Source organism: Leptodactylus fuscus, chromosome 4, assembly GCF_031893055.1.
Source record: "Leptodactylus fuscus isolate aLepFus1 chromosome 4, aLepFus1.hap2, whole genome shotgun sequence".
Lineage (NCBI taxonomy): Eukaryota > Metazoa > Chordata > Amphibia > Anura > Leptodactylidae > Leptodactylus > Leptodactylus fuscus.
This window is the reverse complement of record NC_134268.1, coordinates 57,066,314-57,127,261: the sequence shown is the minus strand read 5'-3', so window position 1 is coordinate 57,127,261 and position 60,948 is coordinate 57,066,314. Positions and strand designations below refer to the sequence as shown.

General features: G+C 44.5%; 2 protein-coding genes and 1 non-coding gene across 3 annotated transcripts; all 3 read right to left on the bottom strand.

Annotated features, from left to right (window-relative positions):
- Window positions 1-1,422: 1,422 nt before the first annotated feature.
- LOC142201137 (kinesin-like protein KIF20A) lies at window positions 1,423-13,942 on the bottom strand. Its single transcript, XM_075271962.1, has 19 exons — window positions 13,891-13,942; window positions 12,928-13,067; window positions 12,131-12,214; window positions 11,729-11,848; window positions 11,499-11,637; window positions 10,034-10,218; window positions 9,617-9,692; window positions 9,346-9,504; window positions 9,071-9,182; window positions 7,349-7,420; window positions 6,861-7,007; window positions 6,554-6,716; window positions 5,981-6,142; window positions 4,805-4,944; window positions 3,686-3,851; window positions 3,417-3,495; window positions 2,284-2,339; window positions 1,830-1,940; window positions 1,423-1,683 (listed from the first exon to the last, which is right to left on the bottom strand). The coding sequence occupies exons 1-19, from the start codon at window positions 13,940-13,942 to the stop codon at window positions 1,423-1,425; spliced, it is 2,424 nt and encodes an 807-aa protein (XP_075128063.1).
- Window positions 13,943-18,076: 4,134 nt separating this feature from the next.
- RPS20 (ribosomal protein S20) lies at window positions 18,077-21,630 on the bottom strand. The gene is made up of 4 exons (XM_075272143.1): window positions 21,486-21,630; window positions 20,085-20,184; window positions 19,720-19,793; window positions 18,077-18,295 (listed from the first exon to the last, which is right to left on the bottom strand). The coding sequence occupies exons 1-4, from the start codon at window positions 21,486-21,488 to the stop codon at window positions 18,113-18,115; spliced, it is 360 nt and encodes a 119-aa protein (XP_075128244.1). The 5' UTR covers window positions 21,489-21,630; the 3' UTR covers window positions 18,077-18,112.
- LOC142201751 (small nucleolar RNA U54) lies at window positions 19,872-19,936 on the bottom strand. Its single transcript, XR_012715643.1, has one exon. It is a non-coding gene; the product is annotated as a small nucleolar RNA U54 (small nucleolar RNA).
- Window positions 21,631-60,948: the final 39,318 nt, after the last annotated feature.

The window sequence follows — 60,948 nt, the reverse complement described above, 5'->3', positions numbered from 1 at the left end:
CCACCACCAGCACCTGGATCTCCTTGGCCTCCGATCAATAGAAGGTTTTCCTATTCAGACATCCTGCTGAATTACAGAGGATTTATAGAATCTCTAATTTACAACTGTCACAACTTTCAGAATTGCCATACAGGCAAGTAGGAGTTATGGAAAGTGTACATAGGAAGCTACTCAGTTTCCATTACTACTCTTTACCTCTATGGGAATTATGGAAATGGTATAGAACAGCCATCTGTTGTCACTTCCATAGTTCTACACCTAGTGGTTTGGTAAAGTATCCGCGTAAGCCCATCTTAACCAATCAACAAAGACTAGGGGAGCGAAGGAGACAGACTTATTCCATATATTCATATTATGTTCGATAAAACCATTGCTTTTAAAGAGTTTGTCTAAGTTATCTTCACTAGCCGGTAGCTGTCCCACAACAGGCCATATGGGATACAGCACATTCTATTTGTCTGATGTGATGGTGCCATCTAGTGGCATTCTCTATAACAGGCACTGAATTTAGTAAAGAATACCATAGTACCTTCCATAAATATTACCTTACAGTTATGACCAGGACTGGTGTACAAGGAGGGATCAGACCATTTAACAAAGAACCACCTGCAGGTGTCTGGAGCTTCCAGATGGAGTACAATATATACAAAAGACAGAAGACTTCTCTCTGCATATTTTAAGAAGAATGTGGGACAAAGTCCCTGAATGCTAGCGTGACTGCAGTGTTAGAGTAATATGTATGTAAACTTCCTTCCTTCTCTCACACTTTGAGATTTTCCATTAATAAGACCATATTAGACAAAGAAACAAAAAAAAAAAAGCCCTGCAAATGTCTTAATTTTGGAGTCTCTCTCCCCCCCCCTTCCCATCTTAGTATTGGCATTCGCGTGTCTCGATAGGTTGCTAGTGGATAAGACCATGACCATTGGAACAGAATGGACCAGAAGCCCCCAGAGAGGGAAGGGCATCATGGAATGTATTCAGATGTCACTCAGTGCTTTCCACTGCAGGCTCAGCCCCACAATCAGTTGTGTACATGGGGACTTAGCTTCTATGAGAGACCGGCATCCATTTGCCCATTAGACCACACTTACCAGGTACCTGAATATCAAGAAATAGTGTAAGGACACCTCTTCAGCTCCTCATAACCTTAACAATATTCAGACAAACCGTTCGTTCACCTTAGCACATTCTGCCTAATACTAGACTACCTCAAGAGATACCTTTAGCATAGGTTATCAATATCAGAGCCCACAATGCTTCTATACAAATCTCACTGTGCCTTCTAGAATAACCCTTTAAACATTCAACAAGGTGTTGAACAAAGACATTAGAGGGTTAAAAGTTCAAGTGTTTTATTTAACTTATATAAAATAATTAGCCCAATTATACATATAAATTACTTAAAATAAAATCAGCTTCTCACTTATTACGAGCCAGCAAAGGTTTTTTCCTAGCCAAGCCTGTAGTTTCCTCGTTTTTTTCCACACTTTTCGTCTTCTTTGGCGTACCCATGCTGTGTTTAATGCTGGAGAACAATCCCTTCTTGGGTTTTGGGTCACAGATCTCCACAGCAGACACAAGCTTCCTACTTTCATTAAGCTGTCCCTGAAGATCTGTTACTGACGCCTCCAGCTGAATGGCCCTCTCTGCCAGACTCTGAAGACCTCGGATTTCATGTTCCTGTATATTAAAAAAAATATATATATATATATATATATATATATATATATATATATATATATATATATATATATATATATATATTGTATTAATTTTATTACAAAAGGTAATACTAAGACCAAAAAGTTAGAACTATGTAGGGTCACCTTAATTTTTAAATGCTGCTTCAACATGTCATTTTCTTCAGCCAGTTGTCTTCTATTCAGATCAGCTTCCTCCCGAATGTTCTGTATCTGCACCTTTAAACCGATTATGATCTGTTACAAATAGAAATGATGATATGTGAATGCCCCTTAGCAGGTCTGAAGTGAATAAACAAGGTGAATAAGATATTCCCCTGGTTGCTGTGTTACAAGGACAGAACTTTGTTCGATCACTGAAGTTATGAAAAATCCATCCCCTATAAATAGGATTTCATGTAATAAAACAGGCGCAGGACCAGAAGACTCCAGCTAAGCCCTGCGCAGTCATACCTGAAGTGCAATGGAGGCGCAGTGTCATTTTAAAACGTGCCTTGGAAAATTATAGGCCAAGTGTTCCCAAGGAATCTTTGGAAAACTGAACTACCTGGAGAATCTCTGCTTTTAAAATAAAGGTTACCTTTTCTTTCTCTTGACATCTTTTGGTCAATGCATCCAGCACCCCGGAGACAGAATCTAGGGATGAGAAGAGAAAAATAAAAAATAAAATTAGATAGTCTCTATGTGAATAGATCTATGGTATTAGCACATCTCTATTGATATTATGATTTAGACATTTTATTGCTTCCAATATGGCTGCCACAAAAAAAAAAAAGCTTGGGGAGTCCTTTGTAGGTTTCCAAATACAGTGTGAAGATTTGTTATCGCTAGATTGATACTAGTTCAGAAAGTTGGGGACCCTGGTATATCTGAAAGAGATTCCAAGATATTGTAGTAAGACATAAATCTTTGTGACAACTTCCTGTATGAAAAAGACTGAAATAAACCTGTATTCCCAGACAGTGTCTTAGGGAAGATACTAATACTAAAAGATGAATTCAAAACCAAAAGCATAACCCTTCTCCCTCCCAAAAAGACATTTCATGCATAGGCGACATCTTAACAAATGTAGAACATGTGAATGTCCCAGGAATCTTACAGTCCTTAGAGTTGGGGACCCTGTCCATGGTCATTATAAAGGATCAGGTTTTGCAGCTCCTTACATTACAGGGATAGGTTCTGTCTGAGGGTAATGAGCTCCTGGTTATAAGGTTTCATAGATTTGGAAGTCGTCTTCCTTCCTGCAGGTTTACTTTACAGAGGAGAAAGTCCCACACACAAAACTTTCTCCACAGTTTTCAAAAGCAAACAAGATGGAAGAAAGATTCTCTGGGGATGAGGGGGCTTAACATTACAATAAATGGAGATTGGTGCAGACAGAAGGTGCACCATCTGCATCCTTCAGTATTACTTTTGCAGTCCATTGTTCTGATCTTATGGCAGATCAGAACAGACAAAATAGCAATAGTGTGAACCCAGCCTTACAAGGCAAGTTTGAGACTAATCAGGTCCCTTCACGAGGTGTTGTGTAACAGTACTGTAACTCCAAGATTACCATTATTGTGAGCAATTAGACATTTTCTCAACTGGCCAATACCAGACCAAACTTTTCTTTTGACATATCTGAGATGTGAGTAAGCACCATGACTTTCAATACATACAAAATTTTACAGATGCACAAAACTAAATTTTGCAAGGCAACAAAGTACATACCCGCGCAGTTTTCACCATCACCTGACTGCTTACGCAGATCCAGAGCAATCTCCAGCTCTTCAATTCTTCGGTCTCTCTCCTGTAGAGATGAAGTAGTATTAGAGTACAGGTCACAACCCTTAATCCACAAATATTGTCCTAGTTGTAGATACTCCAACTCTGACAGTAATTTTTTTTTTTTTTTTTTTTTAAACAGTCCCATATGGGCCCAACCTTGAATATCCAATACAAAATCCTTATGGCTAGCTATACATATAAGAAATACCAACCTCAACTTTTTCTTGCTCAGCCTGAAATTCATCTAGAGGAACATAATCCTCTTCAAGTTCTTCCAATGCCTGCCGATGGGCATGGCTTTTGATGGCTTTTTTGTACATTTCCAACCTGTTCTCCAGTTGCTCCTCTGTAGTTTCTTTGAAGTCCTCAAATCGCTTACTAGGATCACATGGATAAAATAAAAAAACGCACATGAATAAGTCCACATTACATAAACTTTTTTGGAGACAACTTTTCACCACCTCATCCATTCAAGTTCTTAGCAGGAGTCATTCTGCTGATACCAGCACAGTGAGTTTTTTTCTGTGATTTCCACCATTTACGAGCAAGAAGCTCAGTTAGCTTTGATGCCTGATGTGCTATTTAAGCTCTGTAATGTCAGGTGGGCGATGTCAGGCAGGGGATGTGATTCAGGGTACCAGAGGCAGCCAGTGTCAGAGCTCAGAATCACCCCCCTTGTCTTCTCCTGCCTGGCACTGCAGAGCCTAAATAACATATCAGGTACCAAAACTAACAGCATTGGCTTCTTGGGAATGGTGGGGGCAACGTTGAGTGAATAGCCTACAAGTAGTTTCACATCAATGCCTTGACAAAGTAGCGCTACAGCTTAGGCTCCATTCCCATGGAGTAACGCGCCGCTCATTTAGACACAAACACGTGTCAGAGCGCAGCGCTTCAAAACAGATCCCATTTATTTCAATGGGTGCCGGCTTACGCGTGCGCTACACATTGAAATCAATGGGAGGCTTTATAACCCATTGATTTCAATGGGTAGCGCACGCAAGTTGGCACCCATTGAAGTCAATGGGATCTGTTTTGAAGCGCCTCGCTCTGACGTGTCTAAATGAGTGGTGCGTTACTCCATGGGATTGGAGTCTTAGGGAGTTTTACCTTACAAGATATTTAGCCGAGTCTACATCTGATCACAGAGCACCCACCGTTCACTGTATGCAGAAGGTCCAGGGCCACGGTTTTCTTCTATACAGGACACTGGAGTGGACCAGTTTTTTTTTTTTTTTTTTTTTTTCTCTTGCCATCTGAGTATTTTTATTCTTTTTTAGAACATAAACCTTATCTTTGCATACACTTCTGGAAAGTAAGACCGCACATACCTCCAAGTCTCATCAAGGTGCACCATCTGCTGATACATGGCTTCACCCATTTCTTTCCTTATCTGCATTTCAAGCAGCAGTCTGCCTTGCCTTTCAGACATCAGCTTCTCCTTCAACTCTTCAACTCTCCTCAACAGATCCTGTAAGAAACAAATACAAATACAATACACACAATGGATAATACACAATACAATCCAAGCAACCCTCCCAAATACCCTTTAGGAAAATGGTCTAGCTGTACACGTGCTCTTAATAGGAAGATGCAAAAGACAGACAGCGACCCCTCCACCTCTCACACAGTCAGTGTGTACCCCGATGAGTCAATAACCTTGAAACAGCCATCTGCAGATGGATCCCACTCCCTTTTGGAAGAGTTATCCTTGATTAGCCATTTTTCCCAGATTTTTTTTTTTTTTAAAGAGATTGTGCTTTAAAAGGGGTTGTCCCATCACAAGGATCCTATCTATACTGCTTGTTAATGTGGATGTAAGACTTTTCCTAAATACACTGCTTCAGCAAAACTGCTTTGTTTGTCCACTATCTTACTTTATTCATTTTTTTTTTTGACACATTCCTTGACTTATCTGGTCACAAGTCAAGTGATGCATCTGCCTGCTCTGAGGGGGGAGGGTAGTTTACACTTTGGGGGGGGGGGGGGGGCACCAATTCAGACCTGGCATCCGCTGTAATGGAGAGGCAGATGCCGGGGAGTGTAGACGCCGGCACAGGTGAAGCCAGCAGCAGCAGGAGTGATGCTGCTATTCCAGAGGGGGGGGGGGGGGGGGGAGGAGCGGAATAGCAGCATCGCTCCTGCCGCTGCTGGCTTCACCTGTGCCGGCGTCTACACTCCCCAGCATCCACCTCTCTATTACAGCGGATGCTGGGTCTGTATTACATTGTGAAGGCTGTACGCCCGATGCCTAGTGCATCGGCAGCGCACACGCAGGGCCAGCGGCATAGAAGCGACGACTTCTCGCCGCTGGCTTTGCATATGTAACCCCGCCCACCAATGACGCAACAAAGCCGGAAGACAGAAGAATTTACTGCAGCGAAGACTAGCAAGTATGCGACGTGGGAATACCCCTTTAAGATCCAACCTAGGCTGTGTCTATGGGGTTAAGCAGAGAAGATTAACTGTGGTATACTAAAGAGTACTATAGTGAGCAGAACAGTTACCTCTGCACTCAGGATTGAGATATCCACGTCTTCATCTTCATCCTCAGAAAGAAGATCCTCCATTGACACGTTTGCATCAATCTCGGTTATAACCTTGCCATCCTTTCCAACAATTCTCGGACTCATAAAATCAAAGTTTCGGGGTTGAATTATCTGAACCACCTTAAATTAAAGTATACAAATCTGATTATTTCCAGAGCATTGTGGAGGTCTAAACCAGGCCATACATAAGCTTAGCCAGCCAAGACTGGATTATTATTATTATTTTTTTTTTTTTTTTAAATATTTATAAAAGGTATAAACACCACCTTAGGTATAATTAACACCTTAGGGCAGCAGGTTATGATGAAGTGAGATGAGCTAGAGACAGATAATAGGACATAACCTCTTCTGTGTGCAGTGCATGGGACATCCTACGGCAGCCAGATTGCACCCAATAACTCTGGGCCAACTGAGACTTAGAGAGAGTCATAGCAGCCAGAAATAGGGTTGCTTTTCATGCACACTCCGCTTACTATACAGAATCCTCCTAAAGGTTACGCTTCAATAGCCGGCATCTTCCATTATACTTACTTGTTTAGCAACAGCAGAAAACTTCATAACGTGCAGGGTCTCATCATATGTAGAAGCACATTGATTGATATTCACCATCATACAGGCTCTTCCCTTCCCACAGAAAAATGGCTGAAACAACCTCGTGAGTTTGCTTTCCCTGAACGGGACATAACCAGCTTTCCTAAAGATGAACAAAAAGGAGAAAGAGTTCATTCACCCATTTTAGATGGAACAGACAATTGCCCAATAAGATGCCAAGGGCCTACGTGCTGCCAAGCACATGCACATTGTAGTACTGCACGTTCAGGTGTGTACACAGGCTTACTTTGGGTTCTGGCTCTGCTTCAGAGCTGCAATGCATTTGCCAAGGATGAGGAGAGAGTTATTTATATTTCCAGCTTCTTTCAGTCGGTCACCAACAGTTTGCGTTTTATTACAACGTTCAGATCCCGCCAAGTCACACAAAGACATTCTGCACAAGGGAAGAGAGAGGACATGGCTGTTAAGAAGCGTCTGCCAGAGAGATACAATGCCAGGCTTTTTGAAAGACTTGATCTATGACTAAGGCTACGTCTACACACTGCAGTATGACATTAAGATATTAAAGGTTGCGCTGCCAGTCACAACCAAGAATAATGAACATGGTCATGCAGAAATTCAACAAGATTGGCTCTCTGTTGACTGCCACATCACAGTAGCTTACAGGTTACATTCTTTATCATGGGGTGCGATATAGCAGCATGACTATAAGTCACTGTGTAGCCTTAGTGTTGTGGTCAATAAAAGTGAAAAAAAATAAAAATTCTCAATTACTCTGACACTCCTAGAACACTGGGGTCGTCTCCGTGGCTTAGTTTGAGAAGTCGAATGGTAAAGATACTGTGACTAAAAATAAGAGAAATTAGAACAAGAAACATAGAAATATACACATACAAGTAGCAAGAAAGTTTTTGTAATATGCTCAGTTATCAATAAAAGGAACATAGATGTGATCTGGAGTCTCTAATCCAAGTGGTGGGGCAGTACCTGGTGTCCTAGTGTAGATAGGGTAGCCGGGGCAGGGGAAGGGCTCATTACACAGTAGATTGCTTTAGGCTGCATTCACACAAGACTTATGTCCAGTAAACATATCCATTTAATATTACTTTCTCAGCCTGACCATGGCTGTGTGAATAGAACTCACATCAGGATCAGTAGAGGTTTGTCCCCTATGAACTAATCCATGTTTAGAACTTTAGACAAATCGAAACTCAACATAAATTTTATAATATATATATATATATATATATATATATATATATATATATATATATATATATATATATATATACACACACACACACACACAATTTTTTTTATTTGGTTCTCTAGCCATTTTCTCATACATGTGGTGTCCCTAACTCGGCCACAATAAGGAAGTCCATCAGGTATCCCCATGGTTCAGTTGTCACGTCATAGGCCATGTCACATTATGTTCATCGGTCCTCTGGCTTCAAGTGAATGGGACACGTTGCGATACCAAGCACAGTCATTGTACAAACAAACGCTGTACTTGGCGTTAGACAGGTGTTACCTCTGGAAACTAGTAGTCTGGGTGTTTAAGGAAGTGTCCAAACCAGTCATACATAAGTAGACAAACTTCAGCTCTCCAAGGAGATTGAGATGAAATTATTTTGCATACAAAGATCCAAGTGTATGTGTTACTGTACTGGCAACTACTGGAGAAGCTGCAACCTTTTCAAAACAGCTGATCGGTGGGGCACCCAGGTATTAGGCCCCATTCCCACGGAGTAACGCGCCACTCATTTAGACATGTAAACACGTGTCAGAGCGAGGCGCTTCAAAACAGATCCCGATGTCTTCAATGGGTGCTGGCTTACGCGCGCTACACATTGATATCAATGGGAGGCTTTATAACCCATTGATTTCAATGTGTAGCAGATGTAAGCCGGCACCCATTGAAGTCAATGGGATCTGTTTTGAAGCACCTCGCTCTGACACGTGTTTACATGTCTAAATGAGTGGCGCGTTACTCCGTGGGAACGGAGCCTTAAATCTCTTTAACAGGTGACCTATCCTAACATTCACAATGGGCCTTGGGGAATTTTTGGTCTCCGGTCCTCACAATCACTGTGGGACCAGGCGCCTAGCGATCCGACACTTATCCCCTATCGGCAGGACAGGAGATGTGTCCATAACAGGGAAATAGATTGAAAGTTTTATCAGTTCAGTACTGTAGCGATGCAGCTGTTTGGGAGTCTTCTTCCTCATATCTCATAAGATGCAGAGTTCTATTCACACAAGCCATGTTAAGCTCAGGAAATACTCCCACACATGGGCTGCATTTCCCATATGGAACCCTGTTGGGAGAATACGGCCTTACACCAGGCACAGGACTGAGTAGAGCGGCAATGGTGAATCTCCTGAGACATATACAGACACCTCACTTCAGATTGCAATAACATGTAATTTGATAAAAGGAAAGATTAACAGATATTCATCTTGGGAATTTATAGCATATTTATATAGTCTTACCTTCTACTGGACTGTTGATTCATTTTAGTTGATGCCAAACTTCTGTTCTTGTTGCCAATTTGGAGTATTTTACACGCTTCCTCCGTGCTAGTGATATTAAACCACTTCAGATCTAACAGGTTGCAAAATATATTTTACATATATAAAGAATTCTAATATAGAACATACCTACACAGCGGACCAGAGTAACAGTAATAAGGACTATGGATAAACATTACATACCAGGAGTCAACCTAAGCATCATCCATAGCAAGTGAAAGCATAAGAAACATTACCTTTAACATAAGAAGTGCCTTGCTGATCATCACAGATCTTAAGGACCGGTCTCTTTTGGTTCTTTGAAGTAGGGAACTGGTCCAGTAGGTCATACACATACTCATTGTATATCTCAAAGAAAGCCACCCAGGCAGAGAACTGATACTGGCCATTGCCATCTAGAAATATATCACAGCATTCACATTCTTAGTATTGAGAACACACGACAGTCTGTAGGATTATTCACAACACCTAAACGGCTCAAGTAGATCAATGCTTATTTGGAGTTACCTTGTTCTTCCACTGAGGAATCTTCACAGGTCAGACTCCGCAGATTGCCAGAACTTAAAACAGATTTCATACCATCCTGAAATTAAAAAAATGCTCCAATAGCATTCACTGCTTCTAGTTCATACCTGCGGAATAGAGTCCTATCTGTACATAGATTAAGTAGCAGGGACCAAATCATTGACCTTGCATAAGCTCCTAGATATACAGTGTGCTACCAGCAGATGGCATTTTAGTACTTGCTGCATCTATTCACCAAAGTATAAAGCCGTACTAAAGACATTACAAAGTCTACATCTAGACCCTGCACAATTTATGTGGCCATGCTGCATTCTGAATCCCCTACGAAGGTTATTTTGCTGCCACCTTGTGGACAAGAAACAATACTGGACCTGAAACTTCAGGTTCCTAAGTATTAACCTCTTTTAGGCTGGAAAGGAGAGACGCTTTCATGGTTTCTTCTTGCTTTATTTGAGCCGGATCCAGCTTCATAACATCATTGCCAAGATAGGGCTTGAGGTTCATCTTTGTGTACTGCCGACCTCGAATATGATCAAAGACAACGTCCAGTGATCTAGGCAGAATACCTCCATCTTTTGGTGTTCCTAAGAGGTTGAAATATAAGTTAAAAACTTGTGACTGTCCAGAGTAAAATAAATAGTATAATGTGTACATTTCCTTATTAAAGGGGGTTATCCCTTCTCAAGGATCCTATCTATACTGGTAGCTTATGTAAATTGAAGCCTTTTTCTAAATATACTGCTTTAGAAAGTTTGTCTGCAATGTGACCTTGTTCCTCCCATTGTTACACAGCGTTGCTATAACCACGGACCTGGGAGATAGGACAAGTGATGTCACTTACTCAGTGCCGGCAGGACAATCTGTTCATATAACTGCACTTTGATGATAAAGCAGAGTCTGTTATCTCTCTATGTAAACACACAGATAACACTGAGTCCATTCTGTACAGGAATCTGTAGATTATCTGACCTTTAGAATTGTGTCCCGTTCAGCAGGAGGGAAGGGGAGGAGAAATACAAGAAGTGAGAAACAGACACTGCATACAGCCTGGCTGATACACTGAGATGGGAGAACCCCTTTAAGTGTTACATTCCAAGGCCCCATGTATCAAGCTGCAGCCAAAAAGCCTGCACCTGTACAGAAAACAGCAGTGATTCTATAGGTATCGAAATGCTGAGATTTACAAGAACGCAAAAGTTGTAGCATGTCCACTGCAGATATTTTTCTGCAATTACAAATATTTTGAAGACTCAGACAAAGAACGCACAACCTTCGACCTGGGTACAATATACAGGTACTATATTATACTGGGGTTTTTTGCATCACTCAACCATGTAGACTCAAATGCTTGTCAGTGCATGGCTGCTCAGAAGTAGTTTCCATATGAGAAAGGAGTTAAAAAGCAGAGAAGTATCAATGACAGGCTGCGTAGCCATCTCTGGGTCCCCACTATATCAAGAGATTTGGGTCTCTTGCCCATTCGGTACCACAGACAGAAGTAGTTAAGGCAGAGGCTATTACACAGTTACCACAATACCCATAATATACAGTGGAGAAAGTCACTTACATGCAGGTACTCTATGGAGCCCTGACTGTAGGAGAAGGGAATCCCCATAGGTGGCAGTTCTGGAAGTGGGACCAGCACCTAGGACTCAGGTCAGTTATGGCCCCACCAGGTTTTCTCATGAACCTTACAAGTAGTTTAATAAGACATGCCAGCTCTCAGACTAAAACTGTGTGTGTGTGTGTGTGTGTGTGTGTGTGTGTGTGTGTGTGTGTGTGTGTGTGTGTGTGTGTGTGTGTGTGTGTGTGTGTGTGTGTGTGTGTGTGTGTGTGTGTGTGTAAAACATACTATATTAAATACCTTGAATTGTAAAGGTTTTCCCAGCATTTGTGACACCATAAGTAAAGACAAGTCCATTTTGCCCTCTAGTAAAAGAGACCACCAGCTCCTTCATAGTGCCTTCAAAAAATTCTGCTTGTGTTGTTTCGTCACTAAAGATCTGCAGAATAAAGAGTTAAGAGTTTTTGTGCAAACGGTATACAGTAAAGTCTATGACCAAGTATCCTGCCAAGTACAGTGGCGCCACCTACCTTTGTGAATGTAAACTTATGCACCGACTGCCCGATGCCTCGTTCACAATTTTTCATCGTAGAGGAGTCTTTAGGGGCACAAAGCGCAACGATTTCAGGGTTTTCAATTGTCACACAATCCTAAAAACACACAGAACGTAAGAGTTGCATACCCCAATGAAATTGTAGAAGTGTCTGCTGTATGTTTTTATTATTTTAAGCTGCAGCCATAGACAATCGCTAGCTATTACAGCCGGTCTGTGCAAACCAGTCCCAGCAATTCCTTAGGATGGACATCTTTAGTCTATGAATAGCCAATGTGGAATGGACCCATCATGTCAGATAAGGTTTTGGTAAAAATCAAACATAACCATGTAAACAGAAACCTACACTCAGGGCTAAAATTATTTCTTGGTAACTAACCTGAGATTCATTGTTAGCAAGCTCTGCTTTAGAAAATGGGCGCACTCTCAAGTACACCTTCAGAGGATGAGATGCTGGCGGGTTCTGTCAAAAAGGGATAGAGAAAAAAAACCAAAATGACAGCTTTAGATAGATGTAGTCAGATCCACAAACCATTTTCTGTAGAATTAGGTCAGATAACACGTTGATCATTGGAAAATCAATCTTATTTTAGTAGCATCTGCTTTAAGACCAAGGCTACATATCAACTTTTTTGTAGCAGGACACTTAGGGTGCATTCACACTACGTAACGCCGGGCGTGTATGAGAGCCGTACACGCCGGCGTTACAGCAGACTGCCGAACACTTCCCATTCACTTCAATGGGAGCGCTCGTAACAGCGGCGTTTACGAGCGCTCCCATTGAAGTGAATGGGAAGTGCTCGGCAGCCCTGCTGTAACGCCGGCGTGTACGGCTCTCATACACGCCCGGCGTTACGTAGTGTGAACTTACCCTTAGGGTAAGTTAACATGGAGTTTTTTTTTTTTTTTTTTTTTATTAGGTTCCGGTCCAAAAAACCCCGTGTAAACTCACCCTTGGGCTAAAGGCACACAATAATGATAAACAGGGGCACCTGTTTTCACGGATCCCCAATACAGTTCAGTGTATGAAGCAATCCTTGAAAAAAAGGCAGAAAATAGACATCCAAAATGTAGCTTAATTTTATTATATTAGTTGCAAAAAAAACCACACACACACACACACGTGTATACAAAGCTTTCAGTCTGTTGCTGGGTGATCCATTGTAGAGTACTCACCAGCACGGAGGAGTCAGAGGTAAGTGTGTCCCCTGCAGCGCCGCAGGAGGAGGGATCTAGCACACAGCTCTGTTCTGCGCACACCATGGTGCCGTCATCCCTGGTGTCCATTTGGCCTGGATTTACACTTTGTAGTCTTTCTACACAGCGATTAGTAAGAAATAAAAACACTACAGATTTATAAAGGAAGCCAAGGGCCAAAAAATAGGCAATGCTAACATGCTAGCCATGTCGCAGAACTGTGACCAGGATTTGACCACAAGTTTAAACATAGTACTTTAGGTTTTTTTTTTAAAACACAATGAAAGTGAATTAGCGTATACTTGTCTGAGCCAACACCTTCAGCTTAATACAAGACAGTGATCCCCTGCCGCAGGGTGTTATATAGGACACTGTACACATTTACCGCACATCTGAAACAAGTCTACAGGGTTTTTAGACCTGAAAGCACAGCTTAAGGTAAAAAAAGAAATCCTCAGCACTTACTGAGATCAGGTCGTGCACCGATGGATAGAACACAAAGTCCTGCAGTTATGCGGTTTCCTAAAAACCAGCAGTATACTATAGTCTAGCACTTAAAAAACCACACAGCCTTCAGAAGAGGCAAAGACAAAATCCTATAATCCGCTGCCACACACCTCAGCTACTAGTGACCAGGTATGTCACACACCTGCCTCATATTTCCCACCATTAGGGTGATTCCAGTAATAAAGACTCCTATTGGATAACACGTCTGCCTAATAAACTCTGCTGCCTAGGGTCATCCCCGCCCAGGTCTGACTGTGGACCAGTGGTGTGGGACTCAACAGCTGTGCTTCTGGTCCCCTTCTGCTCCGTGGCTGTTTTTTTGGGCTTCTTGTGTCAGCATTATAAAAGCTGTACTGACTATGATAATAAATATGGCGCCCCCTGTCTGCTGCATTCAGTGTTAACTCTGTGACTTGTTTTTAAAATGGCACTCACCTAATGGTTTGGTCTCCAGACCATAAAGAATTGTCCAATCTGAAGAAGACATCCCTGGAATCTGAATACTGAGCCAAAACTCTCATCAGTCAGAGGATTTATAGAGGGGCAAAGCCTGCAGGGTGGCAAAGTTACGTAGCATATAGTTGGGTTCACATCTGTCTCAGAGTCTCTGCTGTAGTGTTCACTGAAAATCTGCATACCCATAAGCGCTGCACCAATGACTTTTGCATCTGGCAGTTCCAGTTTAAAAGAATTACCATATGTGACCAAAAACAGAAAAAGACATGGCGCGCACATCCCAGTCTTATACATTGATCTAGGGCTTCTCAGCAAATTCTACGTTACTGAACATGAGGTTTAGTATACATATTGATCAATGTGCATAAGCCCACTAGCCACTTCATGGCGACCTCTTTATTGTGGGTCCCTGGTGGCAGGGGTGTTGCCGGACCACTGGGTCACCCCCACTGTGGGTGCCGTGTTCGCTGTGCAGCGCTGCACCCAGTAGAGTAGGGACCCACTATAAAGAGGTCGCTGTGAAGTGGCCAGTGGGCTTATACACCTTGATCAATATGTATACTAAGAACCTCATGTTCAGTGATGTAGAATTTGCTGAGAAGCACTAGATCAATGTATAAGACTGGGATGTGCGCGCCATGTCTTTCTCTTTTTTGCACCAGTTTAAAAGAATGGATCGCATTAAAGTCAAGAGTCCATCAGGCTCTGTTTGTGTCCTCTATTTTGCGGTCTGTTGCTCTGATCCTCCAATGCATACTAATAACTAATACTACCCATGAAACCTTTGGTCCTGTCCAATCCTTTTGTGCCTCCAGTGACCCGCACACAGTATAGGAACCCCCTCTTGTGATCCCCACACAATATAATGAGCTTATCTTTAGGTCACCATACCATAATGTCCCCTTATTGTAGCCCCAACAATAAAATGCACAAAAAAGAAAGACATAATGCTAAAGCTGGATTCACACATGTGCCTGGTTTCTGTCCCCCATTGCACTTGAAAAATGCGGAGAGAAAAGTACTACAAGCAGAGCTTTTTTCTCCGCATTTTTTGGGCGGAAACTTGGTGGGCCCCATTATAGTCTATGTGGTCCACAGTTGACCACTTTTTAAGAGGATTAGATTCAAAAGAATAGAAACCCAAGCGGTTTCTCAGTGATCATATACTTATTCCCTATCCTGTGACGTAGTGTACTGTCCTCAAATGTAATGGCACAATGCACATGTACCTCAAGTCCAGGACTCTCTTCTGGCAACTTTGCAGTTTCTAATCTTGTTATTGGGCGAACACAGTCAGACATGCAAGACTTTGTGTACGTGCAGGGGGAAAAAAAACCAAAAAAAACCAAAACGGTTTCACGGTGGAAAGGCTGTATAAGAACACCAGCAAATTGCTTTAAAAACCCATTTAAATGAATGGGTTTGCAAGCGGTCCCCAAGCTGTTTTGCCTGGCTTTCCCACAGACTCACACAGCGGCACTAGTGTGAACGCCCCCTAAGGCAATACAGAGTTGCTAAAAGGGTATTCTATGAGCCTTATACTTCTGCCCTATCTTTAGGGTAGATCAAGATCGGTTTGACTACAGGCACCCCCACAAATCAGCTGATTTAAGTGACTGCTGCCGTTTCCAGACTTCAATCCATCCGGTGTCGACTTATCCTATGGAGCCAAAATCCTGGCATACCATTAACATTTCATACATAGTAAGACATAATGTGGATTTATACTTTTACGTATCATGAACAGATTCCACAACTATTATAAATAAGAGGGCAAGTATGATGTGGTCAGTACAGTACATCCCAGCTATCCTGTAGCTCACCATGATGCAGCGATTGCCCCAATGTAATGTAACTCTATTCTCTTATAATAGTGAAGGAGTCATAACCCAGTGAGCCAACTTTGGTCACACAAGGAGTCTTGTTAAAAAAAAACTGCATAGGCCTAACATGAATGTAACATGTTACCAGGTTTTTACAGGCATAGCTGTGTATGTAACTCCACTGCTCATCTTATCTCAGCTCTAAAGGCACATTACAGGAAAGTTAGCTGTACCTATCTATTTCAGCAGGGTCATCTGAATTTCAATGCCTTAGGGAGCCCTCACACAGAGTAAACGCGCGTGTATTTTTGCAAAATACACGTATAAAAATAAGACTCCCATTGAATTCAATTATATTTTTTACACGTGTAAAAATACGCCTGTAAAATGTCATTAAAGTCAATGGGAGTCTTATTGTTTACACATGTATTTTGCAGAAATACACGCACGTTTACTCCGTGTGAGGGCTCTCCAATTTTGTTTTGCCTGTCAAAGCGGCTGCTACAACATGTATAAGAAAGGTAGGAGGCATATTGAAGGTGTATGAGCACATTTAGTGTCCTGTTCATACAGAAATTTGATACTGATTTAGGACTCGTTCACATGGGGGCAGATTTTGACAGTGACGCGGTTCCCGCGTCACTCTCGGGTCAAAACCTGCCTGCCACAACCATCGCGGCTTTCCCTTCCGTAGCCGGCTCAAATGAACGCGCTGACATCGGAGGGTGCTGTCACCAGGTGGAAGCCGCGGCTTTCGCCTGAAGAAAGGGTAGCTCGCTTTTTTTTCACCTAGCATTAAAAAAAGCTAGCGAAAAAAAAGCTAGCCCTCTACATAGACTAGCACTATATGGACGCGGATTATGACGTGGATTCCGCTGTCAAAATCCGCCTCCATGCCCCCGTGTGAACTAGCCCTTTGTGAGGAATTCTTCCTCCTTTTTTTTTTTTTTAAGTAATTTGAAAACAAAGTATCCTAATCTATCTTGCTGCAGTATCCACAGCTCGAGGCTCTCTACCCAATTAGGCCTAGTTATCTGACCACGAATGAATACCAATGCTCTGCATCCCATTGCAGCTAGGAAACCAAAAAAACTTTCCGGTGTGCGAATGGCCCTTTACAGTAAGTTCACACTACATAGTTTGGAGCCAATTTTGAGTTGAAAGCAGATTCAAAATCAGCTCCAAATTCTGTTTGGATTCTGCTACCCCTTGTTTTCAATGGGAGGTAGAGTTGGCCGCTTTACTTCATGATTCAGAAACTATCCATCCTGCTCAAGTTTGCCAGCACAGGTCTAGAGCATGCTTTAGAGTAGGCTAAGCTTCAAATCTGAACTTCTAGCTGACGCTAGGTTCACACTAGCATTTAAGTTTGTCATTCAGATCCACATGGAAACACGAAAGACTGAGAATCTGTTCACTTAAGCAGTTATATGTAAAAACACGCAGGCCTCAGCATATAGTGTCTGGTTTCCAACAATTTTATACTGAAACTGGTGGAGAGAAAAGTCCTCTTTTGCAGAACCTCTGCTGACCAAGTGGATTCTGTGGCAGCGTCTCGGATGGAGACCCAAACAAGTTCAAATCCATGTGGACCACTGAAGGGAATCCTAATCTGCATAAGAAAAAGGGGTTACCTTAAAAAACTCACAGACTATAGTGGGGTCCGTGTGGTTTCTGCATGAAAGATGCAGAGAAGAGTGCTGCTTGCAGGACTTCTTGCCACATTTTTCATACAGAGAGGAGAATGGAATCCCTGAATGCAGATGTGAACCAGCATTAAAAGTGTTTGGTCCAACTATTTGGAAGTTACACTAGCATATTAAACTTGGTAATTTTGTGAAGTTTTGCTCTGAGAAGAACTATGCTCTGCTCCTGATGCAAAAAATCACCAGCAACAGGTCAAACTCAATGCAAGTCTGATTCAGCACGTTATACCTCCAAGTCTCCCTTTCTACAGAGAAGCTTTTCACTTTTATAAAAGTACTTTGTCAAAGGTTTCCCTTTGCATGACTGCTTTAAGGGGTTGTGAAGGATTATAAAACATGGCTGCCCTTAGAAAGGGGCCTTGTGTATTGGTCATATGGTCCAATTACAATGAGACAACTGCAGTATTGCTGTTGTGACAAATGAATGACGTCGCTTCCTGAGCAACAGAAGTTGGTAATGTTTTCTAAGCCTGCACAATCCCTTTAAACTAAAGTTCTCTTCACCCTGTGGGATAGACACTAAAGCAAAATGTATGTGGTTCAAGTTATGTCTGCAGTTTCACAAGTAGTAGCAAAACTATGTTCTGTGGCAAACATCTCTACTTTACATATGGTAAGAAAAAGACAAGACGACAATTTATTCCAAGATCTTTTATTTAGGAAACGTGGCACTTATGCATCAGCAATGGTGACTTCCACTTCTACACCAGGCTCGATACTGATGGAAGTGATCTGTTTCACAATCTCAGAGGGACTGTGCAGATCAATTAGACGCTTGTGGATACGCATCTGGAAGCGATCCCATGTCTTGGATCCCTCACCACAAGGGGTTTTCCTTGTTGTGATACGCAGAGTCTGGAGAGAAAGAAAGTCAAATTGGTTAAAAACTTAAAACTAGAGCTTATCAACTTTTATTCAGTTATCAATGGGGCTGGGCAACTGAATGCAAGATCGCCAAAGTGAAAGTGCACTCAGTGTGAACATGTTCATAGATAACCAGTTATTCTGCATCCATGCTATCCTGTAGCTCACTAACTGTACTACACCCAGTCAGGTTTGCAGATACCCAACTAAAAACCAAAACTCACTGGCATATAAATAAGGGTGGGGCATATACAAAGTGGAATGGCCTGAAATCATCATTACTTGCAATCAAAAGTTCAATAGCGATTTTGATTGGTCATGATTGTGCAACCCTAGGGGTAGATAGACCCTTATAGCTTGGAAAGAGCCAAACTTCATGTGAATAATCTGTTAAATACACAAAGTAATCTGCTCACAGGTTGGCTCAGAATAGCACTTATACCGACCAATCACTTCAACTCATTGAAAAGGCATCCTCACCACCAACCTGAGACCAGTTTAGGAGCATTTTCTCCAGTGCATACTGGCAAGAGAGTGATATGTACAGATTGTGACAAACCAACAATTCATGGAAGATGAAAGAGTTGCAGCCACACAGAGGAAACTGGCGCCGATTCTGACAATAACTTGCAGCAGAATCAGTGTGGGGGGGGGGGGGAATAAATAAATAAAAAATACTCCATTGACTTCAATGGGTTCCATTTTCCACATGGAACCCATTGAAATCAATGGGTCAAAGCCTCCAATTGATTTCAGTGAGTTCCACACGGAAAACTTAATCCAATGAAGTCAATCGGAGTCTTTTTCAATGCTGATTCTGCTGCGAGTTATCGTGCCAGAATCAGCACCTACTTCCTCCATGTGATTGCCCCCTAAGGAGGCAGAAATTAGGTTAACTTAGGGATTAATGCCACTAAGCCAGTGAAGTGTTTTCCTACCACAGTCTAATCACACTGTCAAACTGAAGGAAGCTTCTGTAACCTGTGAATTGGGGTATTAACCCCCTGTGAGCAGAAGTGTGAATGCATGAACACAACAAACCCAAAATCAATTCTAAGATCAACAAAACCTCCAGTCCAACTAAAGTGAATGGAGTGGCAGTTCCCATGCTAAGGATAAGATCAGTATCACTAGTTGGGTCTGGCACCTGGATACTGCAAAGATTAGCTGCTCCCAGAAGCCTTCAGCACCAATACCTATACAGGTGGACTGAATAGAAAGCTCCATCTACTGCATAGCACAGAATACTGCAGTATTGCTATACAGTGGATGGAGCTTTCTGCTTATGGTGGAAACTTTGTACCCATGACCTATCTTAAAGATAGGTTACAAGTATTGAAAACAGCCCACAGCACTACTACAAACCAGGTATATTACAGAGAATCTGCATGTTTGTAGGTTCACAATCTCTTTACCTTGGTGGGCATACGGACAGGTCCCTTCACCTTCAGGTTCTTCTCCTTGGCTCCACGGATCAGGTCAGCACAGACTAAAAGCCAAAATAAAATTTCATTAGGAAACCTCTAAACTTAATTAAATCAATAATGTGCAAATGAATATGTTCACAGGTTAGCTCAGAATAGCGTATAAAACAATCACTGTAAGTCATTGAAAAATCTATCCTCATTGCCAACCTGAGCCCAGTTATGGGGGATACCTCTAACAAGTCTTTCTACATGTGACATTCCACATTATAGTCACTGAATTTTACTAATCTAAAGCCTATAATTGGGATATACCATGTACAATATCAAGTTTAGTATAGCATCAGGCAACTTACCCTTCTCTAAGGATTTCACATTGCGACTTGTGAGTGTGATTCTGATACGATGGATGGCCACTTCCTGTTCAACAGGGGCTTTGCCTGTGTCTTTAAATGCCTAGAAACAAAAAAAAAAGTAAATTTCATGGGATGTTAAAGTTACAGAAGCATATACCAATGTACATCTAACATGTCAATACATTTCTTAAAGAGGGTTCCAGGACAGGTCACAATATAAGACTTGTGGGGGTATGACACTTGGAAATCCTAGCTGAAGAGTCAGAAGTGCCTTGAGCACTGCATCCTCTTGCCTGAGCCAATGTCAAGATAGTACAGTAGTATATCAGTCCTATTCAAGGAACATGGACTGAACTGAAATACAAATACACAGCTACAGAAAAAATGTAAGTGGGGATCCCAGACACAGATCACTAATATCCACACTGTGGGACAGATCAATGTAAAGCCCCTCTAACCAGAAGAACCACAAACCCTGTCTGGAGTCATGGAGGAGGCTCTATGCACACAACTGAAGGGTAACACTACAGTAAGTGGACAGCTCAGTGTACACAGCTACAGGCTGTAAAAGTCTACACAAAAGGAGACCAAACATGCAGAATCTGCAGTGGGACTACAGAGATATGGGTCAGCATGGGCACTGTATGCACACCATTGCATTTTATGTTGACTTTACTTTTAGGTGAGGGGGATCTGACTTTCATCAGTTGTAAAGACAATGACGACTACAGCAGAGAAAGTACATCATGGCTTCTGGAGGGAATAGAAGAAGCCTGCAGGGAACAGACTAGGACATCGATCTCATGCTTCAGATGAAGATAAAAATTGTGCATCCATCTAAAGACCCCAATATGTAGGCCATTGACTGAGGGATCCCCAACCACTGGTCTGTGTACACATGGTCATTCTCTGCCTATGTGTCACTCGGTGTTCCTATCTTAGCAGCACATCATCTATACGCAGAGGACAGGTCACTGACATGCAAACCAGGTTGTGACAATCACATTGACCACTGATCAACTCCAAGACATAAAAAGCAGTCACCAGTCACATCTGCTCTGGAGTCTCCATTGGAGATTCCATCACAAGATCAACCTGAAATTGGCAGACAAAACAAATAAAGTCCTGCTCAGATGAATTTCCTCCACCTATTAAGCTGATGGGCCCCAACAGAAGCCACAGATCAGGAACAATTATCCAATAACCCCCAGGCCGTGCTCTGCAGCATGTCGGGCTCTGCACACGCCGATCACTGAGCCTTGTAGAATATAACCAGATGACATTACAGCCTAGTGTGGCCCCGGGGGCGCAGAGTGGCTACCTGGACATTGCGCAGTGTGGCCGCACCTTCCCACTATGGACTCCCTTATAAGCACAGCGGTGCTGCCCCGGCACACTCACCATGTCCGATCACCTTCCTGACCGACTTATTCGTGTAACGTGAGAGCGAACAGCGGTGAGCCAGGAGCAGGCGCTCAGAGCAGTGTACACCGCGGCGACTGTACGGAAAGAGGCCGAACACGCCCGCCACGCGGCTATTTATACTGCCCTGGCTACGGCCTATCGGATATACGTCATCACTGCGGAGACAGCGTGTCAGCGGACGCCATATTTAGTTAGGGCACACTTCCCTCACTCTAGTAGTTCTATAGAAACAGACAAGTGTGACATACGGATGAGGCTGCTCAAACATTTGTGTGGTTGGGGTGATCTGGACTTGTATTTATGGAAGATACATATTTTCCACAATTATCACTTCTGGTACCAGTAATGGGGGAGGGGAGACTGTCTACTAGGTGCCTGCAATGTTTTCCACTTGCTTATCAGGCTAGGGATATCCAAGACTTCAGCCGTCACTTTGTTCACACAACCAACAATCGCTGTGTCGCCTTGTGACTTCACCAATGTACCCAACAGCACTGTGACTGAAACTTGTAGTCGCCAAAAAAACCAGCAGAGCTCAGTCATTTTTCCACTGGAAGTTGCAGCAAACTCGGGGTTGCAATACAACTCCATGCACTCACATTGGAGAAAGAGTCAGAGTCGGCCATGGCTCATAACTCCCAACTTTCGAGGGAGAGAATATGCTGTGTGCTATGCACTTCGTGGAAAATTTAGCCCCACCCACCTCTTTGTTGTCTTGGCCATTCCCATTTTTCTTTGTGCCCCCACACAGTATAATGTTCCCTTCCAATTGCTCCACAGTGTGATGCATACCTCCCAACTTTTGAAGAACTGAAAGAGGGACAAAATGTGCGGCGCGCCGTGGCAAATTTAGCCCCGCCCACTTTTGTGTTGACTGCGCCCACTCGTTAATTTTTCATGTGCCCACACACAGTATAATCCTCCGACAGTCACCCGTAAATTATATGTCCCCCTCTATCTCTCCCCCAGTTTCATATACACCCTTCATCTGCCCCCAGTTTCATGTCCCCCTTCCATCTCTGCCCCCAGATTCATGTCCCCACATCTCTGCCCCCAGTTTCATGTCCCCTCCATCTCTGCCCCCAGATTCATGTCCCTCCATCTCTGCCCCCAGATTCATGTCCCTCCATCTCTGCCCCCAGATTCATGTCCCCCCATCTCTGCCCTCAGATTCATGTCCCCCCATCTCTTCCCCCAGATTCATGTCCCCCTTCCATCTCTGCCCCCAGATTCATGTCCCCCTTCCATCTCTGCCCCCAGATTCATGTCCCCCATCTCTGCCCCCAGATTCATATCCCCCATCTCTGCCCTCAGATTCATGTCCCCACATCTCTGCCCACAGATTCATGTCCCCCATCTCTGCCCCCAGATTCATGTCCCCCCCATCTCTGCCCTCAGATTCATGTCTCCTACATCTCTGCCCCCAGATTCATGTCCCCCATCTCTGCCCCCAGATTCATGTCTCCACATCTCTGCCCCCAGATTCATGTCCCCCCATCTCTGCCCCCAGTGTCATGCCGTCCTCTCCATCTCTGCCCCCAGTGTCATGCCGTCCCCTCCTTCATCTGCCCCCAGATTCACGTTCCACCTCCACATTAAACTTACCTTCTCCTCCGCTCCCTCGCCGCTCTCTGCGCACCTCTCTCGCTGACACATGCGGCTGAAGGAAGGAGCTGACACAGGTCAGCTCCTCGCTTCGCCGCTGCGTGTCTCTCTCGCTGACACATATGCGGCTGAAGCGAGAAGCTGACCTGTGTCAGCTCCTCGCTTTGCCACTGCCGCTGGCTCCTGGCTTGTAGACGCGATGTGACACCGATGTGACACATCGCGTCTGCAAGCCAGGAGCCGGCGGCAGCGGCGAAGCGAGGAGCTGACACAGGTCAGCTCCTCACTTCAGCCGCATATGTGTCAGCGAGAGAGACACGCAGCGGCGAAGCGAGGAGCTGACCTGTGTCAGCTCCTTGCTTCAGCCGCATGTGTCAGCGAGAGAGGCGCGCAGCGGCGAAGCGAGGAGCTGACCTGTGTCAGCTCCTTGCTTCAGCCGCATATGTGTTCAACTCAGATCTGCGTCCTCTGGACTAGAGGGAGACATTAAAATATGGGGCAGCTGGAGTGTGACATTAGACCGTGGGGGTAGTTGGAGGGGGACAATAAATTAGGGGCAGCTGGAGGGGAATATTAAACCGTAGGAGTAGCTGGATGGCGACATTAAACTGAGGGCAACTAGAGGCACACGTCTCCATCCAGCTACTTCCATGGTTTAATGTCCTCCTCCACTTGCCCACAGTTTAATGTCTCTGCCCAGTGACCCCTACTATTTAATGTCCCCCTCCATCTGGCACTCAAGTTCAATGTCCCTCTTAATCTCCCCCAGTTTAATGTCCCCCCTCCATCTGTCCCCAGTTTAATGCTCCCCTTTCAGCTGCCACCAGTTTCATATCCCTCCTCCATCTGTCCCTAGTTAAATGTCCCCATTTCATCTACCCTCAGTTTAATGTTCCCCCTCAATTTGCCTACAGGTCCAGGGCCGGAGTACACAGGGGGCAATGCTTCATCATTTTATTCAACTAAACTGTGTCCTCTGAGCACAGATAATTTGAAACTAGGACATACCTCCCACCGACCTGGACAGCAGGACAGGACTCGGAATCCGGGATGGTTGGGAGGAATGCATGGCCATTTGTGTAGTTCTAGCCAAGAAAAATAGAAAACACCATTAGTTGTCTGAAGTCGCCCAGTGCTACTGTAGAAAACATCAGATAATACAAAAACTGAACAGATGTGTGGGCTAGATCCGAACATGAGCTGATCATGTTTGCTTTCGTTGTGCCTTGACAGTTTAGTTTTGTGGCAGATACAACATTGTGTATGTTTTGTGGTATTTTTGTTACAGTGAGGAAATTGTGGTACACCGCCATATAATGAAACAATACTGCAGAGTCTGCTAGTCACAGGTTTCCAAAAGTCCAACCATGATCTCAAGGTTAAGGCTGGCAATTTCTGCTGCAATTCTTGTCACACTATCAACAACTGCTGTGTCACTCTATGACTGCTTCACTAATGTAAGGGAATGGGGTTGTATTGTGACCCAGAGGGTGCGGAGGACACAAGGAACGCCCATGACTTATACCTGTAGTGTGACAACGTGACACCATTTACTTACATTAGTGAAGGAGTCAGAGGGTGACACAACAGTATTTGGTCTTGCAAAAGCCAAAATTGCTATATTGCCCAGGTATGCTTGTACGATAAAGCAAACAGTGCACTTTCCCACATCCCCCTCTAAATCACCACAAATGGGACATTTTGGGTGCTACTCAGCAGTTCTCGGATGTGGCTTCCAATTTCGACTCTATCTGCAACATCAGAATACAAATACAGTGGAATATAATGATGGACCATTTAGGTCTGAGGCAGCAAGGGTGATGAGCGCTGAGCTAGCGACAGTACTAGAGCCAGAGGCTGCAGACAGCTCTATGGGTAGGGGGCTTGCTGAGTAAGTTTTTTTTTTTCTTTAATGTATTATTTTTTGTAATGGACCACTGAAGAGACATTTTAATGTGTGATAGGCCACTGAGGGGACATTTAAAGGGATTGTCCCACAAAGTAAAGTCTGCAGGACCTTTGTCCACCAATCGGCTATCTCTGCCATTCCCTTTGAAGTGAATGGGAGCGCCAACCACCACCTGTGTCGCCCACATTCAGTCCGGCTGTTCTCAGTCCTGCAGATTACTTTACATTGTGGAGCAACCGCTTTAACACTGTGATGGGCTACTAAGGAGGGGACCATTATATTGTATGGGGCTACTGCAGGGACATTCTACTTTGTGCAGGTCACTTGAGGGACATAATACTGTATTAGTGGAAGTATCATCACTAATATATAAATTGAAGGACACTATTACTGTATTAGTGCACAAATGGGCACAATAGGACAGTGCAGTGTCAGAGGGGATATGGGGCTGTTAGGAACCATCTTAACAAAAAAAAAATTGCTATGGTGAACTATATTGTATGTTTTTGTGCAAATCGGGGATATCTGCAAAAATGTGTGACTTTTTCTCTTTTTCACCACTTTCCTGAAAAGGAGCATGGAGAAGGGAGGGTCACCACCCTCACCAGATTTATTATCTTTTATGCCAGTTTACTGATCCCTGAAATCTTCTTTGTTCTTTAATTCCAACCTGTCTTACTGGCCTGACCGAGATCAGCAAAGAACAGAAGAAACTGAGCTCAGCAAATAGCATATAGGAGTTATATGATTTGGAACAACAGAAAAAAAAAAAAACCTAAAAGGAAGCTGCAGCTAAAAGTAAAGAGAAGAAAAACAAGTGAATCCTTTCTTCATGTATACAACATTTCCATCCTGTTTTATCTGAATTTGTCTAAGCAAATTACATAGCAATAGTAAATGAAACACAAACTTAATGGGGCAGATTTAGTCTATGTCGTCTAACTTTACAATACCTGATCGTTGGATGTGTTTCGGACAAAAAAAATTGGTGCATTTTTGCTCTAGGATGTCTCATCTTAAGCCGATAAACTTCTCTTTATTGAACAAGGCACAGAAAGTGTTACAAATTGTCTAAAGCAGTTACTACATGTGGTGTAAGGCATGTACAACAGGGTTTATTTGTTTTTTGCAGAATTGTGGTGCATTTTAGAATAGTAAACCTATCTGTGTGTGTCCCTTGGGAAGACATAAATTTCAGATACAGGGTAATATAATTCATATATATGTTCAAATGTCAATCCATCTCTGCAAAAGTGCAAGTGCTAGTAAATAAATATTTCATAACACCTTGTAAAAAGCAGAATAAATCCAGAACTTGTAGTGAAGACAGCTTTATCTGCAACCTTGTGTATAGAGAAAAGTGCCAATCGATGTGTATGTGCGGATAAACAGGACTCTCACTGTCTCTACTGGGAGTTAGAATTTTTTTTAATGATTTTTCACATAAAATCCTGCTCCAAATCATAGGAAGTTCAGCTTTTCTCTTTGTCATACCCTGCTTTAAGATAGGTTTAATTCAAACATTTTTATAGTTATAAAAACAGTTTTTTAGATCCCACCATGGGACCTTGCTTTGTGATTTTCTGATCACTTCATTATTGCAGTGTTATATGTCAGTATTTCACACCCAGCAACAAATATTACCCTTTAGACTGGGGCCCCACACTGCAAAAATGCAGTTTTGACAGTACCTGCAAAGTGGATGGAATTCTGGCTACTCCCATCCACAAACTGCAGAAAGAAACCCTAGGCGGAAAAGTTATGTCAGTTATACCTATGGAAAGTCTGCAAAGAAAAATTTGGCAAAATCGCTAAGAAAAATGCTGCAGAAAAAAACCCGCAATGTTTCTCCCATATCGTTTTTTTGGTTGCACTTCGCAATGCGGGGCCTTTGTTTTATTTTGCCTTCTTTTGAGAAAATAAGCATCTTGCCCTATCTTTGCAAAAAATGGAAACGCTATCTGCTTAAAAAGACCCCATAGGTGTCCAGTTGTAACCACCGTTTTAGCAGTCCGTCTCTCTGTCACTCAGGCGAGCTTGATACAGATAAAAACAAACCTAGCACATAAGAGGGAAAAACTAAATATAGTTTTGAGACACATAGTATGTTCCCAAAGTAGGGTCCTACATCCAAAATCGTGTCTATACCACAAACTAATAGACAAAACAAAGAAATAGGTATACAGACACTCAAAATAGTGAGGTCAAAAAAAGACCAAAACTCGTAATAAGAATATACAAACTTTAATAGTATCACATTAAAAAGTTATACAAAATAGATGACGCACAGATAAATGTACAAAAAAAGAGCACAGCAAAGAGTCCAATACTGCCCAGGATAGTTATTAGATGTAGTTACACGTGAGTGGTAAACAGGATATATATATATACCACATGGACCAGCAAGGTAAGCTAAAGCATAAGGCCAGATTATACAAATGCTACCAAAAGGAGGCCAAATGTATCCTATAGTATATATAGTGCAAAGTGCAATAAGGCAAACACACAATTAAGCTAAAAGTATGTGAGCATTGAGTACTTATAGACAAGAAAAAATGGCCACAAAGTAGATTGTAAAAGACTTAATAAACGGCAGCAGAGGTTACACAGCAGGTCTATCATATAAATGAATGGAAGTACAGCTTACCCATGATATAAACCACATAAGTAAAAGTAGAAGGGCAATAGAAGAAACCGCCGGCTCGCACCCGACGCGCACGTTTCGGCACGCCTGCCTTCGTCTGGGGGAGCTTGATACAGAACCTAATGTTAATGGATAGAGATGAGCGAACACTGTTCGATCGAATAGATATTGGTCCGATCTTAGACTCCGCCTCCTCACAGACGAGCTTCCGTCAGAACCAGCGTTGATTGGCCGAATGCTGTACTCTGTATGGCATTCGGCCAATCAACGCTGGTCAATGCATTCCTATGGGAAAAAGTCAGCTCCCACACATCGCAAGCTGACAGGGATCCCGACATAATACAGTGACTTGGGCTTGTTAGATGCCCCCGGACATGCTTCCCCTGCTGTCCCAGTTGCATTCCAGGGTGTTGGCATCATTTCCTGGGGTGTCATAGTGGACTTGGTGATCCTCCTGAGTCGAAGAGTTGGATCCCCTTAAACAAGCATTTTTTCCCGATAGACTATAATGGGGTTCGATATTCGTTCGAATAGTCGAATATTGAGGGGCTATTCGAAACGAATATCGAATATTTTACTGTTCGCTCATCTCTACTAATGAATAGCAATCTGTTTGCATCCATTAAACGGATATAAAAAACGTGATCTGAATAGAGCCTATGCTGTTTGTTGGAGATGCAGTGAGCATTGAACCTGTATGGTTCAATGTTCTGTATTATGTGTAGTGGCCAGGAAAGATATGGTCCCATTCACTGATCTATTACTGATAATGTATCTTATAGATAAGCGCGTATCACATTGAAAGCAATAGGGGAAAAAAGCCTCCCATTGATTTCAATGGGTAGCGCTCGTATGCCGGCACCCATTCAAGTCAATGGGAGCTGGTTTTTACGCGCTCATTCTGAACGATTTTTACGTTCAGAATGAGCAGAGCGTAACTCCGTGTGAAGGCTCCCTTATTGATAAACTTTATATCTGGCCCTGAACATTCAGCCCTGAACAGAAGTTATCAAATACTCCATTCTTGTCCACATATTAACCAAAATGTATAGAGACCATGCAGAGGAATAGACATTTTAGACACAGTTACCTTGCTTTGGACCCGGGGCGGATTTTATAATCTGTGCATAAGGAACGTATGGGATAGATTTAGACTGGTGGAAAATGTGGCTTTAAAACAAAATATGGCAAAATTCTGGATTAATTAATATATATAAACATGTAATTAAAATAGATTCGCATGTAAAAATTACAGCTATACCGCACTTACCACATTTAATCAATTAGACCTCAACAACTGGCAGTTCAAATGAAAATAAATGACGTAACGGATGTGTAAAAAATAATTCCGCTATAATGAACCTCACAATACTGCTCCTTAAATAAAGTGAGCCTCTAAAGACATTTCATTAAATCTCTCCTGTTATAATCAAGACTTCATTTATGTGAATGTTTTAATGAATACCACATGCTGGACCATGGTTACTACCAGATACCTGACAAAGTCACTGCAATCCCCATTTTAGAGCATTGATTTCAGTAGGTTCCATAGAGGGCTTCTCATATGCCACCAGGTGAATGGACTGTCACAGTGCAGATACCATTGTCATAACATCTGAATCCTGAATGGATCTGGGTGGTCATAATAAAAATTTGTTCCCTCCGTATATGTCTGCCCTCCATTCCTGAATCCTGTCCAGGACATTACTAAAGGACCTGGTACAAACGCTCAGCTTGGGCTCCCCTGCACAACCATCAGCAGTTTCCCATCCACATGTTACCAGCATACAGATTTCCCTTTCCTTCTCTATCTGGCCCAGGACCACCAAAACAACTTGTTCACAAAATGTATGTACAAGCTTCCCATCATTTCATCCCATTCTCATAGAAATGATGCCCCCTTTTATGTGCCGTTCTTCCCCACAGAATCATTCCTTGACTATATTCTGCTTAACTAATCATTTTTGCCATGAAAGGGTTATTTTTTTCCTTTCTTATTCATAGCGTGTGCGAACAAGAGACGCAACGTCTCGAAACACGTGAGGCGGTTTTTAGCCCTTTTTCCGCTCTCTTTTCTGGTTTTGCCTGTATAATTTTAATCGCATTCTGGATTAAAGGTTATATTTTACCTACCTCGGAGAGATGCCGGCTTATCTTCCTTTCTTCACACCACTGTTATTTAATGTCCATTGCTCTTATCTGTTATAGGACAAGAACAACGGATATTAAGTGACTGATACAGACAGAGCCCCTTCATCTGTTGTCCATCTGCATTCACCCTCATGTGAAAAACACAACTGAAACATCCTTCCTTTTCTGACAGAAGAAAAACTTGTCCATGCATAACTGACGCTGGGTTCACACTAGCGTGCGGGTCTCCGTTCTGTGGTTTCCGTCTTCTGCATGCAGACCGGGTCCGGCTGTGAGCGGTGGTGAGCGTTATATGCTCTCCGCCGCGAAACCGTTTTTTTTTTTTTTTAATCGGACACAGAGTACTGCATGTCCGACTCTGTGTCCGATTAAAAAAAAAAAAAACGGTTTCGCGGCGGAGAGCATAAAACACTCACCGCCGCACATCTTTCAAACCCATTCAAATGAATGAGTATGAAAGAGTCCTGCAGGTTTCCGTCTCCTGCCTCTGTTTTGTGCAGGAAACAGAAACCTGCAGAACGGAGACCGGGCGCAGATGTGAACGAGCCCTTAGTAGTTTGAACATCCCGTAACCTGCTGCCTTTACAATACCCCATGAGCAGCTTCTACCCTCACCTTCTGGCTAGATGTAATATTGATTATAATGAGGTCTATCAGGTTTCTGTTATGGTGGACATAATAGCGCCACATGCTGCATTATTCCATTCATGATTTCTTCTTTGTGGAATCTGCATCAGAGGCTTTTAACCAGTCTCTATTCCAGATGTGAACATACTCTTACAAATGTCAACCATTGGACAAAAATGTCTCTCGCCCCTAAATCTGTAATCCGAATATTAATATTGTTTCAGGGAACTACTAAATCTACATACACATATATAGCATGCAGCTGAAGACAAGTTTGATATTTTCAAACATTAGTGTAATACATTAGGTAAGACATACACGGCATTGTTTAGAATGGAAGGAAACAGAAGTAGATTTTGGGAGAGAGACGCAGGGGTTTCATTCATTTTATTGTGCCAGTTAAATTGGGCAACTGAGTTCAGGAAGTAGGAAATTTAAAGGTATTGGGCTTAGTAAATAATGTGCTTCCTCCGGAGAGAATAATGTTTCCTTAGGTCAAGACGTAGGTCGGTAAAAGGTCACTAAAAGGAAGCATGCATTGGGCTTAGGCTCGGTCAGGAATGCCAGCTTCAGGAACTTTACATCATGTATCCAGACTGACAACTGTAACAATAGGAATAGCTTTTATACCCGTATACAGTGACAGTGTATCAGCCCATGCCGTATGTTCTATTCATATTATAATGCATATGTTACCATCTAACACAATAAATCCCCTCAGTAAACTTGATATGTGTTCCCATGGCCTCTGTGATCCCTGGGAATATATAATTGATGCCACATTTTTTTGGAGAAGAACTACATTGAAAATATCCCGAGGGCATCTAAGCATCGGTGAGGGATACCAGGAAGTTCTAATCGTGTTATACAAATAATATTCTATAGGCGGGAATGGATTAGACAAAGCACAAAGGTTCTACAATTCACAGTTTGTAGAAGTTACTCGGCTTATTTCTTCATTTCCTTACAGCGGTTTTATCTCTTTTAGGCAGATCTATCAGTCATATGAATTATAATAGTGAGAGGAACAGGCTTGTTGTGAGTGCATGACCCTAGGTCACGTCAAGGTCATCCATTCCCATTGTGCGAGCTTTGATCAGTGCTAAACTATTTTGACATCCTTTTCATGACCACCTTGAATTTCTTCATAAATAGATTGCCATAATTTGTCAGCTATCTATAGCCTTCTTACAAGCTCCTGTCATAGCAGGGAACAAAAGTGGGCCTAGTATGCCATAAATCTCATAAATAAGGATAAGCTTAACTTATATTGTACCAAAATATTCTATAAAGAGCTGACTATATTCCCTTAGAACACTGCATGCATACAAGCAACGAGCAATAGTCCTATAGTACATTACATAAGCAATCAAAAATAAACTATTTTAAATTACTCTGAAATTCAAGGAAAAAAAAACCCAGAAAATAAAATTAAAAATCTAAGGCTAGAAATCAAAAAAAGATTTTTTCTTACATTTTATAAAAATATACTTAAAAAAGTCCCTTGTAATAACAAAATACTCACTATATATATTTGGTGTCCCCATAACTGGGAACAACAGCAAACATTTGTAATGTACCTTTCTTACAATGGATTCAAGACGCAGGTTCAACTTTTTTTATTTTTGTCCAGAAGAAGGAATAAAACTTTTTAATTCACTATTAAGTAGAAACAAATTCCTTCCTGGCCCCTGCTGGCATTTGGACAGATCCCTGGATCGGCAACCTACCATTAACTCTGTATATTGTGTTTTACAAGGGAGATATTTAATCTTTTGTTAAACATATCCACACTTTTAGATATTACCACAAAAAAAACAAAACTGCAGGAACGTGGTTCAGACGGTAAAATAATGATTTATACGGACATTCTTTAATAAACTTGTGTTCATATGATAGCCAATGTGATCACCATCAAAAGTGCAAATCACTTTATTTACCTAAAATGAAAACTTAATTACTAGAGATGAGCGAACAGTAAAATATTCGATATTCGTTTCGAATAGCCGCTCAATATTTGACTATTTGAACGAATATCGAACCCCATTATAGTCTATGGGGAAAAATGCTTTGTTTCAGGGGATCCCACCATTCGACTCAGGAGAGTCATCAAGTCCACTATCACACCTCAGCAAATGATGCCAACACCCTGGATTGCAACTGGGACAGCAGGGGAAGCATGTCTGGGGGCATCTAACAAGCCCAAGTCACTGTATTATGTCGGGATCCCTGTCAGCTTGTGATATGCGAGAGCTGACTTTTTCCCATAGGAATGCATTGACCAGCGTTGATTGGCCGAATGCCATACAGAGTACAGCATTCGGCCAATCAACGCTGGTTCTGCTGGAGACTCGTCTGTGAAGAGGAAGAGTCTAATATCGGACCAGAATGGAGACTGCTGTGGACCGATCTTAGACTCCGCCTCCTCCGGCAGAACCAGCGCTGATTGGCCGAATGCTGTACTCTGTATGGCATTCGGCCAATCAACGCTGGTCAATGCATTCCTATGGGAAAAAGTAATCTCGCGCATATCGCAAGCTGACAGGGATCCCGACCAGATAGAGCCCCAAAAGAGCTGGGTGAGTAACATTCCCACCTAAATAAATCTAATCCCTAGCTAACCCTGCCTGTAGATCTGTCCCTGTCTCACAGTTGCATAGTTCACAGTCTCAAATTAATCGAATGTTAAATCCACCATTCGTCTAAATTGGAGGTCACTTGATTTAGCCAGCCAATTACTTTTTCCGATTTTTTTTTCGATGCATCCGTTGTCATAGTTCCTGTCTCAGGTGGGAGGGAATACAAATTTTTACTGCGTTTGCCTCGTGGTGTTCGATTCCAATCAAATCATTTGCCTCATTGTGTTCGCTCATCTCTACTAATTTACCTAAGTTTGTGTTGAAAAATTACTTCCACCTAACAGCCACTAGGTGTCTCCTTTTTCTCTCATGTGAAGTCTGTCTAGCAGCAGAGAAGTTGAGACAGATTATAAGGGGTGGGGCTTTCCTTTTCTATGTGAACTTTCTCTCTTCAAAATGCACAGTAATTCCTCTGCTTTCTCTGTGTGCAGCCACAACTATTTTGTGTGTCCTAGGCATACAGGAGACATTGTACTTCATGTGTATTACTAATGTCTATAGCTCTTTAAAACTGTAATTTCCAAAACCTTTTTATGTTATAGAGACATGTTTTGATCAGTGAGCACTCAGATGTTGTGAAGCCCGCGGATCACTAAAATAATGCAGAGAAGCTTCTCACATGTCTGTAAGACATACCACATGTTTTGAATGATGCTTGCTCTTTAAGGGAGCGTTCACACTACCGTCGGTGTCCGACATGTAGTGTCCGCTCCTAGTGTCCGCTCAAAATCTGTCACGGACACTAGGAGCGGACACTAGATGTGTCCGTGACACCTGTCATTCACTTGAATGGGCATCGGGTGCATTCTTTTGCACTCCGTGCCCGTCCTTCCCTGTCCGCAAGAGAAGATGTCCGACTTCTCAAGCGGACAGAGGAACCCTGCATGCAGGGTTTTTCTGTCCGCTTGAGAAGTCGGACATCTTCTCTTGCGGACAGGAAAGGACGGGCACGGAGTGCAAAAGAACGCACCCGATGCCCATTCAAGTGAATGACAGGTGTCACAGACACATCTAGTGTCCGCTCCTAGTGTCCGTGACAGATTTTGAGCGGACACTAGGAGCGGACACTACATGTCGGACACCGACGGTAGTGTGAACGCCCCCTAACTGTAAGGAGTGACCCTATGTTCTCTGTTGATTAATTTGTTGCATTGGTTTTCATAGGGACCAGATCTATCTACCTACCTACACACCCGCAAGTTACTAGGTTGAATAAAAGTTGTATTGATGGCTGTCTTCATAATTAAGATGTTCTCTAATACTATCTATTAGTATTATAGTATTATTTTATATGCCTTTTGAACTCTAATATCTTTTTTCATGAACTGGTACTCAAGTCTGGACTACAGTCTTACATCCAGTGTTGGACTGGGATATCTAGGGCCCACCAGTGGAATTGTTTTACCAAATGGATCAACAGAACCGGGTAGAACTTGGCTTCATTCACTTACCATCTGTGCTCCTGCTCGTGGCCTCCTCTTCCCTCTTTAGCCTTCAACGGGCCCCTGTACACCACACCCCTTGGAAGCTGAATAGGAGGCTGTGAACAGGACAGGTAAGTTAATAGGGGCCGTCATTGGACCTTCACTGCCTATTAAAAAAATCAGTAGGAGTCCAGTAGTCCCAAAAGGCAAAAGGCACAGGGCCCACCAAGAAATTCACTGGTACCCTGATAGGGAAGTCTGAACTTGAGTACATCAGTGATTTACAATATTGGCCAAAAGTATTGGGACCCCTGCAATTCTGTCAGATAATACTCATTTTCTTCCAGAAAATGATTGCAATCACAAATTCTTTGGTATTTTTATCTTCATTTAATTTGTCTTCAATGGAAAACCACAAAAAGAATTGTCAAAATACCAAATTGGATATAATTCCACAGCAAACATAAAAAGGGGGGTGGACAAAAGTATTGGCACTGTTTGAAAAATCATGTGATGCTTCTCTAATTTGTGTAATTAACAGCACCTGTTACTTACCTGAGGCACCTAACAGGTGGTGGCAATAACTAAATCACACTTGCAGCCAGTTGAAATGGATTAAAGTTGACTCAACCTCTGTCCTGTGTCCTTGTGTGTACCACATTGAGCACGGAGAAAAGAAAGAAGACCAAAGAACTGTCTGAGGACTTGAGAAGCAAAATTGTGAGGAAGCATGAGCAATCTCAAGGCTACAAGTCCATCTCCAAAGACCTGAATGTTCCTGTGTCTACTGTGCGCAGTGTCATCAAGAAGTTTAAACCCCATGGCACTGTGGCTAACCTCCCTAGATGTGGACGGAAAAGAAAAATTGACGAGAAATTTCAACGCAAGATTGTGTGGCTGGTGGATAAAGAACCTCGACTAACATCCAAACAAGTTCAAGCTGCCCTGCATTCCGAGGGTACAACAGTGTCACCCCGTACTATCCGTCAGCGTCTGAATGAAAAGGGACTGTATGGTAGGATACCCTGGAAGACCCCACTTCTTACCCAGAGACATAAAAAAGCCATGCTGGAGTTTGCCAAAACTTACCTGAGAAAGCCAAAAACGTTTTGGAAGAATGTTCTCTGGTCAGATGAGACAAAAGTAGAGCTTTTTGGGAAAAGGCATCAACATAGAGTTTACAGGAAAAAAAAAAAAAAAAAGAGGCCTTCAGAGAAAAGAACACGGTCCCTACAGTCAAACATGGTGGAGGTTCCCTGATGTTTTGGGGTTGCTTTGCTGCCTCTGGCACTGGACTGCTTGACCATGTGCATGGCATTATGAAGTCTGAAGACTACCAACAAATTTTGCAGCATAATGTAGGGCCCAGTGTGAGAAAGATGCTTCTCCCTCAGAGGTCAGGGGTCTTCCAACAGGACAATGACCCAAAACACACTTCAAAAAGCACTAGAAAATGGTTTGAGAGAAAGCACTGGAGACTTGTAAAGTGGCAGCAATGAGTCCAGACCTGAATCCCATAGAACACCTGTGGAGAGATCTCTTGATGGCAGTTTGGAGAAGGCCCCCTTCACATCTGAGGGACCTGGAGCAGTTTGCCAAAGAAGAATGGTCTAAAATTCCAGCAGAGCATTGTAAGAAACTCATTGATGGTTACCGGAAGCGGTTGTTCGCAGTTATTTTGTCCAAAAGTTGTGCTACCAAGTATTAGGCTGAGGGGGCCAATACTTTTGTCTGGCCCATTTTTGGAGTTTTGTGTAAAATGATCAATGATTTGACTTTTTTTTTTTCATTCTCTTTTGTGTTTTTTCATTGCAAGCAAAATAAATGAAGATATTACCAAAGAGTTTGTGCTTGCAATCATTTTCTGGAAGAAACTGAGTATTATCTGACAGAATTGCAGGGGTGCCAATACTTTTGGCCAACACTGTATGTATATATTGTATATGTATTATGTATGTATTGTATATGTATTATGTATGTATTGTATATGTATTATGTGCTTATGCCCAGCTGAACCAATAGTTACAATAGTTATACTGTACCCCTAGACCTAGCAGCAAAGGGAAGCTGTTACATAGGAGACAACCTGGTTAAAATCGCTGGTGGCGATGTGGATCACTGCAAGTGTCAGCTGGGAAGCTGTAAGAGAGATTAGGAGATCTCATAAATATCTTATTCACATTTTGTCCATAGCTTTTCATTGTTTGTTTTCACCTGTTGTCGGGTCCTCCATAAAGTATCTATTCTGACCTGTAACAAGTTCTTGAATAAAACAAGAGACTGCGTTTTAATGTGTCTGTTCATTGGCTAAGAATGAGATATAAGCATCAGCATTACCTCCACATGCAAATCCAATGCAGTATATGTGACCCTGTTAGGTAAGATTTTTGTTTCCATCAATTCATTGACATCACAAACTTTGCTTTCTTGTAACCGGATATATTCATGATTACTGTGAACATCACATGTACTGGCTTTTAATGTGGCATGATCACTCGTACTATTAGTATCACAAGACTGTCATTCAGAACAAGCTGCTCTTATACATAATTTACCATTAGATTCTATAGTTTAGAGCATATAGACTTGTTTACTACATAGGGATTACTTACTTAAAGGGCACTAAGGTTAATAAAACATACAGTTTTAACAAACATAATGTTAAGGAATAAAACATAAAAAAAAAAAAAAAAACATAACTAGAGCTGGCATTGTGCTTCATGATACCCTGTGACCTGTTGGTACGCCCCAAAATGATATATGGACATACTGTATAATGCATACCATACAGAGCGTAAGCAAATCCATGATGGTGCCCAAATAACACATATGGATTCCTACATAATGAATCTCTAAAGTGCTGCCACCACCATACACTACAAAACACTAAAGAGCACAGTGACTAAATATTAGCACCACACAATATAAATACCACCATACAGTGATCTGTAATAACACGAACTACCAAAAGTCATCTAATAGCAGTGCTATACAATTCACACCAGTCACAAGCCTTTGGATTAAGACCAGTTCTGCACCATTAAGCAGGGACTGCTGAAATTGCCCCATGTGACTGCACAGATTGCACATCCCCAAGATCAACCCTGCCCATTTCCATTTGTTCTTTATGCCTGTTATGTTCTATACATAAAGACAAAATAATGAAAAATGTGAAAGATTTGCAGCATTCCCCAGGAGGCAGGGCCGGCGTCAGCGCACGGCATAGTCGGGCAAGTGCCGGGGCCCACAGAGCCTCTGGGGGCCCCCCAGCACTTGCCTGTCACAATTTCAGTTCATCGGTGTCCGTCCGCCGATGAGCTGGAATACATACACGATGCAGGAGCTGAGAGATCAGCTCCTGCTTTAAAGCTCCGGCCCGGCTTGCGTGTGTAGGCGTGATGACGTCATCACATCACGCTTACACATGCAAGCCGGGCCGGAGCTAAGCAGGAGCTGATCTCACAGCTCCTGCATCGCGTATGTGACTAGAGAGAGGAGCATCGGGGGAACGATGGAAGGTGAGTGATAGAAGGTGAGTGTAAGTGTTTGTTTTGTATTAAATATTAAGGTGAAACATAATGAAGGGGGCCCATGAAATTGGGGGGCAAATGAAGGGGAGGGGGGGAACGGCATGACACTGGGGAAGATGAAGGTGGTGGGGAGAGAACGGCATGAAACTGGGGACAGAGATGGAGGGGGCCCAATGAAACTGGGGGGCAAATGAAGGGGAGGGGGGGAACAGCATGACACTGGGGCAGATGGAGGGGGTGGGGAGAGAACGGCATGGAACTGGGGACAGAGATTGAGGGGGCCCAATGAAACTGAAGGGGCAAATGAAGGGGAGGGGGGGAACGGCATGACACTGGGGCAGAGACGGGGGACATGAAACTGTGGGCAGATGAAGGGGGAGAACGTGATGAAACTGGGGACAGAGATGGAGGGGGGACACGAAACTGGGGGCAGAGGAAGGGTGTATATGAAACTGGAGGAGAGATGGAGGGGGGGCATATAATTTACAGGTGACTGTAGGAGGATTATACTGTGTGGGAGCACATAATAAATGAATGAGAATGGGTGGAATCAACATAAAAGTGGGTGGAGCTAAATTTGCAGCGGCGCGCAGAGCGCGCCGCACATTTTGCCCCACTTTCTACTCTTTATAAGATTGGGAGGTATGGCGTTGGTGACGCCACACTCCTGCATGACGTCACTCGCTTCATCTGCAACGCACAGTGTCTCGACTCCCCCACCTCCTTTACAAGAGGGCCCACTGAGGCTCTGTCGCCCAAGGGCCCATAAAAACCTGGAGCCAGCCCTGCCAGGAGGTATTTGTTCTACCTCTCTGACTACAGCGTTAGTAATGTGCAAAACAGCACGTTTTTCTATGGATAGGAACAGATTTACTTAAAGGGATTCTGTCACCCGAACCCAACATATAATTCCAGCCCCACAGATAGGTAGAAGGAGTTTGAAGTGGCATTTCCAAACAGAGGGAAGGGTGGACCACACTCACTGGTCAAAGGATGAAGAACAGGCGTATTGACCACAACTTATTTATTGTAAACAGCACAACGTGTTTCAGGCAAGAAAAATCCCTTCCTCAAGTGCTTATACTTATTCTTATGCTGAGGATGCAGCCCTTCTTCATCCTTTGACCAGTGAGCGCAGTCCATCCTCCTCTGTGTTTGGGTATAACATTTCAAACTCATCATCTCAACACAAGGCGAGAGGCCAACTGGTCCTGCTTATTCAGATTGATTTTGATCCTTCACCATCTATATGTATCTACACTATTGTGGCGCTCTGTATTTTTGTCCTTTGTGAGTACCACAGATAGGTAGGTTAAGGCCACCTTAACTCCTGGGTGAATCAGTGCCTCCATTTCCAAAAACAGCAATGTCTCAGCGACATGCAAATGTATCCTTTTTTGCATATTAACAGTCAACAAAAGCACAGTACAAGGGGCAAACACCTGTGACCTAACCTATTTGCAAGGCAGGGCTGTTGTGTTGGGTTCTGGAAAGACTTCCTTTAACTTCTTCTGGACCATTTATTAAAATATATACTGTACGTCTGTGAGGTCCACTCTTAAGTCTGTGAGGATATACCTGTCATTAAGCAGATACACGACAATGTGAATCTGCAAAAGCAGGACCTCTCATAGAGAAGGCATGGATGGTTTATTACTGTCTGCTTTCCATTTGATTGATACAATTGTGGGTTTCTACACATGGACTCCCAAAAATTACTCGCCCAATATTAAATATCGCAACCCACACTGCTCACTCTCCATCCAAACTGTAGTGTGAGTGTAGGTACTGCAGCACTGTCCCAAAGACTTCAATGGGAAGGAGCTACAATATGCAAGAAATTGAGCTGGCATTTTTTTTTTACAAAGATCTCCTTTTCCTGAGGTCAGGAAGGAATATTTCCCTATGGCACATATTCATTGTAGGTGTCCAAGGATTTTGCTGTGTTCGGGATCATTACCTTAGGGACCCCATTATTAACAAAACAGCATTAATAATGTTAATGGTAGTTTATTGGAAAGTGTAGTCATAGATCATTATTAAAATAATGACAGAATATCATTAAGAATAAGTACTATACTTACTTTTCTTTGTTAAAAACTTAAGTGGCTTTGATCCAGGGATCGCCTTTTCGCAAGGACAAGATGGGAAGTCAGTCTAAAATTACAGAATTTTTCATCCAACGAAATGAAACTAGCAGATACCCAACAAGTGACAAGTCATGGTGTCCGTACAGGATGGTTGTTACGCCATCTTTGTCCTTTTTTAACATGTGAATAAAGGTTACATTGTATTTATACAAATATTTGCCAAGAGATGCTGGTGTTTTTACCTTTGGAAATAGACTATATTTACTATGTGGTTACAGCTCGATATTGTCGTAAACATGGCGCATGTAGTTTAGGTTAACATTTTTTCAATTTGGCATATCAACTTGTGCACATTCAGGAAAATGAGTGCAAACTCCTTAGCAGGTGGTACCGTACCCCGGAGTGACTCTCTAATAGACATTTGACGACTAATGCTGTCTGCTGGAGATGTAACTTAGAGAAGGGTACCTATAAGCATATCTGGTGGAACTGTTCCTTGATTAGACCTTTTTGGGATCACATTCAGTCTTTAATTCGTGCTATCTACTGTGACTCTTTCACCATCATTCTGTAAGAGGGTGAAACAGCCCCTGTGTAGTGAATGTGCAATGTGTAATTGAGTTGGTGTTTTCATAACCTGACATTTTGTTGTTTGACCACAAGAGGTCGCTGTTGCAAGATAACAGGTAAAAGGAAAAAGGCTGCATGCCCCTGGAAGATTGATGTGGAGACCCTGATCGTTGGAGGAAGGTTCTAGGAGCCATTTTGAGTCAGAGTGTGCTGGACTCTAGAGGAGAAGAGAGAGCTGTGGAGACATCACTGTGCAGAGAGGGTCCTTGGAGGGAGAAGCCACAGCAAGAATAGCTGAGGATTTGAGACTTTCAGAGTCTGTCCAGACACCATCCTAAGGAGAAGATTACTGTCAGAGACTTGGCTGAGAAGTGAGACTGCCAGTGAGACCGCATGCTGTCCGAGGAGCTCCTCTTCACCCTGATGCTAACAGAGACTAAAAGGTACCCAACAGAAGTAAGCGTGCACGCACCACACTGCAAGTTTTGCACCATACTGCAAGTTTTGCACCATATTGCTGGGACTGAGTAAAAAGCCTGTAGTTAGTTAGTTAGGTATAATCATCACCCCAGGCTGCAATACTGGTGAACTATCTACCTGTCTGGTAAAAGGACTAAGTCACAGAGGATTTCTACAGAGTTATATCTCCCAGAGAGGGACTTGTAAGGAAGTCTGGGAGCAACATATAGTTTAACTTTACACTGTTTGGCTTGCAAGCTAACTAACCATTATACTTGCTTAGTTGTACTTGGTTTGGGGGGAATTTAGTAGTATTGTGATAAGATTGTAAACCCTGGTGTTACACCGCCGGATGCCTGTGTCACACACACTGAATTGTTCCTGTGTAATAGGGTAATAACAGGTAACAGGCAGCTGCATAGGCGCAGCTTGCAGGTAGGTAAAAGCTTGGAGTATATTGAAGGCCACACTAGTGGGCACCGTGCTGTATAACACCAGGGTCCCAGCCTCTAGGCTGTGTAAATGTAATACCTGGGAGTGTTCTTTTGGACAAAAGAGGTTATCTAAACTAAGTAAAGTCCTATCTTGGTTAAATTGAATTGGACTCAATTCCTTTGTTCGTGACTTCGCTGTATCCTGGGGAGCCCACCTCGGTACACGGCTTACAACTTGGCGTAGTCGGCAGGATATAGCGACCCTCATGGACGGGAATGTGGCGGGAGAGAATCCCCTGGCACCAGCTGTGGTGGTTCAGGGTGCCCCTGCACAGCAAGCCCCAGCGCTGGTAATGCCGGCCCAAGTGGGGTACTTATCGGCCGGGGCACTAATGCAGCATCTGCCAAAGTTTGATGGTAATAATATGACGTTGCCGGACTGGACTGAAAGGGTACGAAGTATAGTTAGACTGAGCAACCTGATACCGGAACTGCGTGCAGAGATAGCATTAGGGGCCCTAGACGGACAGTGATGGTACGGCCCGAATCGGAAAGAGACACTTTAGAAAAAATATTTGCTCTGCTAGAGGGAGCTCAGGGAGGGCGTGCCAAGGTAGCGCAGTTGCGGAGCAACTTCTTCAATCGGTCACAGAGGGAGGGTGAGACTTTAACGCAATACTCTAACGCCTTACAAGAGATGCTGAATGAAGTGCAGCGACGGGACTCAGAGGCTATGGGAGCCTTCAAAGAAGTGGACCGGCTGCTACGAGATCAATTCATCCTAGGGTTATTCAATAAGTTGTTACAGGATAAACTGCAAGAGATGATCCGGGCAGATGCCAACCTGACATTCTATAATGTTTACCTGGCTGCTGTAGAGAGGGAAGAAGCGCCCGTGGCTGTGAATGTAAAGGCTGTGAGTAGCACCCAAGTGACAGGGACCCGAGGAGGTCCTGAAGACCCAGGGTCCTTAAAGGATGTAGTCCAGGGTCTACGGGCAGAAATGAGAGAACTCTGATGCGAGCAGGTCAATCCATGGTTCCAGAAATGACCGCATCGTCCTACTCTCCCCCGCTGAGAGTACACCGTGGCCGAGGACCCACCAACCGAGGCTCATCAGCTGGGCAGGGATCAAGGGGGCCCCTCTGCTGGAGTTGCAGACAGTATGGCCATATCGCCAGAGAGTGTAAGGGGGAGGTGGAACCCGAGCCGGCTTTAAACTCCCGACCGCCGCAGTAACGGGGCGTCCTGTGGCGGTTCACCAACAATCAAGCCCCGTACGTGATGAATGCGACCTATATGCTAGCAGCCCCGTTATGGAAGCTGAGCTGGAGGGCCAGAAGGTACGCTGCTTAGTTGATACTGGATCGGAGTGCACCCTGATGCCCCTGGAGTTCTTCGAGAGACACTTCGGACATATGATGGAGCCATAGGATGGAAGTGTCATCCGGTTGATAGCTGCCAACAATGGTGCGATGGACGTACAAGGGATCGTCTGGATGCGGGTCCGGCTGTTTGGGCAAGACATTGGCAAAAAGGGGATCGTGCTGATAGACCATCCGTCCAGGAGAGGACTCGATGTGACGCTGGGCATGAACGTGCTGAGAGACCTAGATCATCACCTTTATGCAAAGGAAGGACCTAAATACTGGCAGCGGGCCACCACACACCGGCCGACTCAGAAGGTCCTACAGTAGATGGTGAGGAGCTGTAGTTTGCAGAAGAGCACCATGGCAGGGCGCTCCATTGGATACGTGAAGGTGCCGCTGAGTGCCCCAATGAAGATTCCACTGCGACAGGAAAATATTGTGATGCTTCCGGTGGGGGCTGGATGACCATTAAATGGACTAGAGGTCTTGATAGAGCCTGCCCTGCAGGGAGAAACGCAGACCCGCCCTCTGGTAGCCCGAGCACTTGCCACTGTGAAGGATGGGTGTGTGCCTATACGCTGTCTCAACGTTCTGGACAGTGAGTTGTTCGTGCCTGGGAATACCCTGCTGGCTGAAGTTCACGTGCCCGGGGGTGACATCCTTCGCCGGAAGAGCTTCATGTTGCAGCCTGATGGGAGGTCGTCTTGGACCTATGCTGTGAAGGTCCAGCAAAGGCAGCCTCCAACAGCAGAGTGGAATGGCCAAGTGATCATGTCTCTGATGGGAGTAGATCGCCGGTCTCTGACCCCGGGACAACAGAAGCTTCTGGAGGACACTCTGTGGGAATTCCAGGAGGCGTTTTCAAGACACGATGAAGACTTCGGGTGTGCTACCGCCATTGAACACGAAATCCCCACTGGCGACGCTGCGCCTATTCGGGAGCGGTATAGGCAGATTCCCCCCAAGATGTATCAGGAGGTGAAAGAAATGGTGGCTAGCATGCTGGAGAATCAAGTGATCCAGGAGAGTAAGAGCCCATGGGCTGCTCCGGTGGTCTTGGTGCGGAAGAAAGACGGAAGTCTCCGTTTCTGCGTAGATTACCGGAAACTAAATGCTAAGACCGTCCGTGATGCATACCCCCTTCCACGGATTGAAGAGTCACTATCCTCCCTCGGTCATGCCAAGTATTTCTCAACGCTTGACTTGGCCAGTGGATATTGGCAAGTGCCAGTGGCCGAGAAGGACAAGGCCAAGACAGCGTTTATCTTACCCATGGGACTCTATGAGTTTAACAGAATGCCTTTCGGTCTGTCCAATGCCCCAGGGACATTTCAGCGGTTGATGGAGCTCTGTTTGGGTGACCTAAACTTTGAGTCGGTATTGATATATTTGGATGACGTTGTAGTGTTTGGGTCCTCATTTGAAGATCATCTCGAAAAGCTGCGGCAGGTCCTAGGGCGATTGCGTGATCATGGGCTAAAAATCAAGCCCAAGAAGTGTCAACTATTCCAGCAGCAAATAGAGTACTTGGGACATGTAGTCACTCCGGAAGGGGTACAACCTGCGCCCAGCAAGGTGGAGGCCGTCCAGAAGTGGCCCCAACCAAGAACCCTGCGTGAAGTACAAGCCTTTCTAGGGTTGGCCGGTTATTACAGGAGATTCATACCCAAGTTCTCTCATCGGGCTGGCCCCCTAAATGAACTACTGAGAGGCACAGCTGGTGGACCCAAGAATCGCCCCATTGAGTGGGGGCCACGACAGCAAGAAGCCTTTGAGGGGTTAAAGAAAGCTCTGACCAGTACCCCGATCCTGGCCTATGCACAGTTTGATAAGCCATTCCTGTTGTACACCGATGGAAGTCTACATGGTCTGGGAGCTGTGCTATCTCAAGTTCAAGATGGACCTGAGAGGGTGATTGCCTATGGCAGCCGGTCCTTAAGGGAGTCAGAGCGTAACCCCGACAACTACAGCTCCTTTAAGTTGGAGCTTTTGGCATTTGTATGGGCCATGACTGAAAGATTCACAGAGTATCTGACGGGTGCAGAAGTGATTGTGATGACGGACAATAACCCTTTAGCACACTTAGAGAACGCTAAGTTAGGTGCCCTTGAGCAGAGGTGGATGTCCCGTCTTTCCAAGTATCAATACCGTATCCAGTTCCGATCAGGGAGAGAGAATGGCAACGCTGATGCCCTCTCCTGTGTCCCTGTGGGGTTGCCAACCAAGAGTGGAGAGGAAGGGCTAGAAGACAGTGAAATCCCACACCTCGGCAGAATACCACCATTCCAGAACATAACCCATTCAAGTGGGGTGGCTTCAGGGATGCCGATGGTGCTGGGGAAGACATTGGAAGATTGGGAAAGGGTTCAAAATAGCTGTCCGGACCTATGTAAAGTGAAAGAGTGGATCCGGACTAAGATCTGGCCACGGCCGAATGAGCGGGCTAGCTTAACCCAAGAGGGTCAGAAGTTACTGAGACAGTGGGATAAGCTGGTTGTCATCCAAGGACTCCTATGTCAGACCATATACATACAGTCAGAGCTGCAGCACCGGCAACAGATTGTCATCCCGATGTCATTGGGACCAGTAGCCGCTCAGGAAGCCCATGAGAGTGGGGCCCATTTTGGGAGTGCCAAAACGTACCAATGGCTCCAACGATTTGTGTATTGTCCAGATTTGGGAAAGATGGTGACCAAGGCATGTCTTCAATGTCGGTCCTGCGGGCTGAGTAAAAGTCCCGAACAACGTGCCCCTGTACAAACTATTCAAACATCTGCCCCCCTGCAAATTCTAATGATTGATTATGTACAGATTGGGTACTCTACCTCAGGACATTCTTACTGTTTGGTTATGACGGACCATTTTACAAAGTATGCAGTAGCTGTACCCACCAGAGATCAGACAGCTGAATCCGCTGCCGAAGCGGTCTGCAAACACTTTATACAAGTGTTTGGGTGTCCACAGAAAATCCATTCAGATCAGGGGGCGTGCTTTCAGGGGGCTTTGATGAGTGAATTGTATCAACTCTATGGGATCGAACGTTCTCGCACGACCCCATATCATCCACAGGGGAACGGGGCATGCGAGCGGTTCAACCGCACCTTGATACAGATGTTGCGGACGCTAGAGGATAGTCAAAAAGCTTGGTGGCCAGAGTATCTACCTGAACTGATGTGGGCCTATAACAATAGAGTACACAACACCACTGGTTACTCTCCACACAGGATCTCCACAAGCCAGGTCCAATGCCGGGGTACCCCCACAGCGCTATGCGCAAGATGAGTTTATATGGGAAAGGTTGCCAGGGACGTCAACCTCTAGTGGGGTGGCATGTAAGAGGGTGAAACAGCCCCTGTGTAGTGAATGTGCAATGTGTAATTGAGTTGGTGTTTTCATAACCTGACATTTTGTTGTTTGACCACAAGAGGTTGCTGTTGCAAGATAACAGGTAAAAGGAAAAAGGCTGCATGCCCCTGGAAGATTGATGTGGAGACCCTGATCGTTGGAGGAAGGTTCTAGGAGCCATTTTGAGTCAGAGTGTGCTGGACTCTAGAGGAGAAGAGAGAGCTGTGGAGACATCACTGTGCAGAGAGGGTCCTTGGAGGGAGAAGCCACAGCAAGAATAGCTGAGGATTTGAGACTTTCAGAGTCTGTCCAGACACCATCCTAAGGAGAAGATTACTGTCAGAGACTTGGCTGAGAAGTGAGACTGCCAGTGAGACCGCATGCTGTCCGAGGAGCTCCTCTTCACCCTGATGCTAACAGAGACTAAAAGGTACCCAACAGAAGTAAGCGTGCACGCACCACACTGCAAGTTTTGCACCATACTGCAAGTTTTGCACCATATTGCTGGGACTGAGTAAAAAGCCTGTAGTTAGTTAGGTATAATCATCACCCCAGGCTGCAATACTGGTGAATAGAGATGAGCGAACACTAAAATGTTCGAGGTTCGAAATTCGAATCGAACAGCCGCTCACTGTTCGTGTGTTCGAATGGGTTTCGAACCCCATTATAGTCTATGGGGAACAGATACTCGTTAAGGGGGAAACCCAAATCCGTGTCTGGAGGGTCACCAAGTCCACTATGACACCACAGGAAATGATGCCAACACCTCTGGAATGACACTGGGACAGCAGGGGAAGCATGTCTGGGGGCATCTAACACACCAAAGACCCTCTATTACCCCAACATCACAGCCTAACAACTACACACTTTACACACTCAATACCACCTCTCTGACAGTAGGAAAACACCTTGAAACATGTGTATTTGGCACTTGCAGTGAGGAGAGCTTGTCACCAGCAGTGAATTTGGCCCTTGTAGTAAGTTGAGGTTGGCATCAACATTTGTTTTGAAAATCAGGGTGGATTGAGCCTCTAACCAGCAGAGTTTGGGCAAATTCATGGTGGAGGGAGCCTCTAAAAACCCCAGTTTGGACCAATTCATGGTGGAGGGAGCCTCTAAAAACCCCAGTTTGGACCAATTCATGGTGGAGGGAGCCTCTAAAAAACCCAGTTTGGACCAATTCATGGTGGAGGGAGCCTCTAAACAGCCCAGTTTGGACCAATTCATGGTGGAGGGAGCCTCTAAACAGCCCAGTTTGGGCAAATTCATGGTGGAGGGAGCCTCTAACCAGCCCAGTTTGGGCAAATTCATGGTGGAGGGAGCCTCTAAAAACCCCCGTTTGGACCAATTCATGGTGGAGGGAGCCTCTAAACAGCCCAGTTTGGGCAAATTCATGGTGGAGGGAGCCTCTAACCAGCCCAGTTTGGACCAATTCATGGTGGAGGGAGCCTCTAAAAACCCCAGTTTGGACCAATTCATGGTGGAGGGAGCCTCTAAAAACCCCAGTTTGGACCAATTCATGGTGGAGGGAGCCTCTAAAAACCCCAGTTTGGACCAATTCATGCTGGAGGGAGCCTCTAAACAGCCCAGTTTGGGCAAATTCATGGTGGAGGGAGCCTCTAAAAACCCCAGTTTGGACCAATTCATGGTGGAGGGAGCCTCTAAAAACCCCAATTTGGACCAATTCATGGTGGAGGGAGCCTCTAAACAGCCCAGTTTGGGCAAATTCATGGTGGAGGGAGCCTCTTAAAAACCCCAGTTTGGACCAATTCATGGTGGAGGGAGCCTCAAAAAACCCCAGTTTGGACCAATTCATGGTGGAGGGAGCCTCTAAAAAACCCAGTTTGGACCAATTCATGGTGGAGGGAGCCTCTAAACAGCCCAGTTTGGGCAAATTCATGGTGGAGGGAGCCTCTAAAAACCCCAGTTTGGACCAATTCATGGTGGAGGGAGCCTCTAAAAACCCCAGTTTGGACCAATTCATGGTGGAGGGAGCCTCTAAAAAACCCAGTTTGGACCAATTCATGGTGGAGGGAGCCTCTAAACAGCCCAGTTTGGGCAAATTCATGGTGGAGGGAGCCTCTAAAAACCCCAGTTTGGACCAATTCATGGTGGAGGGAGCCTCTAAAAACCCCAGTTTGGACCAATTCATGGTGGAGGGAGCCTCTAAAAACCCCAGTTTGGACCAATTCATGGTGGAGGGAGCCTCTAAAAACCCCAGTTTGGACCAATTCATGGTGGAGGGAGCCTCTAACCAGCCCAGTTTGGACCAATTCATGGTGGAGGGAGCCTCTAAAAACCCCAGTTTGGACCAATTCATGGTGGAGGGAGCCTCTAAAAAACCCAGTTTGGACCAATTCATGGTGGAGGGAGCCTCTAAACAGCCCAGTTTGGACCAATTCATGGTGGAGGGAGCCTCTAAACAGCCCAGTTTGGGCAAATTCATGGTGGAGGGAGCCTCTAACCAGCCCAGTTTGGGCAAATTCATGGTGGAGGGAGCCTCTAAAAAACCCCGTTTGGACCAATTCATGGTGGAGGGAGCCTCTAAACAGCCCAGTTTGGGCAAATTCATGGTGGAGGGAGCCTCTAACCAGCCCAGTTTGGACCAATTCATGGTGGAGGGAGCCTCTAAAAACCCCAGTTTGGACCAATTCATGGTGGAGGGAGCCTCTAAAAACCCCAGTTTGGACCAATTCATGGTGGAGGGAGCCTCTAAAAACCCCAGTTTGGACCAATTCATGGTGGAGGGAGCCTCTAAAAACCCCAGTTTGGACCAACTCATGGTGGAGGGAGCCTCTAAAAAACCCAGTTTGGACCAATTCATGGTGGAGGGAGCCTCTAACCAGCCCAGTTTGGACCAATTCATGGTGGAGGGAGCCTCTAAAAACCCCAGTTTGGACCAATTCATGCTGGAGGGAGCCTCTAAACAGCCCAGTTTGGGCAAATTCATGGTGGAGGGAGCCTCTAAAAACCCCAGTTTGGACCAATTCATGGTGGAGGGAGCCTCTAACCAGCCCAGTTTGGACCAATTCATGGTGGAGGGAGCCTCTAACCAGCCCAGTTTGGGCAAATTCATGGTGGAGGGAGCCTCTAACCAGCCCATTTTGGGATAAATATAACAGTCCATGGAGTCTCATCTTCCTCTTGTTTGGTGACAGCTGGACATGTATTGGGCAGCGATCTCCACAGTGGCCTCTTCTTCTCCCAGTAGGATGTAGAGTTTCCTCTTCTCGTCTGCAGATATGAAGTCTGGGATGTGGGCAGAGAGTCTTTGGTAGTAGACAGCCCTCATAGCTGAGTATTTGGTGCAGTGTAGCAGGAAGTGGGTCTCGTCTTCTAGGGCCCCCTGGTCACAGTGCTGGCACAGTCTCTTCTCCCGTGGCTTGTACGTCTGTCTGTATCGCCCCATCTCTATCTCTAGGTTGTGGGCGCTCAGTCTGTATCGGCTCAGGGTCTGTCTGTGCTTGGGATGGCGTATTCTCTCCAGGTAGGTGGCCATGGTGTAGTCCCTTTGTAGGGATTGGTACACGGTGAGTTTCTTGGAGTTATTTATTTCGTTTCTCCATTCTTCAATGTACCGCTCTCTGTTTGCCTCTGCTAGTATTAGCAGAATTGTGCAACGCTTATGGTGGATGAGTATGAGGATGCGGAGGAATTGGAGAGGTTGAGTACAGACATGGAGTTTCATGTTGGGGTTCTTTACACAGGTGGGCACAAAAATGAAGGCTCTATCCAGTGGTGGTTCATTTTTATCAAAGTGAGCCGGTCGGCACTCTCAGCTGACAGACGGGTGCGCTTGTCAGTGATGATGCCACCGGCTGCACTGAACACCCTCTCAGATAGGACGCTGGCGGCAGGACAGGACAGCACCTCCAAGGCATATAGGGCAAGTTCAAGCCACAGGTCCAACTTCGACACCCAATACGTGTAGGGCGCAGAGGGGTCGGAGAGGACAGGGCTGTGGTCGGAAAGGTATTCCCGCAACATGCGCCTATACTTCTCACGCCTGGTGACACTAGGACCCTCTGTGGCGGCACTTTGGCGAGGGGGTGCCATCAAGGTGTCCCAGACCTTAGACAGTGTGCCCCTCGTTTGTGTGGACCGGTGAGAACTTGGTCGCCTACTGGAGGAACTGTCCTCCCTGCCGCCAACGTCACATGCTGGAAACATCTCCATCATATTCTGCACCAATTGCCTGTGGCAAGCATTGATGCGATTGGCCCTCCCCTCTACCGGAATAAAAGACGAGATGTTGTTTTTATACCGGGGGTCAAGGATAGCAAAGATCCAGTACTGGTTGTCCTCCATGATTTTGACAATACGCTTGTCGGTTGTAAAGCACCCCAACATGAACTCAGCCATGTCTGCCACAGTGTTAGTTGGCATGACTCCTCTGGCCCCACCGGAAAGTTCAATCTCCATTTCCTCCTCATCCTCCATGTCTACCCATCCGCGCTGCAACAATGGGACGATTCGAAGTTGCCCGGAAGCCTCCTGTATCACCATCACATCATCGGACAACTCTTCTTCCTCCTCCTCCTCCTCCTCCTCCATTAAACGCGATGAAGCGGACAGATGTGTGGACCTACTCTCCAGCTGTGACGGATCGGATGCTATCCCTGACTCCTCTGTGTGATCTGAGTTATCCCTGATGTCAATCAGGGATTCTCTCAGAACACACAAGAGCGGGATTGTAAGGCTCACCATCGCATCCTCAGAGCTCACCCTCCTTGTGGACTCCTCAAACACCCGTAGGATGTCACAAAGGTCTCTCATCCATGGCCACTCATGGATGAGAAACTGAGGCAGCTGACTTTGTGGCACCCTAGGGTTTTGTAGCTGGTATTCCATCAAAGGTCTCTGCTGCTCAACCACTCTATTCAACATCTGAAACGTTGAGTTCCAGCGTGTGGGGACGTCGCACAAAAGCCGGTGTTGTGGCACATGCAGGCGTTGCTGGAGAGATTTTAAGCTAGCAGCGGCTACTGTCGACTTGCGAAAGTGGGCGCACATGCGCCGCACTTTCACCAGTAGCTCTGGAACATTGGGGTAGCTCTTTAGGAAACGTTGCACCACTAGGTTGAAGACGTGGGCCAGGCATGGAACATGTTGGAGTCCGGCAAGCTCCAGAGCTGCTACCAGGTTCCGGCCGTTATCACAAACGACCATGCCTGGGCCCAGGTGCAGCGGCTCAAACCATATTGCCGTCTCATCGAGGAGGGCATCCCTCACCTCGGAGGCAGTGTGCTGTCTGTCCCCCAAGCTGATCAGCTTCAGCACAGCCTGCTGACGTCTACCAACGCCAGTGCTGCAACGTTTCCAACTCGTAGCTGGGGTCAATCTAACAGCGGAGGAGGAGGCGGTGGCGGAGGAGGAGGCGGTGGCGGAGGAGGAGGCGGTAGAGGAGGAGGAGGAGGGGGGTGTTCTTCTCGTGTCTCTGCCAGGAATGTTAGGCGGGGAGACGAGGTACACCGGGCCAGTTTGGGAAGCAGTCCCAGCCTCAACTACATTCACCCAGTGTGCCGTCAGTGAAATGTAGCGTCCCTGTCCGCATGCACTTGTCCACGCGTCGGTGGTCAAGTGGACCTTTGTGCAAAGCGCGGAACTAAGGGCCCGCCTGATGTTGAGTGACACGTGCTGGTGCAAGGCGGGGACGGCACACCGGGAGAAGTAGTGACGGCTAGGGACGGCATAGCGAGGTGCCGCAGTTGCCATCAGGTCCAGGAAGGCGGGAGTTTCAACAAGCCGGAACGCCAACATCTCCTGGGCCAGCAGTTTAGCGATGTTGGCGTTCAAGGCTTGCGCGTGTGGGTGGTTAGCAGTGTATTTCTGCCGCCGCTCCAATGTCTGAGAGATGGTGGGTTGTTGTAAAGAAGCGCCTGATGGTGCCTTTGATGGTGCAGGAGAAGGAGATAAGACAGGAACAGGGGAGGATGAGGGAGAAGTCAACAAAGTGGCGGAGGCAGATGAAGTGGTGTCCTGGCTCGTCCTCTGGAGTGCATCGCCAGCACAGTCAGCAGTGGCAGTGGCAGAGGCAGTGGCAGAGGCAGTGGCAGTGGCGTGAACGGCAGGCGGCCTTTGTCCTGCCGTTGCTGCCTGCCACTGATTCCAGTGCTTGGATTCCAAATGACGGCGCATTGAAGTGGTGGACAGGTTGCTCTTCTCAGAGCCCCTAATCAATTTCGAGAGGCAAATTGTGCAGACAACACTATATCTGTCCTCGGCGCATTCCTTGAAAAAACTCCACACCTTCGAGAAACGTGCCCTCGAGGTGGGAGTTTTTCGGGGCTGGGTACGAACTGGAACATCTTGGGAGATTCCGGGTGTGGCCTGGCTTCGCCTAAGCTGCTGACCTCTGCCTCTGCCTCTAGCTACCCTTTTTGGTGCTGCACTTGCCTCAACATCCACACTACTTTCCCCGCTTGACATCCCCCCTGTCCAGGTCGGGTCAGTGTCCTCATCATCCACCACTTCCTCTTCCAACTCCTGTCTCATCTCCTCCTCCCGCACAATGCGCCGGTCAACTGGATGCCCTGACGGCAACTGCGTCACATCATCGTCGATGAGGGTGGGTTGCTGGTCATCCACCACCAAATCGAACGGAGATGGAGGAGACTCTAGTGTTTGAGCATCTGGACACAGATGCTCCTCTGTTAGGTTCGTGGAATCGTGACGTGGAGAGGCAGGTTGAGGGACAATGAAAGGAGCGGAGAACAGCTCTGGGGAGCAGGGACAGTTGGGGTTATTGTTCTGTGAAGCTTGGGAATTTTGGGAGGAAGGAGGACAAGACTGTTGGGTAATAGGAGGAGAGGAGGCAGAGTCTGACTGGCTGCTGGACAATGTGCTGTAAGCGTTCTCTGACAGCCATTGCAAGACCTGTTCCTGGTTCTCGGGCCTACTAAGGTTTGTACCCTGCAGTTTAGTTAATGTGGCAAGCAACCCTGGCACTGTGGAGTGGCGCAATGCTTGCTGCCCCACAGGAGTAGGCACGGGACGCCCTGTGGCTTCACTGCTACCTTGCTCCCCAGAACCATTCCCCCGACCTCGCCCACGGCCTCGTCCACGTCCCTTTCCGGGAGCCTTGCGCATTTTGAATTCCCAGTTAGAAATTGGCACTATATACCAGTAGCAAAAATTGTGGGTGCACGTAACCCCAATATATTCTTTGAATTCCCAGTCAGACAATGGCACTATATACCAGTAGCAAGAAATGAGGGTATTTATAACCCCAATATATTCTTTGAATTCCCAGTCAGAAACTGGCACTATATGGCAGTAGCAAGAAATGAGGGTATTTATAACCCCAATATATTCTTTGAATTCCCAGTCAGACAATGGCACTGTATACCAGTAGTAAAAATTGTGGGTGCACGTAACCCCAATATATTCTTTGAATTACCAGTCAGAAACTGGCACTATATGGCAGTAGCAAGAAATGAGGGTATTTGTAACCCCAATATATTCTTTGAATTCCCAGTCAGAAACTGGCACTGTATACCAGTAGTAAAAATTGTGGGTGCACGTAACCCCAATATATTCTTTGAATTCCCAGTCAGACAATGGCACTATATACCAGTAGCAAGAAATGAGGGTATTTATAACCCCAATATATTCTTTGAATTCCCAGTCAGAAACTGGCACTATATGGCAGTAGCAAGAAATGAGGGTATTTATAACCCCAATATATTCTTTGAATTCCCAGTCAGACAATGGCACTGTATACCAGTAGTAAAAATTGTGGGTGCACGTAACCCCAATATATTCTTTGAATTACCAGTCAGAAACTGGCACTATATGGCAGTAGCAAGAAATGAGGGTATTTGTAACCCCAATATATTCTTTGAATTCCCAGTCAGAAACTGGCACTGTATACCAGTAGTAAAAATTGTGGGTGCACGTAACCCCAATATATTCTTTGAATTCCCAGTCAGACAATGGCACTATATACCAGTAGCAAGAAATGAGGGTATTTATAACCCCAATATATTCTTTGAATTACCAGTCAGAAACTGGCACTATATGGCAGTAGCAAGAAATGAGGGTATTTATAACCCCAATATATTCTTTGAATTCCCAGTCAGACAATGGCACTGTATTCCAGTAGTAAAAATTGTGGGTGCACGTAACCCCAATATATTCTTTGAATTACCAGTCAGAAACTGGCACTATATGGCAGTAGCAAGAAATGAGGGTATTTGTAACCCCAATATATTCTTTGAATTCCCAGTCAGAAACTGGCACTATATGGCAGTAGCAAGAAATGAGGGTATTTATAACCCCAATATATTCTTTGAATTCCCAGTCAGACAATGGCACTGTATACCAGTAGTAAAAATTGTGGGTGCACGTAACCCCAATATATTCTTTGAATTACCAGTCAGAAACTGGCACTATATGGCAGTAGCAAGAAATGAGGGTATTTGTAACCCCAATATATTCTTTGAATTCCCAGTCAGAAACTGGCACTGTATACCAGTAGTAAAAATTGTGGGTGCACGTAACCCCAATATATTCTTTGAATTCCCAGTCAGACAATGGCACTATATACCAGTAGCAAGAAATGAGGGTATTTATAACCCCAATATATTCTTTGAATTACCAGTCAGAAACTGGCACTATATGGCAGTAGCAAGAAATGAGGGTATTTGTAACCCCAATATATTCTTTGAATTCCCAGTCAGAAACTGGCACTGTATACCAGTAGTAAAAATTGTGGGTGCATGTAACCCCAATATATTCTTTGAATTACCAGTCAGAAACTGGCACTATATGGCAGTAGCAAGAAATGAGGGTATTTGTAACCCCAATATATTCTTTGAATTCCCAGTCAGAAACTGGCACTGTATACCAGTAGTAAAAATTGTGGGTGCACGTAACCCCAATATATTCTTTGAATTCCCAGTCAGACAATGGCACTATATACCAGTAGCAAGAAATGAGGGTATTTATAACCCCAATATATTCTTTGAATTCCCAGTCAGACAATGGCACTGTATACCAGTAGTAAAAATTGTGGGTGCACATAACCCCAATATATTCTTTGAATTCCCAGTCAGAAACTGGCACTATATGGCAGTAGCAAGAAATGAGGGTATTTATAACCCCAATATATTCTTTGAATTCCCAGTCAGACAATGGCACTGTATACCAGTAGTAAAAATTGTGGGTGCACGTAACCCCAATATATTCTTTGAATTACCAGTCAGAAACTGGCACTATATGGCAGTAGCAAGAAATGAGGGTATTTGTAACCCCAATATATTCTTTGAATTCCCAGTCAGAAACTGGCACTGTATACCAGTAGTAAAAATTGTGGGTGCACGTAACCCCAATATATTCTTTGAATTCCCAGTCAGACAATGGCACTATATACCAGTAGCAAGAAATGAGGGTATTTATAACCCCAATATATTCTTTGAATTACCAGTCAGAAACTGGCACTATATGGCAGTAGCAAGAAATGAGGGTATTTATAACCCCAATATATTCTTTGAATTCCCAGTCAGACAATGGCACTGTATACCAGTAGTAAAAATTGTGGGTGCACGTAACCCCAATATATTCTTTGAATTACCAGTCAGAAACTGGCACTATATGGCAGTAGCAAGAAATGAGGGTATTTGTAACCCCAATATATTCTTTGAATTCCCAGTCAGAAACTGGCACTGTATACCAGTAGTAAAAATTGTGGGTGCACGTAACCCCAATATATTCTTTGAATTCCCAGTCAGACAATGGCACTATATACCAGTAGCAAGAAATGAGGGTATTTATAACCCCAATATATTCTTTGAATTACCAGTCAGAAACTGGCACTATATGGCAGTAGCAAGAAATGAGGGTATTTATAACCCCAATATATTCTTTGAATTCCCAGTTAGACAATGGCACTGTATACCAGTAGTAAAAATTGTGGGTGCACGTAACCCCAATATATTCTTTGAATTACCAGTCAGAAACTGGCACTATATGGCAGTAGCAAGAAATGAGGGTATTTGTAACCCCAATATATTCTTTGAATTCCCAGTCAGAAACTGGCACTGTATACCAGTAGTAAAAATTGTGGGTGCACGTAACCCCAATATATTCTTTGAATTCCCAGTCAGACAATGGCACTATATACCAGTAGCAAGAAATGAGGGTATTTATAACCCCAATATATTCTTTGAATTACCAGTCAGAAACTGGCACTATATGGCAGTAGCAAGAAATGAGGGTATTTATAACCCCAATATATTCTTTGAATTCCCAGTCAGACAATGGCACTGTATTCCAGTAGTAAAAATTGTGGGTGCACGTAACCCCAATATATTCTTTGAATTACCAGTCAGAAACTGGCACTATATGGCAGTAGCAAGAAATGAGGGTATTTGTAACCCCAATATATTCTTTGAATTCCCAGTCAGAAACTGGCACTGTATACCAGTAGTAAAAATTGTGGGTGCACGTAACCCCAATATATTCTTTGAATTCCCAGTCAGACAATGGCACTATATGGCAGTAGCAAGAAATGAGGGTATTTGTAACCCCAATATATTCTTTGAATTCCCAGTCAGACAATGGCACTATATACCAGTAGCAAAAATTGTGGGTGCTTGTAACCCCAATATATTCTTTGAATTCCCAGTGAGACAATGGCACTATATACCAGTAGCAAAAATTGTGGGTGCACGTAACCCCAATATATTCTTTGAATTCCCAGTCAGACAATGGCACTATATACCAGTAGCAAAAATAGTGGGTGTATATAGCCCCAATTCTATTGCTAGGGGACTTGCAGGGTATTTCTGAGGTGAAGGTGGGGGGGCACACCGTTGGAACGGGGATTTGGGGTGTATATATGGGGTATACGGGAATACACTGTCAGTGTGTTCCATTCAGGATCCTGGGAAAGCTGGGTTGCGGCGATTGAGCCCGTCAGTGCCACGTTACACTGACAAGCTTCTCCCTGGAATTGAAGTTATATGTAAGCCCAATATATTCTTTGAATTCCCAGTCAGACAATGGCACTATATGGCAGTAGCAAAAATAGTGGGTGTCTATAGCCCCAATTCTATTGCTAGGGGACTTGCAGGGTATTTCTGGGGTGAAGGTGGGGGGGCACACCGTTGGAACGGGTATCGGGGGTATATATCGGGTATACGGGAATACACTGACAGTGTATTCCATTCAGGATCCTGGGAAAGCTGGGTTGCGGCGATTGAGCCCGTCAGTGCCACGTTACACTGACAAGCTTCTCCCTGGAATTTAGCTCTTACAAGAGCTGTTGTGGTTGTCTTCTCCTTCCTATCCTAGCCTGTCCCTGCCTACCCAGAATCTAAGCCCTAGCTAGCTGGACGGAAACCTCCGTCCTCGGTGAATTGCAAGCTCAGAATGACGCGAACCTGGGCGGCGCTGTTCTTTTAAATTAGAGGTCACATGTTTTCGGCAGCCAATGGGTTTTGCCTACTTTTCTCAACGTCACCGGTGTCGTAGTTCCTGTCCCACCTACCCTGCGCTGTTATTGGAGCAAAAAAGGTGCCAGGGAAGGTGGGAGGGGAATCGAGTAATGGCGCACTTTACCACGCGGTGTTCGATTCGATTCGAACATGCCGAACAGCCTAATATCCGATCGAACATGAGTTCGATAGAACACTGTTCGCTCATCTCTACTGGTGAACTATCTACCTGTCTGGTAAAAGGACTAAGTCACAGAGGATTTCTACAGAGTTATATCTCCCAGAGAGGGACTTTTAAGGAAGTCTGGGAGCAACATTTAGTTTAACTTTACACTGTTTGGCTTGCAAGCTAACTAACCATTATACTTGCTTAGTTGTACTTGGTTTGGGGGGAATTTAGTAGTATTGTGATAAGATTGTAAACCCTGGTGTTACACCGCCGGATGCCTGTGTCACACACACTGAATTGTTCCTGTGTAATAGGGTAATAACAGGTAACAGGCAGCTGCATAGGCGCAGCCTGCAGGTAGGTAAAAGCTTGGAGTATATTGAAGGCCACACTAGTGGGCACCGTGCTGTATAACACCAGGGTCCCAGCCTCTAGGCTGTGTAAATGTAATACCTGGGAGTGTTCTTTTGGACAAAAGAGGTTATCTAAACTAAGTAAAGTCCTATCTTGGTTAGGGAGCGTTCACACTACCGTCGGTGTCCGACATGTAGTGTCCGCTCAAAATCTGTCACGGACACTAGGAGCGGACACTAGATGTGTCCGTGACACCTGTCATTCAAATGAATGGGCATCGGGTGCGTTCTTTTGCACTCCGTGCCCGTCCTTCTCTGTCCGCAAGAGAAGATGTCCGACTTCTCAAGCGGACAGAGGAACCCTGCATGCAGGGTTTTTCTGTCCGCTTGAGAAGTCGGACATCTTCTCTTGCGGACAGAGAAGGACGGGCACGGAGTGCAAAAGAACGCACCCGATGCCCATTCATTTGAATGACAGGTGTCACGGACACATCTAGTGTCCGCTCCTAGTGTCCGTGACAGATTTTGAGCGGACACTAGGAGCGGACACTACATGTCGGACACCGACGGTAGTGTGAACGCCCCCTTAAATTGAATTGGACTCACTTCCTTTGTTCGTGACTTCACTGTATCCTGGGGAGCCCACCTCGGTACACGGCTTACAATTCCATAAATGGATTTTTTGAATATGCCTTCACCGGGATACAAACCTAAAAAAAGATAAACTGGTCAATCACCTCCTTTCGGCAGCAAGAATGATTATACCTCTTCACTGGTTACAAAAGGTGACCCCCCACCCCTAGCGCTGTTTGGGAGAGAAGGTTTCTCAGATTGCTCGCTTCAAGGAACTCCTAGCCTGCTCCCTCAGATCTACTGACGCACGTGGTCACCTTGGTTGCTTCGGAACCTTCTTCAGAACACCTAGTTTACTCGATGGATATGTATTGTGGTGGTGTGTGTCTTTTTCAATTCTTTCTCTCCTCTCTTCCCCGCTACTTCCTTTTTTCCTTCTTCTCTTTCGGCCTCTTGCCATCTCCTTCTTGTTTCCTCCCTTCCTATGCTACACTCATCATTCTCTAACCCCTCCCCCCCTCTCTACCCATCCAAGGTCCCTTTCCCACCCCTCCCTTGTGATAGTGTTTTATGAAGTCTTTGCTCTCATGCTCATTGCGCCGTTTTGCTATGTTGTGATATGTCATCGCTCCTCTTGGCAGGTGCATTGACACTTTTTCTTGCCTTATTTTCTTCAGTTGTATTGTTTATGCAAACTTGTTCAATAAACATTTGAATTTTAAAAAAAAAAACATTTTTTCAACTTGCTGGAGAAGTAGGATTGGGTTCTGTGAAACAGGCAGCATCACTAAAGTGCGGCAAAAATGCACCAAGATTGTGTTATAAAATTTTGACTTAAAGTAAACCAACAAAAACTGAGACTAGGCAATCTAAAGACGCACAAGCTTTATCATCCAGCATCAGCCACTGTGATACCTCTGGCGACTGAGTTTACAGACTACCTGTCTTAAGTTTAAACCCCCATGTGGACTGCAAAGCCCAATCACAAGTCTTACCCCGGTTCACATTAGCATTTGGATGCCATCATTTCAACGGGAGCAGTTAGCTTTTTTTTTTTTTTTTCCTGCGCTAGTGTTTTGTTTTTTTCAGCTATTGGAGGAAAAAAAAAAAAGCAACATGACCTATCTTACAAAAAAAATGCTTCAAAAACTGCTAGCGTTTTACAAAGAGAATTTTCCTGGTCTGTACACTGTGCTGGAGCAAAAGAAAAAAACAAAAAACCCCCTAAAAACTCCATGTAAAAAACCACATCAAAAACATTTCCTAATTCCTGAAGCAGATTTTTTCCGCTGCCAAAAAACTCTGTGTGAACATACGCTAAGGGCTAGTTCACACGTAAATTACATGTGGCTTATTTTGGTCCTGAAAAAAAACACTGCTTCTTAATTAGAAAGCATTTTTTGGACCTTGCCGCACTTTTTGGAGTTTTTTTGGAGTGTTTTTTTTTTTTTTTTGTAAAAACTGCTTCAAAAAACACCAGGCTGTTTTCCCCTCCCGTAAAGTGAATAGGCCACAAAAAAAAGTGTCGCATTTTTTTCCCTGCACGTTTTTGGCAAAACAAACCACAAATGTTTTTCGCCTCCCATTCACTTCTATTGCTTTCTTCAGGGGGAAAACGCCTGAAGAAAGGTCATGTCGCTTCTTTTTTCTGCTAGCGGCGAAAAACTGCTAGCAGAAGAAAAAAAAACAAAAACCCTATCGGTCTACATAGACCACTATTGTAATGAGGCGGATTTTGAGGCGAAATCTGCCGTTAAGATCTGCCTCCTTACCCACGTGTGAATTAGCCCTAAGGGTGTCACAGCAGATCCCAGGAGAAGCTAAATGTTTTCTCCCTCTCTCATATAACTACATATCAATCTACTCAATTCCTCCTGTTCTATAATATGCTGCTTGCAGACTGCACTGCATTTTCAGTGTCACAGAATCCCTTTCAAATATATTTTACGATTTTTTTCTTCCACATTTTAGGTCTCTTGTATAGTTGTATAGGGCTGGGCAATTGTGACCTAACTAAAAATTAATTGGGCGTTTTACCTTGATTACAATTAATGGAGATATAGCCATTTTAAACAATATCCCCTTTACAGTATTACAGTGCAAACACTG

What these genes read in the sequence shown, in the direction of transcription:
- LOC142201137 (XM_075271962.1), bottom strand. Translation starts at nt 13,942, where the DNA reads ATGTCTTCTTCAGATTGGACAATTCTTTATGGTCTGGAGACCAAACCA. An exon ending in AGTGTTCTAGGAGTGTCAGA is followed by an intron (nt 7,008 to 7,348) that starts GTAATTGAGAAT and finishes TCCCTTGTGCAG; the next exon opens with AATGTCTTTGTGTGACTTGG. An exon ending in CACCTTGATGAGACTTGGAG is followed by an intron (nt 3,852 to 4,804) that starts GTATGTGCGGTC and finishes ATGTGATCCTAG; the next exon opens with TAAGCGATTTGAGGACTTCA.
- RPS20 (XM_075272143.1), bottom strand. An exon ending in TGTGAAATCCTTAGAGAAGG is followed by an intron (nt 19,794 to 20,084) that starts GTAAGTTGCCTG and finishes TTTGGCTTTTAG; the next exon opens with TCTGTGCTGACCTGATCCGT. An exon ending in CTGTCCGTATGCCCACCAAG is followed by an intron (nt 18,296 to 19,719) that starts GTAAAGAGATTG and finishes CTTTCTCTCCAG; the next exon opens with ACTCTGCGTATCACAACAAG.